The sequence below is a fragment of the Liolophura sinensis genome, chromosome 7 (assembly GCF_032854445.1).
Source record: "Liolophura sinensis isolate JHLJ2023 chromosome 7, CUHK_Ljap_v2, whole genome shotgun sequence".
NCBI lineage: Eukaryota > Metazoa > Mollusca > Polyplacophora > Chitonida > Chitonidae > Liolophura > Liolophura sinensis.
In genome coordinates, this window is record NC_088301.1 from 46,652,701 (window position 1) to 46,720,245 (window position 67,545).

At 38.0% G+C, this 67,545-nt stretch overlaps 2 protein-coding genes across 2 annotated transcripts in view; one reads left to right on the top strand and one right to left on the bottom strand.

Moving 5' to 3' along the window:
* Window positions 1-16,305: 16,305 nt before the first annotated feature.
* LOC135470965 (uncharacterized) lies at window positions 16,306-32,297 on the bottom strand. Its single transcript, XM_064750014.1, is given in 9 exon segments — window positions 16,306-16,383; window positions 16,466-16,549; window positions 16,902-17,106; window positions 28,315-28,471; window positions 28,739-28,929; window positions 28,931-28,985; window positions 28,988-29,040; window positions 29,042-29,122; window positions 32,137-32,297. Coding segments are annotated over 9 exon segments (1,065 nt in total).
* Window positions 32,298-63,195: 30,898 nt separating this feature from the next.
* The window catches only part of LOC135471727 (protein PRQFV-amide-like), a 15,221-nt gene continuing 10,871 nt past the window's right edge, over window positions 63,196-67,545 (top strand). The window contains exon 1 of the mRNA XM_064751050.1: window positions 63,196-63,353. The gene's annotated coding sequence lies outside the window, so the exon portion shown is untranslated. The remainder of the gene's footprint in view (window positions 63,354-67,545) is intronic.

Here is a 67,545-nt window from a genome sequence, read left to right on the forward strand (position 1 = left end):
GTGACGTGCATTCTCTGCATCGATTTTTGCCTTGTTAGAGGCAGTTGCGTATCACTGGACGCAGAACCGGTTGTCTTGGAAAATCTGTCATTGCAAATATTCTTCATTGACGTCATTTCTGAATACCAGAAAGAACCAGTACAGGGAATGACATTCAACCAAGAACATTTAAGCCATCTGTTAAATTGTCACTTTTAAAAAAAATAAGAGATTTTCTTGCCAAAGGCAAAGCCATTGCACTATTCTACGCTCTGGTGTTATCCAGAGGTACATGCGGTGGCCTGATGAGCTTGTGCTGTACATGACGTACATGTACAGTGATACTCGTATAACATACTTTGAGAGTTCAAACTATATATATATATATATATATATATATATATATATATATATATATATATATATATATATATATATATATATATATATATATATATATATATATATATATATTTATATATATATATATATATATATAGCACTGCCTATTTTAGCACTGCCTATTTTACATAATTCTCCTTAAACCATGGTACCAGGGAATGAACTGTTTAAAATTAAAACCCGCATGAGGTAAATCGGCAAGAGACCGATAGCTGGATTTCACAGCTTGAGTGGCCTTTTGCGACTATGCTGTAGTTTTTTAGTACACCCCCTCAACAAAGTGGAATCACCCTGTCTCTCTCTCTGTATACACGAGTTATCTGCATGTCCACCCAAACTACTACGCCGATTGTGATGAAACTTACCACGCATAGTGCCTATCAGAGGAACTTGAGCATACGTAAGTTTAATTGCAATTGGATAATTATTTTCATAATTCACTCCATTTAGGACTTCGTATAATAGTGCTTTTCCATGTATTCATATTTGTGTATGTAACTCGTCATAAAGTACTGAACCTATTTCCATGAAACTTGATAGCATAGGTATCATCTAGTTTAATAACAATCGGATGATTATTTTTATGATTACTCCCGTTTTACCTGTAACTTTGGGTATATATTTTATCTCATCTTAACATCTACATGCTTAATAATAATGACATTCTGATTACATCAATATTTTCATAGTTACCCCCTTCAGGTACATGACGTAAAAATACCTTTCATGCATACATCTATATGTACATTTACATGTAAATCGGCAAGCTGAAGACACATTTCATTATCATGAAGTTGTACTCGAAGTTCTAAATTTCAGTATGTATATATTACTACCTTTTTAGTCAGTCTTTTTGGTAACATCTTCATATTGTTGAACGAGTTATAATTTATAAGAGTGGTCCATTTTCAGTACAACGGGAAAGGGGATATATCAAGCAGACGGATTCTAGTATTGCTTTGGAAATAGAAATAGCAGATTCTGTACTGTCAGGTTTAATTCGGTTTAAACATGTTAGAATGAATACATTATCGCCGACAAACTGAGCAACCAGATTTAGAGCGGGAATACCTTTGCGAACAGCTTTGTTATATGTTTGCACGTTGGGAACTATTCACATCAACTCTCTTTAATTGCTTTTTTGTGTATTCAGTCGGCATTTGCCGGGTTTGCAGTATACATCACATCATGCATGCCTTTGTTGTAAGCAGCAACCTTTGACGTGATCGTACTGAAATAAAACTTAGTCGTAAAGCAAGAATCGGACGGAAATTGAGAAATGCTGTGTGTGAGATATGTTATCGTCTTAGAGAGGTCTGCAGAACGGAATCTTATCAAATGCTTATCAATGAACGATAATCCGATCGGAATTAATGAAGTGTTCCTTTCAATGATTTTAATGACATACATGCGGCCAATTTCCCCTACCGGAAGTGGTCAATCAATCTTCTGTTGTCTACCTACAGAGTACTATTGATCATACCCAAGGGTAACTGTTGATTTGTTGATTTTGAGTGAGAAAACCCTCCCCAACTGCTTTTTGCACTTGTTCTCCCAGTGGCTAGTTTCATGACGAGTCCCATGCATATTGGGAAACACTTGGACAAAGAATGGTAAACCATCTGCGGTGAAATCTTTACCATCATTCCTGAAGTCGGCTCATTCCACAATCTCCATCTTAGCGCAACAGACCAACCCAACGCCTGAATTCGTAAGACTGGAAACAAACTTCATCAACCAAGGGCCCAAACGGTACTGGGTAGTTATGTCAGAACATCAAACTACGTCCTAGAATCTCTTTCAAGATTCACGTTACTGAATTATTCATTTATAACAGCACATGACTACATATCAGATACACTGACTTGACTTCCACTGTGTCTGTTATGCTGTTTTAGCGTATTAACCAACGTTAGCGAACAACCTGAGCCACATTATAAAAATATGACCTGACCAATCTTAGTAAACCGTGTCTGAACCACTCTACTGTACTATCCATATTGTCAGATTTAAATAACATTTTACGTATTGCTGACATGCTTTTGCACTTTTGGATTTGTCGCCTGTGATGCTCATGATACCATCACAGGTATAGCCAGTTATTTGTTAGATGCCTAATGTACGGTACTCTGGACAGGACCACGACGAACACATTAACGAATCAATCGCCACAAGGTGGCACGATGTTGCCCATTCACCATGTTTCTCCCCATTTATTACTGTCTGATTGCTTTTGTCCGATAGTTTGCTAAATATTTACACGTGTTTTTGATATCGTCGGTTCGTCTTAATGCAATGTCCCCGGGAGGAGTAGACATAGGTTATAGCTCTCTATCTAAGCCTTAGTACTGGAAGAGTGGCATATGGAGCTTAGGCCGTTTTGAGGAGAATATCAGCGAGTAACCAAAAAAAATTACGCACTTAAGTCGGCCATTGGAGATTCGTACTGAACCCTTATATCCGTTTCCAAAGTCTCATCAACATGTTAAGTCTTCAACGTTTTCTTAAGGCTATTTTCAAGTTTAAGATTTGCCAAGGCTATTCACTGAATGGCCGTGGAGGAAATGCTGCTTTATTTTACCTTGTATTCAGATACTGTTTTGCACAACGAAAGTTTTAAATTGACAGATTAATTTCAACACAACCCCTTGAACGCAAATTTATTAAAAATGGTGCAACAAACATACAAACACAAAAACAATACACACTTAACAAAAGACAAATACAACTGTTACACACGTATGAATATAATGAAATACACACAGCGTTGAGGGTTAAACCGAAGCGGTTTATTTTCAGTACTCCTAAATATGCACACCTCTGCCCACTCGGCCACACCTGACCGGTATTCAGAGTATCCGTGGTATGTTGGGATGTCACACAGGTAGCATATCCAGAAATTCCACTGGTTCAACGCCAGATAAACTTCGACTATGAAATGTAAAATTGAGATCTCCAATCTCGTTCAATTCTGGCACAGTAATACTACTTAAAAGTTATAAACATCTCAATCAGGCATTCCGTTTGTCCGGCTATATCCACACAAAAATGCTCTCTCTAAACATGACGAAAGGACCACACTTTGTCTTAAACTATATGTCCCTATTCATGGGCGCATGTGAGACAGGTTCCTAGACCTCATTTCATCATTTGTGAAAGTGACATCGCCTCATGTTGGTATGTCATTTGCGCTATTGGTAAGTAAGCCACAATTGAGTTAACAGTAAATATTGTGCTATAAATATGACTTACATAATACTATCTTCCATTCAGTAAATCTATTCTGCATTTTAAACCTAAGATCTATAGCATTGCTCTGTTGTTTTTTGTTGGTTTTTTTTCACTTCTCAAACAAGATAAATCCATACTTCTTGTCATGAGTGTAAAACCAAAACACCTTGTTTCAACGTGTATTCATCAGGAAGCGTATTTCTAAATACTGGAAGACCATATCCGACTCGGTGCATCGAAACAACAGCTGTGTATGACAAGTTCACAGGATTAGCATAATGACGATATCCAAAGTAACAGTGTATATAACCTCTGCTTTATGCTAAATTAGATCTCCAAACAACCTCAAAGTCCATTTAGCTGTCACTGTGCATTTAGAACATGTATTTAGCCACTGTTTCGACTGTGGAAAAACGGATTACTAACTCAGGAGATAAAATATGATCGTCAAAGTTTTAACATTATTTAACAGAAATTGATGCTAAAATGTTCCAAGCGTGTCATTTTACTTTGGGGTCTGAATTCTAGGCTTATCGCTGTATGTGTGTTACTGATGTCAGGTGTAATGATTGGTATTAGGGAAGAGTGCGTATCATGGAAATAGTATGGTTTGTCCTATTGACATTTTGTACAGACTAAACTCGATGTGAATTACTCTAATCTACGTGACAAAAATGTGCTTGATGTATAATTGATCGTACAACGAAAATAATAACCCATTATTATCTATAACCAGTTCGCCGAGCAGCAATAGAAATGATTCTTCTCTTTCCGTTAAACGCCAGGTGTGGTAGCGCTTTTAAAGTCATGGAAATTTCGTCAATAGCCAGGATATATATGCAATGTAAACCATGTTACTTAAACAAATTCATTGTAAAGCCCTAATATCTCCATGCTGCGTGTTTTAGTGTCTTAGTGAGCATCGGAAGATGTACATGTGCTTTGGGGTTGCAATGTATCCATGGCAGCAATCCTTTAATTAATTTTCCAAACTCATCGCCGTTCTAAGGTGGAATTTGGAGAGTTTGCAACTCCACCTACAGCTTTTAATATATTTTCTTGAAACTTTGCAGACGCACTCAGAATAATATGTAGATGTGAACATGATTATTGGGAACCACCGAATAACTGTCCAAAATGCCTTTGACAGGTCCTCATTGCATGGACCGGGAAGGGAATGAAATTTAATGCCTTCGGATACGATGGCTCGATCCATTCACAAACCTGACCGTCGTCGTAAGCCATTGTACCTTAAGTAAATTTATCGTTCCCCAATTGGATAACGTCACGTGGGGTTCAACAGTTCGTGATGTGCTGTGACGTCATTAAACAAACAAATGAGAAACTCGTGACACTCCTTCCCGTTTGTATCAAGACGGTCCAAAGCTGTGAAGTCATTTGTTCTTTCCTTTATTATGTCACAATTATCGGTGTATCTGTGCTCATAAAACATGAATGTAGTATACGCGTACAGCAACTTCAAAGAAAAAAACGTTGCGTTTTACTATATTTTGGACCTTTAGCTCCTTCTCGAATCCCCACTGTGTTACATCACATTTATTATTGGTCGCGTCTTAGGTAGTCACTCTTTAGTGTTGTATTACGTCACACCTGCCGTCTGCTTTCAGAGTTGCTCTTTGAAAGTCATTGCTTTTGACAAGTCGCCGAGAATTTCCTGGGTGATCACTTATCCGCTAATAAAACAATTATTTCAAGTTTCAGAGTTGAATATCGTGATTTGTCGGCTCTCCCCAGCTGATGTACTAGGCATATTCGCGCTGCGCGATCGTTGTACATCACCTGTCTTGAGCTACACTGAAACATGGAATTTAATTCTATAATATTTAGATATTAGTATACGTGATGAATAATCAATTTATTATGTAAGTAATTCTTAGTTTTTCCGAGCCACATATCTGAGAGTAAGCCGTAGATGATGTCCTGTCATTAAAATATTTAAGGCTTATTGTACTACACTATAAATATTTTCTCGCTGACGTTTTTAGATGTTGATCTTCATTCTTAAACAGCAGACTTGTACAGAAATTCCATGTTACACTCCTGAAATAAGAAGCACCAATGCAAAGTAATGGCCCCGCGGTTTTCATCAGACACATTACCCCCATCTTTCCGTCTGACATGCCGCAAAACTATGTAAAAAAGTAAAAACTTACTTTTGATGCCACAGACATCACAGTCTATAAAACGTGATACAGACACTGTATTCTATATATGAGGAGGGACTTTGGCTCCGAGCTCAGAAGATGAACACCAGGGTATTTCCTTAAGGTTAAATCATCCTTCACGAAAGGTTATAGACTGGAGGGTTGTGTTTTGTGTGCTCCGTCGTCATAGCGTTCGACAAGTTGCCTGTCCTTGGAGGGCCATGGGTTATTCTCAGTCTGCGAGACATGTTTTTATCTGTGGCCCTATTGATCCCATACACCGCTAAATATATCATGTATGCCGGCAAACGAGAAAATGTAGGAGAATATTGCATTAAACCTGTCTATACTTCACAAAAAAGCTGTTTTGGATCTTGGAGTATAGGGCAGTAAATTGGATTTAATTATATTTCATGACTGCTGCTTGCACATTTTCCGGCAAGTCACGATGCAGTCATTACAGTATTTATCAGTAGAAGCCTATGTCATAATTTTGCTACAAATTTGTCAAACTGGTAATCATTCCACCAAACAAAAACAAACAAACAAAAAAAAAACGTTAACGCTGAAAAAAACATGGTGACGAGGCCGTTTGGCCAGTTTGAATCATATTAATACATTTAATAACGGTGGCAATTTTTTGATGGATAAGTGAGGGAAAACTTAAGGTAACCTAAATTGGGAGTCATATACATGTCCTTGTAAACAGCCACCACTGTAAATAACAATGACGTCAACCTGTCATCTGTGATATTTATAACGGCTATACTTTATCAGGACACTCTAAAAGTACCTCCAGTATTAGTCATACGAAGCGTAATCATTAATATAATTCTTACAGCAGCCTTTAAAATCATCAAGTAGGGGGCTGATGTTAGCACGCAAGAGCGGAGCAATGACCTAGGAGTCGCTCACAAATGTGGTCGTTATGAGTTCAAGTCCAGCTCTTGCTAAGGGAAAATATTCTTGAGTACGGCGTTAAACACCAATCGAATAAATACATAAATCAAATCATGAATAATCATGGCGATGTTAGTTTTTCCTTTAATTATTCCTTCGATTTTTGGACGGCGTTAAGTAACAAACAAATGAATATATGTCTTTACAAAAGAAAAAATGAGTACACAAAAAATTAAAAAACAGATAATCAATTAATTCTTGTTTGCAAAAATCCAATCGTCTTAAGAAATAATGAACAGTTTTGGAGTTAGTCTCTATTGTTATTGTCACATGTCAGAGCTCGTGAAATAGCGATATGAACAGTACAAAACATGTTTTTCTTCTAATGCATTTAACAAAACAATGTGGTCTTAAGAGTTTAGGCACATATGCAACAGTATATATAAATCTCCAACACACAGTGAATACCCTGGAATACACCGGAAGCTTGAAATTAGCTTGAGATTTTACCATAAAATATCAGATCCTCAACTGAATTTCGACATTTTCCAACGAAGTTCCTTTTGTTATCATAACTGAAACATGTTTTTTTCACCAAATTTAAATAAATCAAATATACACACAAAATCCCCCAGTTAAAGAAATCAAAACTGCGATAGGTAGCTGTATCCGTGTTCAAATAATATTTGTAACCTTTTCTTGTATATGTTTGGGGAGAAAAGTAAGGATACAACGGAATGATCAACGTGTATCCCGATGAGGTTTAACTTCCTGGTTACGGACCTGACATAATTTGTATTTCAAAATGTCACACTTTTAACGATGTGCATAGCACTGTGTTGATATGGTGAACAGTGAACAAATGTTAATGTCAGAGAGATCAAAGTAAATTTGTAATAAGACTTATACTTTTGCGTTCGTGCGGCTAGGCGGCGGGGTCAGCCAAGTGACTTTCCACACACAGAACGATAAAGTGAACTTTCTGCAGCTTCTAGTTTACTTATTTGTCTAATGCCGGAACTCAAGTCAAATTACTTCAGTGGTATGATTACATGTCGTCAGGTTGAAGGGGACCCTGGAGGAAAAACATCTCGCTACACACGTTCCTTGTACCTGAAAAACATATTGTAGAGCGTAAATTGAATCATTCCAGTAAAGAATTTGCGCAGTTCAAAGGAAACCTCATTGCAGCCACTGTTAGCATAAGTTCCTCGAATTCTTTATCTAGACGAGGCTGTTTAAATTTCAACTTTTTGCTATGCTCAAGGATTGAATCCAAGTTTTCGAGAGAAAGAGATAAGGTGGTCAACGCTCTCTTGGTTTCCAAATGATGTCCTAGTTTTATGGTCGATGATATCCAGTAACGAACATGAAGTTTTAACTTTAAAATTGTAAAAAAAAATGCTATTTTATTATATTCGTTAAGTCGTAACCTGAATCGTTTAAACGCCGGCTCGCTGGGGTGTCAGGTCCTTGCGCCACGACACTGTTCAAATTCAGCTCTCGACTCACTGAATTGCAGCCATGGGTTAAGGTACCCTAGCTGGAGAAGACAGCAGTGGTTTACCCAAGGCACATCGGTTTCTTTCACCCATTAACCTGGCCGCAATCGTATATATGAAACATTTTAGAGTACTGCATTAAACGCCAATCAGATAAATAGATGTACATTCGCTTAGTCATTCGGGGCAGTGTGTAATAACAAAATATACGCACACAAATACGTTGTCAGTATAGGAACTTAAACAGCTATGAAGCAATTTTTTCAACTCCATGTGTAATATTTTGGCAACATATTTTTTGTGTGTGATAAAATACAGGCTGCCATGCATTAATTAAGTGTTATCATGAATTAGAATGGATACTTGTTAGGTTATGGTATTACGTATCGTGTGCCAACTATAGCGAAATCATACGTGAATCCTTGTTTAGAGCACATGTTGTCTTCCAGCTATCATGCGAGTTTATTAATTTTTCAGAAAGGTACACTTCCGGTGCAGTGATTTTCTGCTCTCTACATTGTAATGTCCGATATATAAAAAAAGGATATTTTAGCGCGACCAGAACGGTCTGCCATTTTTCGATTTTATGACCTATACTTTGCTCCACTGTATGTTTGAAGCTTTATAAGTCGCATGTTTGCCATATAACAAGAAAAGAAGACTAAAACAAAACTGAAAAAGAAGTGGCCTCACGAGTATGTCAGCAGATGTCACTCACAGCTATAGTCAGTTTCGCTTCTTGATGTGCACACTTTCTTGCACTGGGGTCGATTCCCCGTCTTACCATATCGGGCCACATAAAATATGTGTTCTGCAGTAGTCTAGGTACAAATCTGTGCGTCGACGCAGAGGTTTGAATACCAGCCGTCAACCAAAATGGGCGTTTCAGGTCAATAATCCGAGCCAATTCCCAAAACGACGTTTAACACAAACCACCAAAGAACTAGGAAATTGTATAAAGCGCAAAATTGGAACGGATTAATTGCAAAGAGAAGCAGTCAACAGTTTTCAATGATATTGGAAAGGCGCAAGTATGTTCTAAGCGAATATACCATGTTAGTTTATAAGCTGTCAATAATGAAATATTTATCTCAGTTGCGCTTTGACTGATATATCCAACGTGTCAGTCTAAATTGTACATACAACCCTAGTTCTTGGTTAACTGGAATTAGACACCTATAGAGAGTCTGCTCTGCCCATGCATATTTACTTAGATAGAGAATTATACTCATTGTAAAAGTTAAGACACTTAGAGTGAATGGAATACACTTGACACGCTAATTTTTGCAGTAATAACTTGTGACGTTGGTTGAAATCGTCTTATAACACAGGATCTAACAAATGCTAAACACCAAGACATATACAAGTCACATGCACGACACTTCGGATTATTGCTGTGCTTTATAAGGCCTACATTAGCCCGAAAATGTAGCGTAAGAATGGTTTGTATTTACTGATCCGCAGAGATCGCTTCCATCCTCAGCCCGGATGACCTGTGAGCCCCATTATCACATTGTATCAGTGTTTAGGCACCATATCAGTTCACTGCATATGGGAAACCCATTATGTAAGTGCTGTTAATGCATGGTCAGCCCCTAGGCTGAGACATTAGTGCATTTGAAACCATTGGCACCGACCTTTGTTGCATATTTTTCCAGAAAATCTTAAACTTGGAAATAATATCTTTCTTGAACTACTCGCCCGTTGGCATGTCCATCATGTTGTGAAAACAATATTATTTAAAAATGTCAACCGTGCTTGATTAAGCTACACAACAGTTTAACACGCAAAGGCGGACAAAAATGCTTTTTGAGAGTTTATTCTCGAGTGAAGTAGACAGCACAAACTACAGCTATAACTAATTAACATAAAAGCAATGTATAATTATTCGTGTGCTTTTGTCAATTCGGTAACTAACAAATGCCATCAAATTGAAAGCGAGGTTCAAATTGTTTGGAATAATTATTGTAAGTTTGAAATAGCCCTAGTTTACAGGTAATAATTATGACGATAACACTCAATTGAATTACGAATTTAAATTTCTCAAACCAGGTGTTTGACTGCTGCTTGATATCCCGGTCACTGACAACAGATCAAGTTCAATTAACTGAAAATTTACCGGGTGCATACTGATACTACAGTGCATGTATAAAATCTGACTCATACTCCTGACGTCATACTCCTGACGCAAATAAGGAGATTATTTCTACATGCAGCCTTACAATTGAGAAATTTGGGCTTGAACATGACCACATTGCAATGTGGCGCTAAAATATGACACACCGGCCCGGATAGCACAGTTTATTAGAGGGTCCGCTTCGGGACCAGTAGATCCAACCAATCCTTGATCGAGTCACACCCAAGACTTTAAAAGAGGAACTTCCTCGCTTGGCGTTCAGCATGAAGGGGATAGTGCAACGACTGCTTGACCCGTATCAGTATAATGGCTCGGGCGGGGCGGCTTACTTGCCTTCGGTAAGTTGTCTCAGTGAAGCAGCACTAAATAAAAGAGCGGTGGAAATCCGTCCTGCAACAAGGAGGCACATTACACGTACATGCACCCTAAGGATTCCTTCGTCGTCATATGACTGAAAAATTGTTGAGTACGACGTTAAACCCCAAGCATTCACTCACTCACTAAAATGTAACACAAAACATCTTGTTTTCGGGGGAAAATGCTGTAAATTTTTTACATCAACTTGTAAGGTATGGTTATATTTGGGAAAATGGTAGACAGCAAAGTGATATTAAACGATATTAAACGATTTAAGCGCAAACTGATTTTAAACAGTACATAACCTATATAGAATTTCTGTAATCTAAGCGCTTAGCTTGCACGAATAATGGAGTAAAAGAATTTATCAATTCTTAGTAATGTATGGGGACTGAAATGTAAAAACAAAAGAACACAAAAAATTAAATTAGAATAAACTGTGGAAAAGCACGTCACAGTGTGACGTCATACATAAGTCAACTGAAAGACTGACATTGGGAAGTTAAATATGCAAGATATAAATGTGCTCTATGTTAATTATGATTGAGCTTATTAATAATATAAAGTGTATGATGTATATTGACATCTGTGAAATATCGGCAACTGATTTGGTTGTCTCGTTATCTTCGTAGTCTCAAAAGATGTTCACTACGTTATAAGCTGTGTGCAAAGTTGTTGTCGTACATGTAAGTATACATTATCACACGAGTGAAGTGTGATATGAACATTTACCCCCACTTTATGTGACTGCTCTTAACAAATGGCTAGCACAGAATCTACTGATTGTAGAAATAATAACTATATACATCATACACTTTACATTATCATGTAGTTGTGATATCATTAGCTAACAGCAAACCAAGGTCAACAAAAGCCGCTCAAGGCCTTTACGAAGAGAGCTGGTTTACTTTACAGTTGAAGGTTTACAATATAAGTGTTTATACCGCCTAGCCCTGTGGTTTTTATTGATTTAACTTATTAGTAGAGCATTACTTTAATACTTGCTACAGAATGCGGTAATGTAGAGTCTAAATTTAATGACATCCATCTTTGTCAAATGAAGTTTTTCTGTGTAGCAAGGTTATAACGTGTCGCCATGGAGCTGTTTAACTCAAAAATAATCATAGGCTCCAGTCGCCAATGACGCCTAATAAATTGCAGTTAACATCACTGCTTTTCTTTACCTAATTCTGCTTAAACCATGGTGTTAGGGGGCGTGTAATTTGCTACTTTTTATGCATTTACATGAATAATTAGAATAAAACCCTAACTAAGGTAAACTGACAAGAAGCCGTATTTCACCGGTTACGCGTGACCGTTTGCCAACTATCACAGGCTTCGCTGTTCTGGGTTTACTCTCTGAGCTGTACGTATTTTATAGTACTGCAAGCTTTAGGTAAAATCTATCCTGTCATTTCCCTTAGTATGTCTCACCATTACACACAGTTATGTCCAGTGATAACTGCAGCTTTTTCTGTATTTTATCTTTTCTATTTAAATGGTTAATGAGTCAGTGTTTTATCATGGTTAAATTAAATTTGCCGGATTAAAACGCTGAGTCACAGTGTACATATTTTGTTCTGGAAACCTTGTACTTTTTGTGTGGTGAAACTGCCTAATGCTACTGGTACATTACCTGAATTACATATTTTTAATGTGTTATTTCAGATACTGTATCAGTAAATAACTACCCACAATGCATTGGCATAAATCCCACAATGCTTTTCATCTTGAGAACAACTTGGCTGCCATCTCAGTAGGTGCACCAGCTGAACACAAAAAGGAGAAACAACGAAACAGAAATTTCAGTATAGTTGAGGAAAATATTATTCAATGGTAGAAGCCTATTCGGACACAATTAACGCCAAACTCGCATGGTTCCAACGTGCTGTGCAGATTCTGCATTCAAATATGATGTAATCAAATATTCAGATAAGTTAGCTGTGGTGTCTTGCACAATATTTTATAGGGACAAGATAGATACCTGAGCAAGGCACTGACAATGAGGGCGATGACAGGTGTTGATTTCCATGGCGACACTGCTGCCGACGGTAACCTTGATGGTGTGCCATACAGACAAACTTTTGCAAATATTCCTTTTTAAAACAGGAAGTAAAGACAACTTACCGGTGTGGTATGTAACATAAATTAAGAAAACAGTAAAGAAATGTAAGCCTGCAGTCCGGCGCTGTTCTAGCAGCAACCAACAAGACACATTCAATCAAAGCTCGTGTTTGAGAAAACTTTATTCTCAATACAGCCCTAAACAGTTAATAAAAAATTTTAAAGTGATAAATTTTTTCTGAAGCTTTCTTACAATGCTACATTCAACATCCAGTTTCATGAATTGTTCTCACTTTCAGAGTTCATCACTAATGAGGAGAGTTACCGGAGCTTGGAGCGAGCGGTTGGCATCACTTGCAGTACTGCGGTTGAAATTTTCGACGACCAGGCTGGAGTCTCAATGGCGGGCAGCTTATTCCCGATGCAGTCCATCATTTGTGTCAACTGAAGGCTACATGCTCATCTAACAGTGTATTGAGTATTCCAAATGGATACAAATCTTGCCTCCCTTCTGGCTGACCTATTCGTGTTCTCGTAGGAATACGACTATGTGCAGAAACTATTAAGAAGTAATCCTAACCTTATCCGATCTTTCTCATTCACTAAACGACCTATTGACGATTTACTAGATTTAAACAATCCATATATAGCAAGGTTTAAATATATTTATATATATATATATATCCACCTTAGCTGGAGTTAAAGAAAACCAGACATTTCAGATGGTACATCTTATTTGGGTCTATATTTGTACAAATACGAAAGTGGTTTCCTCTGTCACAGACTTACTACAAGATAGTTTAAATTTTCAAAGTTTAAATTAGCCTACTCTTATTGGACATTAACATAGCGAAGGGTCATGGCGTGTCCATACCTCGCCTTCTAGGAATTGTTAGGTCCTGAGATATAACGAGAACACACATTGCGCCTTTCCATTGCATCATTCAAAACTGCATACTGATTCACTTGTCACGATTCCACCCTAATTTCGTTCTTATATACTTTCTGAATTATTTGGTGGTTTGTGTTAGACGTCATCTTGAAAATTGGCTTTGGGATTATTCTTTAAATGGTTGACGGTTGGTACAGGAATGTCTGTTTCGGTGCATAGATTCTAATTATAATAAATATACTCTAAATTTTTTCTTCGTGTCAGTATTATTAGCCTTGACATTTTAACACGTTAGTTTCATGAATCCATTTAAAGGAATAAAGTTACTGTGAATTGTAAAAATCATAAAGTATATCCATCCACAAGGCACAACACTGTAATTTTGTAATGCTGCGTTAGAATTAATAAATTCTGAAATATACTAAAAGCTTTTAAGGCATATTCGTTCATAAAATAATACCATACCATATCAGGTCTTAATATAAGCATTTTAATGTTCCTATAAATTTAATATGCACTGAATTATTCAAGGAATTTTTCCATTTTTAAATAACTTTCATTTAACATCCAATTTGAAGATTTAATTTTGTAACCCTTAAGCGCTCATTTGAGCTGGTATGAAGGTTCAGAGGGAACTTCTGGGTGGCTTAGCGCTACATGTAAACTGGATGAGGTGATGAATGGCTGGCCTGGTGATGGACATTCTGCAGCGGCACAAAACAATCCCCAAATAGCTGGTGAGACAACTTGAAGACAACCTGAAATCATGTATTACAAATATACATATTCGCCTACATTGAAATCAGTAAGAATAAATGCCTCCATAGATTAATGATAAGCAGGCATTGCCTTCTCCAAGAATTCCTATGAACACCTCACAGCACTTCATGCTTTTGCACTCCTCCTGGGAGATGAAGTGCTGAAAGAAGTTTCAGAAAACAGTCAAGATACATAAGCAACAGAATTCTCCTCTGCTATAAATACATTAACGTTGCATTCTATTTGATAAACATTTTATTACACTAGGTCTTTCTAATATATAAACCAAAAACAAATAAAACAAAAGAAACACGACCTTGCACCTGTAAGGCAGTTTAAATCCCTCTTACATGTATACCGTTAACTGTTGCAGAAAATAGCTCCTGACCTTGCGCCCCCAGTGATATCAAGTTTCCTAATGTACTGCCATTACCAGTAATACCACCTGAATACATGAGCACTACACCCGCAATACAACACTGCTCTATGTTATTAGGAAATATGCTTGTATGTAAAACAATGCATTTTGATTTACCACACACTACAGCATGAAAAGTTCAGCAGGAAATATTGAACCACCTCTATAATTACCACTATGCCAAACTGTAAAATGGTACAAGAATCCAGAAATCTCAATTTGCTCAAACGTAATTTGGAAGCTTGTAGTTTCTGCTAACATTTGTAAAACTCCATATTCTGTACCATTATATTTACTCCCTCCAAAATCTATCAGCAAGAGTAGCTGTTTGCTTATAATGCAGCATGCTAACGCGTGTAACCAAAAGGGTTTTAAAAAGTTTAGTTTGGACAGACTGCTTATGTCGCTGATCAAAGATTGCAGAAAACTAGAAAATGAAGGGATAATTTGTACTAGCTGCCCATCAAAGTTACCGTGAAATTACTGTTCTGGCTGGAGATAATCTAGGTTCTTACTTTGCTCGTAGGTTTCTGGAAAATTTTTTCAGGTGGGGACACATCAAGGCTTTGTAGATTTTGCACAGGTAGGAGAGGAGTTAATGCAGACATGATTTTCTGCAGGTAGGTTTCAACTGAAAACGCCTGCTCCACATGATGAACATGTAACATTAGTCTCGAATCACCATGATCTAGCGAAAGCTTTTGATGTCAAGGCTATTTCTCCTCTCAACAAGTTGGCTTATTTCCATGTAATTGGAGAGCAGGCACCTGACACCATGCATAACATACTGGAAGGTGTTGTCAAGTATGAGCATTGCTGAACTGGAATCTGACCGCAAATTTCAGCAGATTGTCTTAACAACAATAAACTGGGAATACGGTCCTTTAGATAGAGCGAGCACTCCAGTTGAACTACCAGACAATTGTGGAAGCAGAAATACTCAGAAAACATACACTGGTTAATCCAGAAAGTTTGTGCTTTCAATTGATGACTTAGATCAAGAAAATTGTATACATGGAGTTGCACTAGTTATATTTCTCTTATGTGGGTTACTTGCACACACTTATTCTGATCATTTAAGCTTCTGCTGCTAGTCAGGTTCATTATGTAATGTCGCGAGATTTTTGTGGACAGTAGTAAAACTATGCATTTTTGTAATCTTTATTGCATAAGCAAACAGTAAAAGAATGTTTTCATTTGGCCCAAGTCCTATATGGCCGCCATGTTGAATTTTACAAAATGGCTGCGGTGAAAAAAGGTTTCGTCAATATCTCTGCTTCTAAATAACCTAAAAATTTGATTTTGACAGGTTAAGCACTGTTTTCAGAGCCAAGGATTCCAATCCTATCAAAATAAATAAGCCAGATTTAACCACAAACTAAGCTGACTGAAATTTTCTGCTTTAATGAATGTTTTACATTCTGAGTTAGTGCGCATGAAGAACCAACATGTTCCCCGTGACAGAAATGGGTTTAGTCTTTAAGGCAACCAAGGAGTCTTTACATATCATCACCATCATCGTCATCATCAGTTTCATACTGATTCTGTCTGTCATCATTCTGACAATCACTGCTGCACTGGCAAAGAAGGTGCGGATAAATTCTTTGTCCTACACGAACATCTGGCAGAAGAACAGTGTGTTTTGCATTGACAGCTGACCATCTCAATGATGGTCTTTGGAGCTGCAAGGGCATCTGTCATGGTTGGTTTCAACTGGCCATCGGACTTGGTGTGGTAGCCATTCTGCAAGGGATCCAACTAAGGAGCAATGGTGGACTGCTCTTGCTTGGATATGAACTCTCGGTACATGTTGCCTCACAGCTCCAAGGGTATGATGTACTTGTCACTTTCTGCCATACGTTTGCAGAAGAGATACCATCGCTGTTCGGAGACTGCAGACGAAGCTAGCCAGAGTGGCCAACATAGTTTCGGTCACTTCTTCCTGTGTTGAAAGCATCTGTAGAGAACTGATTACATCTCTTTCTGCCTTACTCTGGAATCTTTGCAGCAAGATAACTGGTCAGGTCAGCCTTCGTCTTGTCATGTGAAAGGAACCAATTGAATGGGACGTTTATATGTTGGTGTCATCTCTGACTTCATAATGGACAGTTGCTCTTTCTTGCCATCTTTTACCCCTCGTAGCACTCTTTGGAGAATCATCCCTGTATGTGTCAAACACAAGTATAATTTCATCATAATCTCGAGTGAGGGACATCAGCCTGTCGTTGAAACATTCTGTTTCTGTCAGAGTGAATTCTTGGTTCCCAACGGCCTCTTTGTGGTTGATGTCTCTGTTGGACCTGGCAGGGAAAATCACTCTGCCATACAATTCCTTGGTCTCCTTTAGATCCAGTCTCGGAGTGTTGTAAAATCCAAGATGGCGGGCAAATAGGACGAGGCAAATGGAAACAGTTTTTCTGATTTCTTATACTATAAGGTTTCCAAAAATGTATAGTTTGATGCTCTGCACAAAAACACAACGAAACTTAACCCCATACATAGTGAACCTGATTATGCGGGTATTCCCTAATTTTCAACTAAAAGCAAACTTTCACTATGTGTAGCAACATTCCGATCTGATATTAGCATTTTGGCCCCTAGTTAAGTCATGGAGCATACGGTTTGACAAAAAGCAGCTATTTTAAGAGAATAGTTCAATATTACTGCAAGACCTGGTTTGTCTTGTAAGGTTTTTATATCAAACGCCTTCCATCTAATTTTTTAAACTTTTACAATGAGCATAATTCCTTGTAAGTAAATATGGACAGCGTCCAAAATCTCTGGCGCTCTGCTCCATGATTATGCTGCAATGAAAGGGGCTGTATATTCATGGTGTAGATTTACATTGCCACGTTGGATATATGAACAGTTGTGATTGTATATATTATAATCGACAACTTTTAGCTTAATTTGGATTAAAAAATTTTTTGATCAACTGATGCAGATGGAAGTTCAAACAACCTGGAAACATCGAAGATCCTGTTATCATAGAACAACATATAAGTTTTTTAAAATGAGACACTTCTTGACAAAACCTGGAATATGAAACATAAAAGAGAAATAAACCTCTCGTTTCTATTAGACAGGTACGGGAGAAAAATCATTCAATACTGAACACGTACGGTACTGAAGAATTTTGAAAGATACATGTAATCAGACATAAAAAAGTAAGCCCTGTTTTCTTGACTTTTTCCGCACATTATGTCTCATTAAAATATTGTCAAAATCACAAGCGCTCGAAACCAGTCCGTAAACCCTATATATGCCTATATTCTTGGAAATATATTAGCTTCTAACTGGTAGGCCATGAGATCGGTTGGCCATGTTTCCAGCCTAGCTTTCATTAACCGCTCTGAACCGTTACATTCACTAACCTGGAACTCGGTCCTGTGACCTGTGCTGTCGCACAGCTGCACGCCACAAAAAGAGGTGTCGCGTGATCTTTAAGTAATTCTGATTTTTTTCAAATCACGTGACTCGGTTGCTAGGGTGGATAAATAGAGCAGATAAAGATGGCACCTGGACACAACCGATGTCTTATTGTCTCAGATAGCACACATGAGGGCAACTGAGATAAAATTCAACTGATTTGGAAATAATGACGGTGGATTCTACTCAGGTAGGGAAAAGAGTCGAAAAGTTGGGGGTTGAAGGCTTTATTTCTTGAATTTGGCAGATAATGGGTTCTATATGTACATTCAGTACATACATTCTATACGTAGAAGGCTTGTATATGGCATCAGAAGTCCGTTACCTAGAAGTATGCAACTTCCCTATAGCTAGTCTCCAAGGCACTTTACACATTTTCCTTCCATTTCTAACACATTATATGATGCGGTCATGTATTTTTTTTCCTCTCTATTGCGCAGCTAACGTTTGAGAACGGCTGACGCATGGTGGGATCCATGCGCGGTTGTGTTGAAAGAGACTTTTAAAAAACTTAAGATTTTTGTAAAAGGAAAAATAAATAGTCAATGCGTTTATAACGGATTATAAACGTTATAACTAACGTTTTAAAACAAATTAAAGACGTTTTCCAGGCGATTGGCCTTCGCTGAATTGTGCATGGTCCAGTTTCCGTTACCTAGCTACTGCACATCCACACGTTAAAATTAAGACTTCCTGTTACAGAATCCCTGTTACGCCACGTAAGTTTTGGTAGGATTTTTTTCCCTCCGACTTTGTCGGTTGAAAGGCTCTCTAGCAGTATTCTTCCAAGCAAGGATTGTCTCTGGAGCTCGTCTAGGCCGTGGACTATACCTTACTCAATATTAAAAATTCACAGTCGATTTCTTGGCAAGGCCCACAAGTATGTAGGATGCGAGTATTAAGCATACATGTGGCCTTACAACACGTGAAAATAAACAAACAAAAAAACTCTGGTTGGAAGGAGAATAATAAGTAGATCACAATTAACAACCATAGCTGACTTACTAATCCTTGTTAACCATCTTTCTCTATCGTTCTCACGACGACCTTTCAAATGACGTAAAAGAACGCAAAAAATACGCGCCCACTTCATTTACAGCACACGAGGCCTTTTTTTTACAATTCACCGCCTTCTTAATTTGTATACATGTAGTCTGATGCGCAGAGGACACGATGTTGTTTAAGCCTGAGTTCGTCGGAATCACAAGCTGCTCGGAATATAGGAAGTCACATTTTCCGGTTATATACGTGTGTCAGTTGTATAGCGGTGTACCTCTTCAATTGCATCCCCATTTGTTAGGCTAAAACCTCAAGCTGTGTCTAGGGAACATTTAGTATGAAAATAAAGGCGTTGGAGCTCTCCCTTAAGAATTGCTTGGCTTGCAAAGAGAATGTTGGGTAGGATAAAATGTTTGCGGCCCATCACCCTGTCCGAAGGTGAAGAAAAAATAGCTTGGTTTGCCCGTTTCTAACGTTTAAACGGCTGGATTACTGTTGAATGATGGTTTACCGATGCCGGCTTTAACATGTTTACGGTGTGTTCCTAACAGGGAATCAAAAAACATAAAATAGGGTTTGAGCCGGTTTTTTTTTTTTTTTTTTTTTTTTTACAAAATTTGCTAGTAGTAGTTGTCATGTAGAGACAACGTAGAGATTGACAAATTTCGCTGTGATGAGTATCTGTGCGTCGAATCAGACATTCGTATAGCAGCCGTCAACCAAGATGGACGTTCCCAAAACCGACGTTTAACACAAACCGCCAAAGAACTAAGAACGTATATAAAGTACAAAAATAGGACGGAATCATACAAAGAGAAGCAGTCAACAGTTTTCAATAATGTAGGAAAGACGCATGGTATGTCTAAGTGAAATCAGTGTTCAAACCGTACACCATGGTATAGTGGCGTGCACCTTTAAACGCCCCACTTCTTACTCTTTCTAGGTGATGGGGGCAGAATGTGTGGCAAAAGTTCCAACGTGAGCAGAGTTTTTGTGCCTTATAGAGGAGAAAAAATATGCTTAGCTTGGCACTGAATGACAGCAACAAGTTCAAAGAATGAAAGACTAAAAACTGTCATTACGTTCTACACTAGTGTACTCATTCAAAAGCAGGTGCAGCCAGTTTTCCCAGGCCACTATAACCCCGGGATCTACCCGGGTTCCTTCCACCATAATGTTTATATATTCTAAAAAGACTGACTTTTCAGCGAGAAACACGTAAGAAAAGTGAAAGACGTAAAAAAAAAAATCATGCGGTACCTCTAATAGTACAGATCTTAAAATCTATATTCCTCTTTGTCTATCTTATCTGTTTAGTTTGACAATGGGAAAACTTCAGCCTAAGTGAGTACGAATACATGCTTCAAATATTAGACGCTGGAAATGTAGTTATATTTAAAGTTGTCAATTGACAAGAAAAACCATTATATAAGACTTGGATAAAATCCGTTATGTCATTTGCGCTCGACGATTTTTTCGACGTGACCCTATTTCAACGCTTAACGAGGCGATTGTCTGTCACATGAAAGACTTTCACCACAAAAGAACTCTCAATAAAAAGCAGCATAAAAAAGTTGTAAAGAGTCCTGTGATGGCACTGACTTGAGTCTGACGGTGGAGTCCGACATTCCTATGGGCCTACCACTCTTAAACAGTGAGTCGATAATTGCAAGACCGATTTTACAAAACGAATTAAACTGAGTTGAACTGAGTTTTCAAAGTAATATGTAAAAAGTGTTACATAAATTACAAATAAAGCTGGTTATGTAAAAGGGAAGCAGTCGTCAGTTTCTAGTGATGATGCACTTTAAAAATGAATATTCTAAGCATGGCGTTCAATTCAAATTTCAAAGTAGTGTGAGAGTCCTATAAAATTACTCCCACTCGTGTGTCTCAAATATGCAACATCGCCGGAAATGCGTTGTGACTTGGATATTCCAAGTGGGGTAATCCTACGTGAGCCTGGACGGTTGGACAAGTTGCTTCCCCCTGGAAACCTATCAGTCTCGCAGAATTACAAGAGTTGTATTAAACGTGTAATGATAATGTAACGAAGAAAGATTACCAACGGAAATAGATAAAAGGATTACTGAGTGTGCGCCTACAGGTCGTTCAAATTGCAAAAACCGAAACAATAATCATGCACATTCCATTCGGTTTTTCAGGGATGATGTTAAAGTGCTGTGAAACTGGTGTCAAGTAACTTTCTAATGCAGTAGAAGATTAATGTGAAGTTAGTTAAGGATCTCCTGATGTCGGATTTGAACATTTGTTTTTTTACCGTAACTTGTTAAAACTAAACCAAGCACAACAATAAAAGTTTCAAAATAATCCTTATCACACGGTGAACATGCACAATAGATATGAAGTCACCAGTACTTAAGATTAACCTAATTTTGTGCTAAGATCATGGAATGGATTGAACATTCAGATCTTTTTCCATTACATCGTAGTTTATAGTATTAAACAACTATAAGACACATGTAACTTATATAAACAATAAACTTTAATTGACTGATCTGACATTGCTTTGTTTTATCCATGCCATTGTCGCACAAGAAAATAATTTGGACACAAGAAAAGGGCTAAATTATTGTATGGTTTTAATATGTTTTATATTATATGTATCCCGAAGGTTATATTTTGATGGATTGGTTGTTGTGGTATGTAAAATAGGGAATCCTGCCGAATGTGTAACATGTGAAGCATATAAACTTAAATCAAACCTATAAAGAAACGTGTGACCACTTGTTACAAGCAATTTGTGTCATATAAATCGGTTCTCTAATTAATTCATGTTCATGTTTTTGCTGGACAATAGATGATTCGTTCAGAGTACTAAAATCCTTATGGAAGCCAGGTAGTATATTAAAATCTATGCCTCGAAACAAACATTCGTATGACAGTCGTCAATCAATATAGAAGTTTCAGGTCAATCAATGCCAAGCCAGCTCTCAAAACGACATCTAACACACACCATCAAAGAACTACGAAGTATATGATGTATGAAATTAGAACAGAATGATGATCTACGAAGTCTGCATGTGAGGGGTCCGAACTATAGAGATTCAAGAAACATAAATATGCAAGCTAATAAGAAAATTGTCCTTTCGGCGCTAAAAAAACTAGTGTAATCGGGAGCGGGTAGAACCGTCAGTCATTGTATTGAGCTATTAAAGAAAAAAAGTTGAGTATGCAAGACAAACATATCAACACTAATGGTCATGCAGGATCCTAAAGGTACTTGATTCAGAGACTTCAGACAAAATACGTTATTGTTCCTGTGTAAAAAGCTCTTAATAATATATCTGTATGCAAGATGATAGTAGTAATGATCTGTAGTAATGATCTACCAAGTTCTTGTAAGGCAGCTTAATATCACTACAACAACTACAGCAACATCAACGTATTCTAGAGCCACCAATGCTCTGGATTTAAGAACATCAGTCTTTTCTCAAACAGAGGAGTATATCCATACCGTCCCGTAACAACCATATACCACAAGTTTACTTAAATCAAAACATCGGTAAATCCCTATAAAAATTCACTTTATACATGCCTCCAGGCCAGCGGCCATTAGCCCCGAGCCCTAGACACTGTTGTTACGTCCCACAAACATCGTCAGCAGTAGCTTTATATTAGTTACATGGTGACTCAGTGAAAGGATACGCAAATATATGGTGACAGTATTCCTTATAGGTCTCGCTCAGTATGACGGTTATTGACACCATATATTTCCGTGTCCTATCACTGAGTAACCATGTAACGAGTTTATCCTGCAAAGACCCATCATTTCACTGCAGAAAATTGATAGTTAGGTGAATGGCTTCAGCGATGTGACCGTTATCTTTTCAACTCAACGAAGGGAGATAACCTACTCAGCAAACACATTTGACGTTGTCTGCCGGATTCGACAATATGGCCTCGGACCCCCATTAATTTTCCATAAGCGACAATGTTAACGTCTAGCGCTGTAGATCAGTCCCAAACATTCCGTGGCCAATAAGCTTTGGTGCATACCTGGCCCAGCCTGTGAGAAAGAAGCCATAAAAATCTTGACATAGGTTGACCGTCAAAATCTGGATCTTTCCATGCCGGCAGCTGGGAGGCGTGCCTAGCAACGCCAAGGGGACGTCACTCGCAGCATCATCACTACCTCACACCTTGTGTCCTCTCACCCAGAATTTCAAACTTTCATCAATACAGCTCATACCTCCTCAAAGTTTAGACAGTTTCCAGCATTTTAATACCAAGCATGCACCTGTGCACCAAAAATGGACGCCTGGGAGCAAAAAAAGACTTTATACCCTAAAATTCACAGAACTACAATCGTCCCTACCGAAAAACGGAAGTTGTGATGGGGGTCTGTGTCCTATCACACCAGCCAACTTTTTTCAAAATCAATACTTTTTGCACCACATAATTCCTGACACTTCTGAACCTCACAGGCAAAATTAGGGCTTGATACATGCAGAAACTTTGGAGTTGGATGAATTCAAGTTGGGGTAGGCCTACCCCCATCTTGGACATGTGTCTTTTTTTCAGGGTAAAAAAACTCTGAAGGGTAAACTTTGAAGCTTTGCAGTGCATATACCGTTCAAGATATCTCCATCAGGTCAACTGCTTTGGAAAGACAAGATGTATATCTGCAAGAAAAGTTTAAAAAAATCACATTGACAGAGCACTTTAGACTTTTCAAAAGCAACCATTTAGAGAAATATACAATTTTAAGAAGACTTTTCTACTCAAATATTCTACTTAAATATCAAAGTTACAAGCCAAAAGTGTTAAAGCATACATCAAAATATAGGCAATTTATCTGACAATTAAATGTCAAAATATAAGACATTTACTTTACCAACTACGTGAAAAAAATTGACTGACAATGTGGTAGGGGGTATCAAAGCAGATTGTCACAATTTTGAAACAATTATTTGTGACCATATTCAAAGCAAGAATAATGCCTCAAGGTGATGAAGACCTACTCACAGGCACTTTTTCAGTGGACAGGACTTAAGAAAAGACTAGTATCCTAGTTCCCCACTGAATAACATGATGAAACCCTTTAAAAGATCACCCAGTTAGCCCCCCCCCCCCCCGCCCTCCTCCCCCATGACTGCTGATTGGCTGACCAGCTCACCATGCAAAAACCTCCCAGCACCATTGCTGTTGTCTCACAGCAGGTTATTACTCTGCACAGTCACATCAAAGGGTGTCACATTGGCATCTACAACATATAAACAGAGAGGAAAAATATGAAGTTAACATTTCCAATCAGGCAGCCACCAAGTACACCTATATTGGAAAGTCTGACAGTTAACAAGGCAAACAATCTACCCCAAAACGCCATGAAGGGAGACAGAAAGAGGAAACAGTCTAGATTTCAAGCTGGAAAGGCCCAGGATCGCTCAAATAACCTGTCAGCACTTCCAGACATGCTGAACCCTCTGCCTGGGTGTTCGTTGATGGACACAGATTTCCAGCCCAATCAGGAGGTTGTAAGAACACACCAGCCTGACACAAAGAGAATACAGCGGCCAAGACGGTGCAAGGTAGATTCCACGGCTGGATCAGACAGAGATACACATGAGCGGGAATGGGCTGCTGAAGGAATGCGACTCATAGATATACAGAAAATGGTGTGTATATGGAACAAAGTTATGCTTGAGCACTACCGAAAAACGGAAGTTGTAATGGGGGCCTGTGTCCATATTATCTGTACCCTACGTGACCGTTGTTGTCTAAAGAGAAGTGAAGTATTTTGTCATACTCCTCAAGAGCGCATGCGCCGTTCTCTACCTTTCGCTTTACATCACTGCCACTCGTAGTGTACAGAAATCCTGAACAACGCCTAGGTCAATGCGGTCACGGTGAATAGGCAGGAAGTGATGTCAGAAAACACAAACAATCCGTCTGAACCTTTTTCTCTAATAATACTATATACACATGCACTCTAGAGTATGTACAACATGATTCTAACCAGAACCTAAAACAATTTTATTGATGAATGCTGATTGAATAGTTCCACGGGAGGAGACAAGTGATGAGGCTAAGCCTAAAGAAGCCTACGTGCGTGTCACAGGCTCCAAGCTTGTATATTGGTGGCAGCGATGGAAAGAGAAAGGTAGGGAGCGGCGCATGAGATGTTAAGTACAGTACTTTGTCTAATGCGGGATAATGGAGGATATACGTCGGGCTTCTGACAGCGATTCACTCCAGCGAATTCTCCAAAATATTTCCGTAGCCTATCCACCCAATGCCGTAAAATTATCTAAAAGAGTGCAACAAAAAGGCTTGAATTATTTCATTCAAGCTTTTGTGCTCAAAATTCTTATCCTATTTCCCGGGGAAACTCACAACCACTCACAGGTTGCGGGTAGACCGGAGGTGTGGAATGAAACCTCATTAATAAATTAATTAAATATAAAATTACTCTAAATCTTAATTTGTTCTTTGGTCATTCCACAGCGCATTATTTGCATATTGTGTAATTATGTATTCAGTATCGGTGGAGCAAATTAATGATTTCGTTTTCACACTTGATGGACACTGTTCATTATTTTTCTCATGTTCGCCCGTAACACAACTGCACCAGCGTTACACAGAAGATTATTTGGCATATTCCGAGAGGAGAGTTTGATACGAACTATAGGTGTAAGATAGTGTGTCTTATTTTGGAAGACTGAAAATTCACTTTACAAAATAAGTTCACACCCTGTTGCCAATCTATTGTAATGCATTTGAAGTTTTGGAATTGAAAGCAGAAAAATAACTGACAAGCATGAATGCTTCCTTTAGTTTAAACAAAATCATTTCGTAAACGAACAAAATGTCAAAAATCAACGTAATCGCTGAAAGTTTCATTTTAACTGTAGTAGCAAACTATAAAATGAAAGCAGGTGCGTTCTAGGCATCCAAATATAATGATATAATTAATATAAGCGTCATGTCCGACATTCGCATACCATTTGTAGTCATTAAAGGGTGTTCCAAGTCGATAATCGCAAGATCCATTTCCAAAAACAACGTTTAAAACTAGCTCCCAAAGACAAAGGTATATAAGAAATTATACAAATTGTAAATAAAGCCGGTAACACACTAGAGAGAAGCGGTCATCAGTTTTCAATGATGCCGGGCAGACAGTGGATATTTCTGGCATGAATTCCATATCAAATTTCAAATTCGCAGTCCATGAATGAGTTCCAGGTCAAATAACAATTAAACAAGGTAATCTCAGTGTTCATAAAGGCATCATGCAGATGTAATGACCATGGCTGCCTTTACGGCCCCCAGCCCAGGTTAAGCGGTATTAGATACAGTTCGAAAATGACGAGCTTTACAGACCTTAACCGAAAAGATTGTGATTCAAAGGTAACGGACGATTACATCTTTACCGTTAATATGTAAGGATCTCATACTACAAGAGGCGCCGTCTATGATGTTACACATGGCATGCTGGACTGTATAAAAGCGGTCTACAAGATAGAAGGTTACACTCGGCAGTCAGCGCCATCTATGTTGTTAAATGTACGCGATAGATATGTACATAAGAATAACAGCGCCGTCTATGCGGTTGATCACAATGCAGATCTCCAGAGATTCTGAAGGCTCTGTCCGTACTTGCCAACGAGAGTGTTATACTCATTGTAAAATTTGAGAAACTTAGAATGAACGCGCTTGATGGTGTATCCTTGACAAACTTGTTTTTGAACTAACAATTTTTGACGCAGATTAAAGTAATCACAATTTACGCAAGATCTGACAAATGCTACATATGTATTCGCCATATGCAGGACCCTTTGGTATATTGCTATCCAAATAAGGATAATTTACAGTATCAAAATTGAAATTATCCCTTTTGTCGAAAAGGCGGCGTGAAGGGAGACCTTGTTCGTCTTTGTACAGATATAGATCCAAATAAGATGTACCATCAGGAATATCTGTTGTCTCCTTTAAACCCGATGAAGGCGGATAAATTTCCTTCACCGCTTCAGCAATATGGGGGTTATTTAACGCCATTAGATCATCAATATACCGCTTGGTAAATGAAAAGGATCGCATGGAGAGTAAGATCAGAGCAGTGACGAGCAGTGTGATGGCTGGCAAATGGTCACACGTAACCGGTGAAATACAGCCCCTTGTCAATTTACCTCAGTCAGGGTTTATTCCAAACTGCTCATGTAAACGCATAAATAGTAGCAATTTACATGCCCCCTAGCACCATGACTTAAGCAGAATTAAATTTTAAAAAATGCAGTCATGCTTATTTCAATTTATTAGACGTCACTGGTGTAGAATTACTCAAAATTCTGTGTTGTCATCACATACAATCACATGACACGCAGTACGTGCTCCACATCAAAATAATCATTTTATTGATTAATAACAGACAATACTTAATACAATAAAGTTTTAGTATATTATGGTTATTAGTGTAGTGGGTGCCTTAATTTTAAGAAAAATTGTATTCGGTGATAGAAATGTAAATGTGCTAATCTAGCGAACAAATTATGTTTCATTTCATCTATGAAAATGTGTATTAGAATGGCATTTTACCAGTGTTAAATTTAATATGTCCACAACCAAAACTCCAGTGGAACCTGTACAAGTAGAATCACCACTTTCTAACCAGGTATGTTGTTTTAAGGCTAAAAAAGTTCATCCACAGGTATTACCAAAAAAAAATAATAAATAAAAAACTTGACTGAAGTAAGGCATGAATGTACTAAAATACACCTTTGATTATTATTTATCCCGTTTATGCTAGTTTCCTGTCTGGTGGCGTGTGCGACGGTCTACAAGCAACCTGCAGATATTCTTGGGTTTCCGGTGAACGCTGATCAGTTTCGTCCCACGTTAATGTTGACTGCTGTCATATATGTGAAATACATCAAACAAACAACTTTATCTTATGAGAAACACTGTGTAATAACAAACAAGTATAGTTAAGAATATTTAAACACCCACAAGTTAAAAAAAAAAAAACACAAAGTACAAAACAAAGCCATTCACTCTCTCTTCGAGAAAAAGGAAGAATTCTGTTAGGGTTTGAAGCATGCATTTGTTTGTCACAGACAAACATATCCTGAAATGACGTCAAATAACAAGACACTGTCCAGATCTCATTAATCTTTGTGAAAAGCGATGTAAGAATTCGATTAGATAAAATTATGAAGGTTTTCACTTTACGGATCAATCTTTCAGGGTGACGGGCAATTCTTTTAGTCACTTCACTGTCTGATTTTGAGAACTGCTTAGCTTAACTGCTTAACTGAACTGCTCCGTTGCTTAGCGTGCTAGTAATGACCCAGCAATACGGTCGCTGTGAGTTCAACTCCAGGTCATACAGGCTTCCTCTTCGGCTGTACGTGGAAATGTCTTCCAGTAACCTGCGGATGGTTGTGGGTTTCCCACCATAATGCTGGCTACGTCGTATAAATTAAATATTCTTGAGCACGGCGTAAAACTCCAAATAAATAAATAAATCAGCCATGACACCATCACCTTCTTTTACATATCCAATGTTTTTCAATTGTTTGTTAACGTCATAAAACGCCCTTCTTTCTATTATTTCTTTATTTGAACAGGATCCGGTAAACAACTCTGACACAAATATTACAGAACCACATGGATAACAGCCACTAAGGCCTTTTAGAGTTGATAATGACTTGCAGTCACTGTACATTTGAGACTGCTGGTACCTGGGTTTTGAATTCAGTTCCATCAATGATAACTCGAGTGTTTAGGAATTCTTGTTGAACTTTTCAGGCATATTCCCAATAATTATATCCCTATGGGCCATATACCAATTTGCCCAAGTACCTGTGGTCTATCAAGGTACTGAATAAGGAACTGTCAGACTGTATAGACAGACCTAACCTGGAACCCCTATCATTCAAACCAAAATTTTGCCAAAGTCTACACAAGGCGAAAAAAAATTTGTAAAAGGCCCTCCTGCTAAACTGAAGTTTAAAGCCTCGAGGGATGAGGGGAAAATAGGGTCATAAAACTTACAATGGTACTAAATGTACAACATTTGACAAGACCTATACTTGTTTCCTCCTTCTTCAGCTCTTCTTCAACACAAAACTGAGGTAAACATGGACATTTGCTTTTGCAGCTCAGCAATTTTAGCCTCTTTTCTTTTTTTCTCTAAGCCACTTAATAGTTCTGTCCCTCTGTTTTAGTTCCTGTTTTTCTTGCTCAGTTTCTACGGTGACTGACAGTAGATCAAGTGATGACACTCCTGCTCAGACAAAATAATTATACGAAGAGACGAATACGAATAGACCTAATATATTGATATACTTTGTTGAATGATAAGACTGTTGCTGTTACAGGCAAAACATATTAAAAGACCCTGTAGCGATAACCCGGGTTATCAGAGTGGAGACATTTGTGTAAAAAGAGTCACATTTAAAGTTGGAAGAGGAATTTAAACACCTAAGCACTCTCACTCTAGGATTTGACACAAGATCGATTGTCCACAAACTGGTATCGGGAAAGCCTAATGACGATAATATACTAGTACCCATATTTGGGCAAAATTTTGTTAAGAAAAACCTTTCCAACATTTCTTAGTAGCCAGCTTATTTACTTATTCACACTTACATGAATGAGGATTTGCAGTAAATTCGGAATACGATTTTTGGGCGCAACACCAGATGGTAAGGTCTGTGACAAGGGGAAAGCTGGATTGATTGAAATCGAATATCCATATACAGTTAGGCAGGTCCCAATCTCTGGGGCCTTTTTAGAACTTTTATGGACTTTTTTTTCCTCATGAGATAAAAATGGACACAAAAAGCTCACTAGAGTTACGGGCTGTGACTTTTGTGACATTATTTTTAGACAAAAAAAAGATCTGTTTGTACAGAGAATATTACCAGATAAGTCAAACATGAAAGACATGCTTCTGAACTGGCCAAATTTCACACAGATTATGCCTTACCTTACCCGAAAACTAATTTCTCTTAGGCAAGGACGTAGACCACTCGGCCACCGAGGGCCTAATTGTGTTCAGAACAATCAACTTTTAGGTAAGGGTGGCTGAACATGTGGTTGCTTACATCATTCTTCGGTTTGTATGCCCTCAGGGACAGAACCAGCTGATGGTATTCTGCAAGAAAAACAGTGGTAGCCACGAGATATGTGTAGCCATATGGTAGCAATGAGATATACTTTCATTATATTATAAACATGAACTTAGCATATTTAGCTCATTTGTACAAAGTACAGGCATATAATTAAGTAGTACAGCACAGAAAGTAAGGCCAGAGCAGCGACGATAACTAGCAAATGGTCACACGTAACCTGTGAAATACGACCCCTTGTCAATTTACCTTAATCAGGGTTTTATTCTAATTGTTCATGTAAATCCATAAATAGTAAAAATTTACACGCCCTATAGCACCACGACATAGGTAGCAGAATTAGGTAAGAAGAAATGCAGTGATGTTAATTGCAAGTAGATGTCGCTGGTCTAGAATTCAAAATGCTGTTTTGTCCTTATAGTTTATGTCCTAACCTCGGCCGAGCCTCGGCGTTGAATAACTGGGAAAGCTTTATTAAAGAAAATGTTAGGGGTGGTATCTTAAAAAGTACTGCATGTTTTCAGCAAAGGTTTTCACACATGTAAAGCACAATACCACGATACATCATTGATTCGCTGTGTGCATATTAAATGTCCTAAATTACAAATTCAAGACTTAGTGTATTATGTGCTAAAATCAATGTTAAAGTAAATGCTAGGGGTTGTGTCTTAAAAAGTGCTGCATGTATTGAGCTGAGATTTTGCACTATTGTAGAGCACGCCAGAGTTACCAGTGCCCCATGCACAACGGAGGTGGGTATTCCATCGTTGACTTGCTGTGTGCATAAAAATTACCATAAAATTGCAAACTTTCTGACTTTGTGTGTTAGAATTAATGTTAAAGTAAATGTTAGGGTGGTATCTCAAAAAGCACTGCCTAAAGGTTTACATGTATATAAAGTACAATGACACTAGGGTGATCTCCCATCGCTTATGCAATATGTGTACATAATAATTACCGTAAATTACCAAATTTACGACTTCAGTACTTTGTATACTGAGCTGAAGTATTGCAGTCATGTTTCCCCTGAAGGCGAGCTCTTAGTAACCTTTGTCAGAAATCTAAGTTTCTAAAGACATGATTAAGGAAAATGTTTCAAAGTAATCAGAATATAAGTGTCAAGATATAGTCACAAAAATAGACCAACTGGTTCATTACTTGAACAGCGCACTTTGCTGTATCTTTGCTATATGATCCCAACCATTACAGTTAAATGGAGAAAAGCATTTATAAAGTACATGTAAAACAACACTCCTCGGTTCAAAAAAATAAACCTGGAAGAACAAAGGATGGGCCCTGTTCCCGCAACAGACGAGTGACTCGGTCCCTTAGTACACAAAGCCCAATTGCCTAAATAATTTGTAATTTTTTATAAATTTGTGAGTATTTACTTTGTCATCTTTGTATCCAGTATATAAAGTTGATATAATATACATGTACACATATTTAGTATTCTCTTCATTACAGGCAATATCTGTTATTTATTGAAATGGTCTCTTTCGTCGATTTGGATGGTGTCTCATCTGCTTGCACAGGATAAGGAAACTTAAGAGTTGGGCCATTCTAGGTAGAATTAAATTATCTAAACACGATGAAAATATGAGCTAAGGACCTTTCTATCATTCTCACAGCATGATACAATAGATCCAGGATATATTTAACTTAGGCAGTGCGGGTAGTTTAATTAGATGACTACCAATAAAGATCACTGTGGCTACTGGTAACAAGAACAGCATTCGCCTCTGTGTGCCATTGCATATACAACATTTACAAGCAACACGTCGGTGTGAATGTACTATTAATCATTACTTATCTCCTAGAATCCTTACCTTGGAGTACACAGCCTTATGTTTGTTGATACAATGAAAGTTAAACTTGTCTTGAGGCCTCCTGCGCGATTTAATCCACTGAAGACATGTTTCCAGTTGTGTTTTCGGCGTCGGTACAAAAAAATAAGTCCATAGAACCATATCAGAGAGCCAAATCACCGTTCAGTAAAATAAACTCTTTCAACAAGGTCCCACAACAATGTTTCTTTTCGGGAGAATAGGGCGGTCAGACAACAGGGATGTAATCAATGAATTTGAAATTTGATTGGCTATAGGGTTCGAGATGATTGTCACTACAAGAAGTGCAATCATTTTGGAAAAAAGTACTGTTGTGTAATTGCCAAAAAATCTGGCGTCATTTGTATGTGGATTCTTAAAAACTCAAAAGTCTCCCTGAAGAACTAAACGTTTAAATACACGTACAGTATAAGGACATCTCTACTTGGGATTCATCACATAGACTTAATTGATACAATATTCATCAGTGATTGTATCGGTGCTTATACAACTGATTACCGCTACATTAATGTCGAAGGCAAGAACTATTTCTTCAGTTCCACTACATACAAGGGTTAGCATTCATAGGATGTTTCGTTGTTCATCGAGTTTCTTGAATTTCTCATTAATAACATCTATATGAAATTCGGAAAACGATACATCACCTGTGTATGGGTATTCCGAATCGGTACAAATTGTGCGACCCTTTTGGCTGACCTATACCTGTTTCTCGTATGAACATGACGTGGGAAGGTCTTCCAGCAACCTGAGGATGGTCGTGGGTTTCCCCCGGGCTCTGCCCGGTTTCTCCCATCATAATGCTGATCGCCGTCGTATAAGTGAAATATTCTTGAGTACGGCGTAAAACACCAATCAAATAAATAAATAAATAAATAAACTCGTATGAACATGACTATATACAGAAACAAATAAGAAGTAAGGAGTATCCCCCTAACTTTTAGCGGAATAAGTACTGAAGCGTCAATACCTAGATGTGTCATATCTGATGGCATTTGTACAGCGTTTCAGCAAGAAAGACAATAAACATGTGGGCACTGGGAATCGGTCTGCTATTCTCTATCTCTTTTAGACAGCCACCTGTTTTCAGTGAGTGACACATAACAACATAATCTCTACACATAGATATATTTGAAGTTCACATTATATTGCATAGGAAATGAAATTAGAACACTTTTTCTAATTCATAATGTTAAAGTGATTCGCTAAATTTAAAACAATCCATATATAGCAAATGCTGTGAAAGATACATCATATTCACTTTTGCTGGATTGGTGGGATGACGTCAGGAGCTTTTGAAAGGGCAGTGTCATTTGTGGATATACATCAGCGATTGGTGACATATCTGTTCGTGGGTGACGTCACACCAGGCAAAGTGGAAGGGACAAAAATATTTTGTTTCCGAATACTTTGACGAAACGTACAATATCGGTTTTAATTCACTGCAATATTTTCACAATTTAGGAAAGCAATTCCGAATATCCCCACCTTTATCAATTCACCTTGTACGGCTGGAGACGAAGCCCGCATGAGCTGGACTTGAACTCAGAGCGATCGCACTGGTGAGAGGCTCCTCGGTCATTGCGCCACGCTAGCGTGCTAACCCCATCGGTAGTGTTATGTAACCGCAAAAATGCAAGACATATTATTAAACGTTTCCAATCTTTGTTATTACCCTACCAAACGCATATCTAGTATAGTGTTGCAGATTTTAAAATTATTCATATCCGTCTATCCTCAATGTAACTTTTAGCGGCATAAGTACTGAAGCGTCAATACCCAAGGTGTGTCATATCTGGTGGCATTTGTACAGCGTTTCAGCAAGGAAAGACAATAAACATGTGGGCACTGAATCGGTCTGCTATTGTCTATCTCTTTTAGACAGCCACCTGTTCTCAGTTGCCTGTAAGATCAGTCATACTTGCTACCAAAATTGCCTGTAGTCAGTGACACGTAACAACATAATCTCTACACATAGACATGTTTGAAGTTCACATTATTGCACTTTTTCTAATTAATAATGTATTCTTGAGTACGGCGTAAAACACCAATCAAATAAATAAATAAAATAATTCATAATGCTAAGTCCATAAGCCCTGTTTCGACGGCAAGAACACATTGCCTCGAGTGACCTCGTAATCATTAAAAAACAGTGGCATGCTGGATATTGGGCAGAATTCAGCATGTTTTGACGTAGGGCGACACCAGTTTCCAAAACAGCTATCGATCTTACTGTAAACCCTGTTATGCCTCTGTCATATTTGAAATTGTTTACACGTTTAGTATAATATAACCTTAATAAATGAATATAATTTGATCTGTTGTAATATATTATCTCCCGACGGTATGGTTTTAAAGCTGGATGTTAGAAAATTTTGTTATTAAAAACAATGTAGCCTGTTCGCTGAGAGTGTATTGTAGGATATGTTACTGGGTGGAGCGTGTTCTTACCGCATATTGGAGCACCTACTGTAAAACAAATTACACTCCACGCCCATTCCCCAGCACGCCACTGGTTTTTAAATAATTGTGACGTCACCTGAGCCAATGTGTTCTTTGTGTCGAAGCTTAAGGAGTTCAACATTTTGAATTAGAAAAAGTGTTCTAATTTGATTTTCTTTGGAAGAATATGAACTTCCAATATATCTATGAGTAGAGCTTGTGATGTTACGTGACACTAACTAATGGCAATTTTGGTAGTGAGTATGACTTATACATAACAGACAGCTGAATATAGGCGATTCTCACTTGTATTAAATTTTGTACAGGTCTTAAGCGTGTTTCCGAGTTTATGATAGTTTCCGAGTTTATGCTACTTATGCACGTATGCTGAAAGTTGGTTGGAATAGTATAGCGGGTTACAGATTCAAAATGCTTTGTGTGATATTAAAAATGTGTTGTCACCAGTGCCTTTGGTCACAAAAAGGCTCAAATATCATTAAAATGCGATGGTGGCATGTCCATTTTGGACTGTACACGCCCTGGATTAACCCAACTAATATGCTCGCCTAGGCCGTGAACCGCCAAGCCATTCACACAGCTTTGTATATCCAAACTTCCTGAAGAAAGAAGCCACTTAAACTCAGTACAAATTTTGAACAGTGCAAATATGACTGGGCTCACGATAATGGATCTGTGCCTTGAAACTGACATTCGTATACCAGCCGTGAACCAATACGGACCTTCCAGGCCAATAACCGCAAGACTAATTCTCGTAATGACCTTTAACACTAACCACCAAAGAACTAAGACAGTATATACAGTACGAAATTAGAAAGGAATCATACAAAGAGAAGCAGTCAACAGTTTTCAAAGTTGTTGGAAAGGCGCAAAGTATGCTATAGGTGAATGAGTGAAATCGTTATTCAAATTGTGCACCATGAAGGAAGATGTCGATAATAAAATATGTAACTCAGTTGCGCTTTGCAACTGTTCATACGTACAACGTGGCGAACTGAATATACCACCCCGATAGCCCCGGGTTGAACCAAATCTGACACATTCAGACAGTAAAGGCAGGAAGTGATATCAAAAAATACAAACTCTGTCTCAACGTCTGTTTATTTAATAATTTTTTGATGCATGTGTTGCAGCCTTTTATTTGAATTTCTTTTTATCCATAATATGCCTAAGAAGGATCTTGTTCAAGGTTCAAGAATGTTGATAACGATACTCTTGCGCTGTCAAGAGTATAAGAGATACCATCGCCATGAGAATAACACAATTTAAGAGAGCACTCGCCTCACATAACAAGGGAAATAACTCTACATTTTCAGTTCAATACCATGGAGTTCAAGCCCTTGGCTTATCGGCTACTTGAAACCATCGCTGATCCTGTGAGCGGAGATGACTTGCCCGATATGCAAGTGCACAGTCGGTAACGGCGCACAGATCAGCATTAAAGCTCTTGTACACATCTCGTCTGTGCAGATGCGACGCTTTGCTAACATGATAAGAGTTCTGCGATCGAAATTTTATGATCTACAGTACACCAAGTCGAGTTATAGCCCCTCTGTCTAGAGTCCTGCATCCCAATCGTAATGAACACACCTTCGATGATAAACGAATAAATATTACTCTATTTTACAGGTTTCTCATCAATTAATAGGTCGAAATTCTTAAGCTTCTTAATCATTGCAATTTGAATTATATTTAATTAAAATTTTGAATTTTTGATTATTCTAATTTATAATTAAAAGTAAAATTCAATAATGTCCATCTACGATCGAATATAAATTCACATCAAAACAATCGAGACATTCCGTATAGAGATAATAAAGATATTTGAATAGCACATATTTTTAAAATCCATTTTAGTTTGTGATGAAGAACATTGCAAAATTTCTCATTTTTTTATATATAATTTTGTAATTTTCTCACTCAGTGATTGATACATTGTTTCACCAGACGATTCGGTGCATACTCACTTGGCTGCGACATCTTAAGGCAAAAATTAAGTGAAAGTGCAACGAGTGTTTTAGTTGTGCTGCTGATTCACGGACGCAATGATTATAAACTGCTTACATTAAGGAGACGAATTAAAATGATGGGATATGACTACATAAATATATGAATATTTAGCATCTTTAGTAGGCAAAGCGGCCCGTAGAATGATCGGGCCTGTGAGTGGTGCATTTGTGTATATCTTGATAATGTCCATTAATTTGACCATTAAGTGTCCCGTCAGTCAGCAACCTGCGGATGGTCGTGGGTTTTCCTCGGGCTCTGCCCGGTTTCCTCCCTCCATAATGCTGGCCGTTGTCGTATAAGGGAAATATTCTTGAGCACGGCATAAAACACCAATCCAATAAATAAATAAGTAAATAAGGTGTTCCGACAGTTTTATTACTTTTTCTTCTAAAAATTTGCAAGCACACAAAACTGTATTACATCTATTTATGACAGCTAGTTGGATGCTAACCTTCAGAAATACAGCTTGAAAAAGAAAAATATAGGGCATTTTCCCCCCGGGACTGTTCTCTACATCAAAAAGTCATTTGAGACATTCTGACGTTGATATAGGAAACAGGTAGAGAGCGTTGATATTTAAGGCGGTATTGAACAGGAACCACACGCAGCAGAGTATAGGATCTTTCCCACTGCAACTTGATCTTTCTATTCAGTGACACCCGATGTTGGTTCTGTTCACTATAATGTCCGCGGAATTAAAGTTTTGACAGATTTACCCGAGGCTTTAGAAATGCGGAAGTGGATTCGACTCGCAGCGTGCTAACTTATATATAACCGTCGACGTCTTGCCTTAGTTTCTGCTTGACGCTCAGTTAAAGCACTTTTGGGGCTAAAAGACCCGCTCCATTAATTACGAATACATCTTTTCTGACACATAGGAACCTAACAGTCAAACTCAGCATTCGAATATATCAGCCAAAATACAATAAAATGGGTGCTCAAAATCAACAATTACCAGGCCCTCTTCTAGACAATACTTGACAGCAATCCCGATACACAAAACACACACATAATAGGATTATGTTCCCGGCTAAATCAACATACGTATAAAATAAAGCTGACCACGTGTTAATAAAGAAGCAGTCATCAGTTTTAATGATGTTAAAAAAAACAGATTTATATTGGTTAAAACAAAAATCGAAGAACCCTGATTAGTCTTGATGTTTCTTATTCTAGCACAGATCAGTTTATAAAAGGCGGACATGCGCGATGCACAAGTGTATATAGAGAATCTTTGCAACCCGATTTGAATATCATTTTGAAGTACAAGTCGTTATGTCTGGTAGGTAATGCCCTTCCCTGTGTGACCGAAACAGAAGGAAATATGATGGTTTGGAGAAAATTCTCTATTTAACAAACTGATCAGAAAAACAGGTTACACATGTATGTATGAAAATGGCTATATCCTGAAAATTTCATATCACCTTACATATATTCACACATGATAAATACAGATATTTGCCGAATGCCGTCCGGTTTCAAATATTTGGAAATCACACCCACTACGAGCCTTTCACTTGAACCGACATTTTTTCGTGAGTATAAATGTATGGAATCCGTAGTAATTATGACGTCATAGTGGAAAACCTACGTAGGTAAGGTATAGGTTGGAACAAAGAGGCCAGATACAAATGTTACAGCTATTGAATAGATTTCCTTAATATAATACCAAATGGCGTTATCCTTAAACGCCAGCTTTCAATTCACCGAGGAATTGCTAATGGAATCATCGACAAAACGTATTCAGAGATCAAGGCCTTATTTCCAATCGCAGACCTTCCAAATTTAATTGTAATGTACCACGTAGAACGGTAGCAATCAACCTTTTAACTTTCTGTATATTTGTTCTATAATCTCCAGGGTATAAGAAATATTCTTGTTTGTGCGCCACTGTGAAATACAACAATACTTTACCTCATGCATTTAAATAATGCAAGTGTTTTAGAAAATAGCCTGTGTGAATATTTCACAAGCCAGCGAATTTGAGATGTATTTTATTTCCAGTTGGGATTCAATCCACGCATTAACTTTTTAAACTGCGTTTTAACCCTTTCCTATGTGTTGTCACGTTTAGCATTTTTATATACTTAACGAGTAGCTGTTTTCCAATAAAGGAAATAAAGGAATAAATTCACTATAGGAATTATTATTTATTATTTATTTAATATAATTTTTTAGTTTCCTGGGCCATTTTTCTCAGAAATTATTTAATCTCAAGGGAACGTGTACGGTGCTGTCAGTTGTTTTTAATTCGTTTAAGTCTTAAACTTTTAAACAACCAAGAAACTGTTGATATATTGTAATTTCACTTGTAAATTTTGGATTGCCCTCATCCGTAGGAATAGGAAAAACATATATGTTGGTAGTCCAAAGTTGGGGATGTGGGATTTCATCATAGTAAATTGTATGTAAGTCAACTTCAAATTCCGGTCAGCAGGACGTAAATGTCGACAGAGGTCATAATGGGAAGTGTTTTATAGTGTTATTTCAGATGAACCTCTCGAATTAAACTTTGCTACACCGACTAAACACCTGTCATGTTTAACGTGTTATTTTGATTTTCGTTACCAGACATTAGTAGTTAAGGGTGTTGCTCTCTAAGGGGACCAGAGACAATCCAGTCGTGTCCTTCGTGCGGTGTCGTCTTGAATGTTCGGACGGAAATCTGGCTAGAAAAGTCGGCTGAAAGAGTTATGATTTCCTCAAGGGAGGGATAAAGCTATCTGTTTATCTCAGTGGCTATTTGTTTGTGGCCAATGCATCCCATGGCGGCAGACACCATAATCTGTAAAGATTCAGGAGATGAAAGAGCTGATGAGAGCCCTGTGTGAGACGAATTTACGACAGTGTTCTTTCACTGTCGTCCTCTCCCGGGGCCCTTAGCCATTTTCGAACAAGTAACCCTTCTCACCATGCAGGCACGATGTCCAGTCTATTTAGATGTTGGCAATACATGATCTCAATAATGGCCGCTGGAATGTAATATCTGTAATCATGTCCACAGAGATCGTGGGTGTTACAAAAGCTTATGTATTGCAGCATTTCAACCTTTTTGCACTGTCTGTTTCCTGTCCTGTATTAGATAATGATATTGAAAATCTCCCAGGTGAAAGTCTGACCTGAACTACTACCGAGACAATGGTAATGGTAAAGGGTCATCCAGACTGAAGCTTCCAAGAATACCCTTACATGGCTCTGCACCAGACGCAAAGAGCAAGTGGCGGTACCGAATGTATATGTGTCTAACCGAATGTAAGGTTAATATATGCTACTGGTCGGTGTTTCATGCGTAGATACGTATAAACAAAGTTGCCGTTGTGAGTATCTATGCTAAGCTTTAATTAATTGTTTACCTGGTTTCATTTGAGTATTGGTTTCGTATTATAGTGACTCACAATGGTGGAATATTTCCGTGCAGATTTCATTTGAATTTACTGCAACACGTCCTGAAAGCCTTTTGATTTAGTTTATTACTGATTCTTAGAATCTGTTGAGGGCATGCCGCCTATTTTTAATTGTTTATCCGATTATATTTGTCACCTGACTGAGTATGAACTGTGCATTACAATGCACTGTCTTACCGCACTATATTCAGACACATGACGAACGATGGTTGAATATTACGGTAACTCTTTTTTTATTGTAAGATCTTATGCTGGTCTTTTCATTTGGCAGTTAACTGATTCTCAGATTCTGAGTTTGATCTATTGTATAAGTTTGTAAGTCTATTCACCGTATTCCATACTGATGTAATTTGTTGGAAATGTCCTGCATGCGTCTGATTGGCGGGTATTCTCATCTGTTATGGTAAGTAATGTTATGTTTTAACATTTGCATTTGCTCAGTACGAGACAGCTCCAAGGACTATGTTCTATCGCCATAGATCATATATTTAGCTGGCTGTAAGCTTCAAGAACATTACATGACAGAATTTGATTGATGCCCTTCACAAACTATATAGGTTCTAAATTATACATTCGTTAGTTACCATTAGACTTAAGCAATCCGTAAAAAAAACATTTGCGAATGGTGTTATGTGTATCTTGTTTAGGACCCCCTGTGCTTTAGATTTCTTGAAGTAACATTAAAATGCGTTATTTTTTCTCATACTTCCCATTCATACTTTTTTCGAAGTCCATTTAGCCTGCTGAAGTCTAATATGGTTCAATTTTTCTTTTCTCAAAATTGTATTTGAAGCCCGAAGAGTGAGATTTTTCACATTTTACCAGGTCACGTGACCGAAAACAATTGATGCTGTGAAGCTGAACAATTAGTGAACTGGTAGATAAAATGCTACTGTCCATTCTAGTCCCATGTAATTATCCTGCTACTCTCCATTCTAGTCCCATGTAATTATCCTGCTACTCTCCATTCTAGTCCCATGTAATTATCCTGCTACTCTCCATTCTAGTCCCATGTAATTATCCTGCTACTCTCCATTCTAGTCCCATGTAATTATCCTGCTACTCTCCATTCTAGTCCCATGTAATTATCCTGCTACTCTCCATTCTAGTACCATGTAATTATCCTGCTACTCTCCATTCTAGTCCCATGTAATTATCCTGCTACTCTCCATTCTAGTCCCATGTAATTATCCTGCTACTCTCCATTCTAGTACCATGTAATTATCCTGCTACGGGGGATAGTTTTGGCGTGAAATGCGTTTCAGATCAGAACTGAAACCATTGCTCTTGTGGAGCTGAATGTTTTACGACAGTAAACATGTGTATGTGGTCTTACTTCCAGCTGAAAATAGCACAGCTCTGATAATAAATTCAGAGCATCAAGCAGTCTACAGGTAGGAAATGACTGCTGTAACATTATATACTATATATCTGTACAGTGTCTGGATGTAAAACTCTACTTGGGCAAAGGAGAAGGCAATGCTTCTTGTTGCAATTGCTAGTGTATCATAAGGTCACCTAAGCGGCGCACACCCCTCATTTTGCAAGATTCAAGGACGCATTGGTTAAAGTGTTGTTTTATTTATGTCAATAAGAATGTTCATATGTAAAAGAATTAGAATTTGATTTATTGATACCATAGCTGTCTGACACACTTAGATGGATGTATGTCTTAGAATATAAATACTGTTGTGCTCCTATCGACAGCTCAAACATGAGATTATAAAACAGAAGCCAGACTCTGGATGTGAAAACTACTTGGAAGCCGAGGACCTACATGTAGTTGTTGTTGAAAGTATTCACTTTTTTGTGAATATTGTTTTTTTATTGGAAAACGGATAGGACAAATGTCTTGGGTTTTAGCCGCCTATCTAAGTAAACTTTCCAAATCATCCTAAGATGTTACTTGGTAAACACATAAATGCAGGCTGAGGACGGTTGTAATGTTTCTTAGATTTTCTTGTACTCATAAACTATTAACAGCACATTGATTAAAGCTTACCTGAAAAAATGTTAAACTGTATTTAGAGATGATGTAAAGGATCTAAATTCAGTCATACATTTCAGACTGGGTAGTGAGTTTAAGCTTCAAGCCTCTGGAGATGAATGAGAATTCGGCAAGGAAGATGTATCAATCCTTCGGATCAAACGTTGTCGTCCTTGACATTTATACGGACAGACGGGCTGTGAGAGTCGCGGTAAAACTTAAATACGGCAACAGCAATGTCTTGCTTACTGTCATAGGAAGTCCCTAAGGCACTGGGATCTGGGATAACCTATTGTTAGGAGACAATTGGGATCGGTGAAGAGTTCGCCCGTCTCAGTTCTGCTAAATCACCTAGGACAGGTGTAACCGGTGTCTACCAACAGACCCGTCTGGATTATGGTCAATCACGTCCGATAATGGGTCAGCCAGTGTCAAACTGTCGCAACACTAAGCCGGCCAGTTTTTATCACTCCGCTGGAAAATTAACTCTTCGTCCTGCGCGGACCATCCACTCAGAAAAAGTGAAATACATGATCCATACATGTAAACATGCTTTAACTATAACCAACGCTTCTTTTTTTCATGATTTACACACTGGCGTTCACAGTAAAGACGGGGAACCCACGGTATAGGCCTACCCAGGTAAATTTTGGCCTATACGATATGTGATATGTGATAAATTATAACAGCTGCATCAAATATGCTGATAACATTTGTATGTACCTCAGACACCACAGGTGTTGAGGAAATATTCGTTAATGAAAGTGTTTACAAATGAGGTACCTGTTTGGTATACTTTTATCAGTTGACTTGGATTTAAATAAACTTACGTAGAAGCGAATAAAGTAGACGAAATTCAAAATAGACTAGTGTCCTTTCATGTTATCTAGACAGGCATATCCTTCGCCTTTACCAAGCGTTTTAAATTTTCAATCATTCGTTCTTTCCCTTCAGGTCATCGAACATCTGGTTCAATGTACACATAACATAGACAAACTCTGATAAACGTTTACCATTTCTAACCATGTTAAAACCAGACTTTTTTACAGTGGTGTTTTTGGCTGTTATCAAGAATATTTCATGTACAATCGACAGTAAGGTTTTGGGGATGCTCTCAAACTGAAAACTATTCTATATGTATAGCTGTAGTATTCAGTATTACATGAAGAGGTCATTGAGTTTGCCTCTTTTGTGTGTGGTTTTATGGATTTAGCATTCTTTCGTTCACAAAACCACACTGTCACCTTATTCCGACACATTCCTACACCTGCTTCATCCACGCCCATTAACGTAAATCCTCAGTCGCCAATCACAATGCGCCATCCAAGCATGGTAAACTAACACCGGGCTGACCGGCACTCCAGCCCAATAATTTCAGTTGATTCGGAGATAGTTATGACCAGACTTGCAACGACCCCAAGAGGTACTTCATCGTCTTATTTATACATATCATATAAAAAATTTTAAACGTCGTCTGATGATAATATTCATTTGTTATAGAATTCAATCGTCATGATATTTGCTACTTTAAATGCTTTAATGACGTTTTTCGTAATATTCATAATTATTTCACATATGTATCTGGGGATAAATATCTGTTGCTAGAGAATACCAATCTACTACACCTGACTAAATCAGCTTTAGCTATATTTTAGAAAGAATTTCTACTCTCTGTTGCCCTAAGGACATGTTCTCTTTGTGGTCATCAAATGACATATGGGAGCAACTTGCAGAGTAAAGAATACAAAGTTAGCCAAAGTTCAACTTGGTATACCTATGCTAGAAATATGACTCAGTTATGTCAATGGTATTTAACGCGGTATTCCAGCGTGTGATATAACAATACATGGAGAGTATAGTGTCATCATTAGGTTAACAAAAAATCGTTTAATTCAAAATAACTGCTCTCTGGACAACGATGAAGACACAAGGTCGATTGTTTTATATGAACCCTTCCCGAGGTAACGTTTTGTCCGAAGTGGGTATTCGTGCTAGCTATTTACCGCTAACCGGAAAAGTATAAAATGATAACAACATTGTTATTGCGTGTCGTGCTTGACGGTACTTCCTCAGTTTTATTAATGAGACTTGGCACGCCATCGTCAACATTAGCGTATCGGCTTTGACCAGAAATAATTGAGTTTTGTGTACTCATCCACAGAAACTTGATTGATCTCAGTTTCCTTCTGTCTTAGACTAACAAGCCTACCGCTAATTGACAATTCTCGTATGAACGGATGGCGTGCCAAAAATTCACACGACAGTGCCACTCGACGATCCCACGGAGGGAACGATATCCGTCGGCCTGTAAAACCTATTGTGTCGTGTATGCATATTCGCCTCCGCCAGACAGGGGAGCACTACAGTCGACCGTGTCGACGAGTATCTGCCAAGCATAGATGCACATACGATACGCTAAGCATCCAAAGACCATGGCGGTAAACAGATATTTAAAGGGCACATTATAAGGATAACGACTTTGCTCACAGAAGCTTATGATGATAGAATCCAAGCCCAAACCTGATAAAGCTTGTAAGAAGAGACTAATAGGTTTGGGGAATTACTTTTCGATTCTCTAAGGTGTTTTATGTACAGAGAAGAGTACTTCGTGGAAGACATAAAATGAATGTCCCCTTTTACGTCTAAATTATGACACACTGTTGTAATGTGGTTAACCCCCGTAATTGTCTTCAATTTACCAGGTCGCCCACCAGAGGCCTGCGTCAGTCCTTGGATTCCACAACAACAAAAGACTTTACAATAACTTACTCGTAACTTGCAATCGTTCATGGATCAGATATCATTGGTTTTTGCGTACGTAGTTGAAAGTTCGGTAGATATAGATTTGTGAGGGCCAAAGTAGAAGTATATATATATCAAAGCTTTATACAGGTTACGTGTTTTGATACGAGATGTTTACTCTAGTTTCAGTTTCAAACTTAGTAAAGAGAAGTTTACAAAAAAGTTGACAGATTACTTTTAAGAAAGTATACAACATCGTATATACCCATTTCCCAATTTACAACCAAAGCTAAAATACTTAAAACCGCATTACCTCTAAAAATGTTTTTGAATAACTTTGCCGTATAGATGAAAGACACGTTATCCTACTTAAGCCTTCAAAATTAGGTTTTTGGCACTTCTTGGCAGGCTCAGCACAAGTACATCGACTGGTCTACGTGAAATCCACTGATTGAATGGTTGTGCAAGGCTTCTTCAGCGTCACATGCCAGTAAGCCAATAGTATCTCTGTCTGTTTTACGAGAAGCTACCACGATACCATCGAAATAATGTTGAAATCGACCTTAAACTTCAAACAAAACAAACAAATAAAAGAATTAATCAGTTTTCAAACATACGTGCGGCGAAATCCACTGAGGCAAATATTGCTGTATATAATCGAATCAATGATCCAGTACTACCACCAGTCAGTGTCTGTGTTTTCATTGTCTGTTACAACAGTGAAATACATATATCTTTACGCAGACTGGTAAATTGCAACTGATTGCTGATTTAACAACCTCACATAACCTGATGTGACCTTGATCCATACTGGTGATCTCGGAGAGGCGAGATATCAAAGATTTTGTCTCCAATTGACTATCAGTAAGATATACTTCATTTGTATTAATATATGACCAATAAATCTCCGGTTTAAAAAAATCACATGTAAAATTTCGTTTATATTCATTTGAAGGAACTAAAATTGAGCGTGTAAAGTTCATGTCAACACAATGTTTTGGATAATTATGTGTAATCCTTTACGACTACCGCTTGAAAGTAAGAAAACTTAGAGGAAAACTCCTATCGACCTGTAGACCAACCAATCCTTTGTTTTATCTGATAACCAATATTTGTTGATATACAACTGGTGAGACTAATCTGCATGATCTGTTGACAAACCATACGTACAATTTACGGCATCATTTTCAGATTTTAATCATAATTGCAGTAACATAGTATGATGTGCAGAAACTTTTAACCTACACTTAATTCTATCAGTTACACAAATATCAGTTCACACCCTGGGTAAAAAGACCTGTTATAAAACATCCAGTTAGGCGTTGGGTTTCAGACATACGAAAGATAAACCTATAGGTTAATTAGATTTATTGTCTACCGTCCCCAGCCACTACACGATTTTGATATCCAACCTACACTACACCAAGAGGTTAAAAATGGCGTGTGTCAGACCTAATGCCTGATTTTCAAATTGTTATAATCTTTTTAGCATTTTCAGTGTGTTCATAGTGCGGTCAATTTGAACCGAATGTTCGCCGGGAGAGAGAGTTACACCTTAAACGGTAGAAAATCATTATTATTAATTATTCTTGTGTATATACTGCTAAGATCAATCAAATAAATAGAAGGCACTCCTAGAGCGCAAATCTTCACCGCAGCTGGATGTGTAAATCCCACAGACAATCTTGCAATCGCCTGCATTCGTGTCATGTATTGCAATAATGAAGAATGGTTTAAGAAATCTAGGTCTGGATCACCGCTTGACAAATTTATGGATATGGATCAGCACCACACTGTATGTATAATTGTTCTAATGTAGTTGTACATAGTGTCATAAAAAACCGTCATATTGCATAACATGTTACAATGGTGACGATATTATACAAGATATTCATGGATCTGAACCCAGATGCTTATCACCGCAAAAATCTATTGGGTTGGTGTATGGACCAAGCACAAACGGTGCACCAATTTTCACCCAAATCTGTCCATATCTTTTTCAGTAAAGATGTTGACAGATACGCGGACAGACTGATACAAACGCCGACAAAATAATAACCTTCTTTGGCGGAGATAAAAAATGTAATACTTTATTGGAGATTACATTAAACCGCAAATGCTACAAAGGTGGCCTTCTCCAAAATAAAACAGACAAATATAAGCGCACTCCATGGAGAAAATAAAAGGAAAGAGTCATTACATGCACAAAGAGAAAGTTTTAATATTTATTTTTTTTAATCTTGGGATTATTTGTTTGAAAAAAAAAGTACATATTATAAAATATCAACTTATTCAACTGAGTTCAGAAACGGAGGAGTAGAAATAGACATTCGTATTGTAATAGTCAACCATAGTGTGTTCAATAATCAGCGCATGATCAATAATCACAAGACCCATTTCCAAAACATCGTTCAACACAAATCACAAAAGAGCTAAGACAGTGTATAAAGTAAGAAATTGGGACAGTTTAGGATTAAATTTAGTCCAATAAGTATCCAAATCTTTCACCATGCAAGTTGTTGTTGGTTAAAATGTGTATTTCAGCATAAACTGCTTAATCCGTGCTGTAGTGGGCATCTAGTTTGCTTCTATTTAAGCATATATATGAACACTTAGATTAAAACCCTATCTATGGTTAATTCACAAGAGATCGTATTTCACTGCTTATGTATGACCATTTAGCAATTACCACACTGTTGTCGCTGATCTGAATTTTACACTTTTATATTGTAAATCTTTTATTATATTGACTTACGAGGGGCTGACACTTTCCGAAACGTGGTCTCTGTGCATTGTGTTCATTTTCAACATAGTAAGGTCAGTAATTCTAGTCCAGTCACATGTAATAAGTTGCTGTTAATATTACCGCAGTTTTACCTAATTCTGCATTTGGCGGGGCACTAGTATACGAACAGGTAGAATGAAACCCTAACTGAGATAAACTCTTCACAGTGTTGTCGTAGCTCTGGTTTATTCTCCATGCTGTAGCCCTTCATCTTGATCGCAATTGTTCATATATCCAATGTGGCGATTTTATTAAACATCATGCATAACAGCCGTCAACAGCCGGAATTTTGCACAATTATGAACAGCGCGGGGATTCTGAACGCTCCGTATATATTACTCTGTCAATTTAAGGAACTTCGAGCTAAAGTTGAATCCCTGGGCACACGGCATTGCCTATTAGTAAGTTGTAACGTTGACGGAAATCGTCGCCCAACAGACAGGGTATAACAAAGCCTAGAATATATACATGCTATAGACGGAACTCCTTGGTATTTTAGAATGATTATTAGAAAGGGAATTAACTATGTGGGAAAAATGTTGATTAGTTGACGAGACAAGGAAACCGTTTTCGTCTTGTACAGATTCATGCCCAAGCCAGAAATACACATCACCACAAAGCATAAAGAAGAAAAACGACCGATCTGTGGTCACAAGGTGAGACGATTGCGCATTTCAAAATCAAGTGATATTAAGCAAAATGAAGCACGCCATCTCCAACACAACAACAACACCGTCCTGCCCATAGAGATGCTCGTAGCATCTGAAAATAATATAAATCGACGTACATGGAAAAATACAGGTCTGCAGCAGTGGGCAGAGCTTGTCTAGTGACTGCAAACGGACTGGGGGTAACAAACAAATAGTGAATAGTCTTACAAGGAAAGCACCACAAAAAAAATTGTTGCAAATTTTATACACCATTGTAGAAGACATTTGGTGCTATATATAGCTTAAAATTATGGGTGTATCACAGTGGTTTTAACGTTTTTTACTAGCTATAGATCGGCAACACGCATATATCACCTGGCGAGTAACCTACAAAATACCACATGTCGTGACTTCAGACATATATGCAACAATCTGTATGCATTTGAATAGACAACCACGATGAACTACTTCAAAGTTCCATATAGAACGTCGAGTTTGCTCTTGTTTGTGTGACCATTCCAGGTCTATAGACCGCCTTTTGGTATCTATAAACCATAGCTGCGCTTAATTTTCCAATGGCTGCAAAATCATTCGGAATAATATGAGCAAAAGGGTAATATGATAGCTGTGAGCTGTTTGTCTGTACGAAAATTGAGCAACAGAAAAACAATCGCTGTTGGAGACTTTTGCGAATGTGTATAATGCAAAAAACAATACTTACTGCCTATTCACCGTGTTTTACGTAATAACCTAAACACCCATATTTGTTAACATTGGCGTCTCATTGGGTTATTTAAATGAATCTAGTTAATTCCTTCGTTTCAATAGCCGTATTTCATTTCGATCTTGCGTTTTATTCATGAAGCCATACATTTGGATAGCTACGTCTATTTGGGTCATGAAGCCATGTCGGCTTTACGAGATCTCCAAGGTGACCTTTAGCGGTAGGTAATGTATAATTTATATGGGTTTTATACCAGTATACCACTGCATATCAACTCAGCATTAACAGTGGGAATACATAACCACTAGGGTACAGCACCGCCAGTTGACATTTTACCTGTGAGATTTGTACATGCAGTTTAATCTGCCATTTTGCAAAACGATTTGATACATTCGGACGAACTTATGAATAGATATTCAGCAAAATGCCTCTGTGACATTCGGTCATTTGTCATGGTGATTTCCTTGAAAGAAACGAAGTTTTCAATGGTTACAACAGAAGGCACTGATAAAATAACAACACAAGCGATTGGGACCTTTTACCTCGTAAATTATTGTCCTTAAAAACATGAAATAAATATTTATTGCTAAGAAATTGGCTGAGGTATTCCTTTTCGATTATGCACGATACACAGGGATCCATACGGATGTTTTGAAAATACTTAGCAGGAGAGTAAATAGCCCTATTTCGTCAGCAATGACAATGATGAGAGCAAAAGTGTTGTTGTTTTCCGTATTTACACATCCTCCCCTTCAGCTGCAAATACAGATTGACAGTATTGATAGAAAGTATTTCATGCATTATTCCCTGTGTTTACTATTTGTGAGGCATTATGTGAACGACGATTTTACATATTTTGCTCACAGCCTTTGTTGAAAAGGCTGTTGGTAGGGTAGTCACTGTTGATAGGTAAGCCTAAAGGCTTGGACAACCCAGACAAGGTGTATGCTTGGGGACGCTGGGGATGTTCTCATCGACGGCCTATGTCTCCTTACCAGAGGAAGAAACAATCACAATACCTAACCCTGTAGGTTAAACACCCACAGGGGAAATTTCACCTCAGATCACATAGTCCGGGTCTAATGACATGCTCCGGATAGATTAAGGAATGGGAAGACATCGTCGTTTATCTGTATCACTTAAGACAGTACCGAAAAAAAATACGTCATCAACAGATCGTCATCGTAACGCCTACACAGCTTGGCCCACAGCAGAGCATCGCCAAATACAACGACAGACGTTTTGAGTATCAAAAGGCCAGTTTTCAAACTAATTATATAATGATACCGTTACTATCTTGATTCAGCATTTTAAAGACATAGGCAGCCAGTAAATTTTATATCTATCAGCACCCAAAGCTCATGACAATGATGATATGCAAATATCCAACATCTGCAATATCTACAAAAGGCACAATGGGTAAACGGTTTATAGTTCGTCAGCTTGTAAAAACGAAGTTCTCAGCGTAGTTAGATGTAGAAAATATATCGCGCTGTAAATAAATCAGACCTCTCACAAAAGACGTAGAAACCCATGTCCTGTTTACTTTAGTGCACGTGAGTGCTAATTTAAAGCTGTTGTTCTTCACACATACGGTGGTAACACGTGTCAAACACCTTGTTCAGTGTTGACATGAAAACAATAGATTTAGAGAGTATTGGGGGGCACCCTTCTTGAGGCGTACAAAACGTGGCAATAGGTCTACAAATGAATATCCACACCGAAAAACTTCTGCCGTGTATAAGATATCGCTAATACGTAGGAGAAAAACATGAATGCTTAAGCTTTGCCTACCTTATGTAAGATATCCCTTTACACTATATGTTTATTTATGTACTTATTTATTTGATTGGTGTTATGCGCCGTACTCAGGAATATTTCATTTATACCAGGGCGGCCAGCCTTATGGTTGGAGGAAATCGGGTGGGGAGTCTCATTGCTGGCGTGCTAACCCACGGAGGTCCCCTATACTATACATAAAATATCCATTACGTCTATGAGACGAACAGAAAAGCTGTACCTCTAACATTTATATGTGACGTACATATACACATTATACTTAGGAGCTGAACAGAACCTTTACCACCAGTGCATTCTATATACAGGAGTTAAACAAAAAATCTTAACCTTTGTTTTCTATTTTTAAGCTACCTCATATGAATCAGAATGGGTGTTTCAGTTTCAAAAACGCAGACTGAGATAAATAATAAGGGGAACACCACCCTACAACAACAAACAAAACCGTCCTCTAACAAAGCTATTCGTCGCATGTAAAAGCGCTGATCTAAAAACTGAACACTTGCATATTTTCCAGTGCGTTTGATTCCTACAATACCGGCGTGTAGCATAACCTATCATAGCCTAAAGCCATAATATACATTCGTTAGTTGTTTGTTGATTATAGCACAATATCCACGAAACTAATCGTTTGTCTGTCAATGCCATATCTGATAGCAAGCATGTTGTAAGCTATGCGGATACCTAATACCACGTACAATTTTCCACAACAGTTTTACAATTGTAATCAAAATACAGGTAACGGAAAGGATTTATCTGAAGCTAAATTGCGCCAAGTTGCGTTAAACACACACGGGTTCGGTCCATTATGTAAGAGTGAGATGCTTTCATTTAGCATATTTATGCACCAGATAAGATTGTAAGCTTGATAAACGAAGCATGCCACCAGGTAGTTATCCAGCCCACTTGAAGAAATAGGCATGAGTGTAGGATTGGAGGATCAAAGGTAACCCCCCTCTTCCCGTCATGTCAAGCAAGTTCCGCAAATGCCGGCCAGGCTGATAAAAAATGTCAATTTCCATTCAAATAGGGGAGTATCTTCTGCCTGACAGTAAAAAGAGTTCGTTATTAAATATTGAAATATTCGTCATAGGAAGATAATATATATTCTCCTAAATCTGTTCAGTGGCACAAAGATTTGCTTACTTTCCACTAACAACGGAATGCGGATTGAGTGGGAGGAGTAAGGGCCACGCTCCAAAAAAAATTGTCAGAGAAGGGCCAATGTATCCACACATAAACATTACGCCGCTCTTGAAACAGAGACAACCACATCCACTATACTTTAGGTTTTGGAAAATATACCGATGTACCTGTATTACCACTTGATGTCTTGATATGGGTTGTAAGAATTTATCATATTTACTTTTTCGAAAATCGTTTATACTGCCTCTCATCATCTAGGGGTTTAAAAGATGCCGAGACAAAGGCGGCCCCTGGACCTTTCATCGAGACCTCCCCAGATCCACGTTTTGAACGTTCGCACACTTCCGCCAGGCCTTTTATTTTGCTAATGTCCATGCTTCATGAACGTGTGTTTGTTGTCATCAGTAACACAATATCCTCGTTGGTGAAAGTTTTATTCCGTTGTAAAGGTATCACTATCATGAGCAGTAAAATGTTAAAGAAATGGCTTCTTAAAAGAGACGATCAGCAATAGAAATTCAGAACATACAGGTCTCTCCATAAAAGCCGGCTACCGGCTGTTCGCGTACGCCTGTTTTGGGTCATACCGCCGGGTGTATAGGGCAAAGTTTCAACCGATCAAATAATATGTCTACAAGCAATCTGTTACTCTTATCTTTATTGACAACTCATGGTTTGACAAATGCTGGCCTTAATTTGGTGGAATTCCGGAAGTAATTCCCGCTAGACATACTTGTGTGCGTGTATACACATATCGCGGCTCCCTTCTGTCGTTCCCTTTGCCAGTCTGTACAATAATAAAACGTTATCGCTGATTGGCTACACGAAGGTTGACGAACCAGGGAACACAAGACATGCCGGCTATGCTATGCGTTGATTTCCGTCGTTGTTGTAAGTGTTTACAATATGAAGCGAACTTCTTTTAAAAGAAACAGGAGCCAACATTACTGTGGAAGTTTATTTTGAAGCCACACTTTGTCAGAACATTTGAAAACTGCATGTTGCAAGGATTAATTGAGGTAAAGCAATTGTGTTTTGTAGTGCAGAATTGAGTTTATTTTAGCAATGAGTTCAGTTTTTGGCTGTTCCGGGAAACCTAAATAATTAATTACTACATCTATATGTCATAACTTAAACAGTTAGGTCTGAATTGAATTTTCAAAGTTAAGCTCAAAGTTGCTTCAGGTCTGGGCTTCTTTCAGTTTTGGATTTTAGCAGCCTGTTGATGGTGTCTAAATTGGAGTCCTGTCAATCCTGAGAGTCATAAACGGAATAAAGTAATGATGATGTAAAGTCAAATGTTATGTTCCTTTTCGTTTCACAAAGACCATGTTTTCTGTACAATGTAAATTCACTGTACAATGATACTGAATTCGTCATATGCAAGAGCAAACAGCTTAAAACGACAGAGAATGTATTTTAGAGCATATGGCAAAAATCGCGACTGCGGGCCTGTCGCTTCTTTTCCTAGCGCTTATCTCGTTGCGTTCGACAGCCACCTGTGAATAACCCATCATACAGCTGTTTCAAAAAGTGTGGAGAGCCCTGAACATAAGTCTTAAACACAAGAATGGTGTGATGAAAAGTTCATTCGATGTGTGATTGTACAGTAAAAATAAAACTTTCAAAATGAAAAAAACTCTAATCTTGTGGAATTTGGCCTGATTTCGTCTGATGACTATAGATTGCAAACTATTCCGTGCATTCCAACAATATACTGGAATCTTCTAGTTTCGTAGGATAGAAATAAACAGGAAACAAAAATGCTATAGAGATTTATGGGCTTCGTGAAAGAACTATTTATATAGCGCATCTACACAAAAACGCTTTCGTTGGCAAGTGTAAGTGTGAAATACAACCTCTTGTCAGTTTACGTCAATAGTTTACTCTGGCTGTTCGTGTAAATGCAACTTAGAACTATGACGGACGTACAATTATGCAAGAAGAAAAATGTAGTGATGTTCTTTACAATTTATTACACTCCATTGGTCGAGAGTTACTCAAAATGTTGTGTTGTCATCGTAAGGAGCGGGCGCCGGGGACATTCATTCCACCACAGACTACTTGTTTATGTAGGAATACACTCAAATAAAAACACAGCATAGTGAGTAAAACCGGGGAAGCGACGACAGGGTGATAGTAGGCAATAGGTCACCAGTCACCGGTGAAATACGGGTGTCTTGTGAATTCACTCTGTCAGTAAAATATTTTCTACATAAAACGTAAGGTATCCAACGTAACAGCTTATACATACTTGATGTATTATTCGAAATCTGTTCAGTGCTTCTTCCCCCAGACACCTATCGTATGTTGAAACAAAGTATGTATGTCCCAAGAATTACTGATGCTGACTTTCTTAGTGGAATTTGTTTTTGTTATTTTGATTATGGAAAAATGGACTATTCTGGCCCACAGCGTACATGGTTATTTGAAAACTTCGTCCGGTCCATGTGACAATCGAAATACCGGTGTGAAAATCCTCATTAAAGTGAAAATGACAGGCGGTTATACGTCTCTGGTTTTTTATAAGCAGATACCAACGAAGCACTCTTCCACAAAGAGAATTTATGTTCATGCATATCTCGCAAATGAGTAATACGTTACCAATTCGCGCTCAAAGGCACTAGTGAAGAACAAATTACAAAGCTGGAAATATCTTTGTCTCCCCTTTTTCTATTCCAACACATTTCTCTCCGGTTAGATAAATTTTAAGCTTAGAATGTCTGTTGTTGGCTGTGCCTCGAATCTCCATGAAATCTCAAAATTAACCGGTTTTCTGTTACATGATACCGTTCGTGTTTCACCGGTTACTTGACCATTATGTTAGTTATCACACTTTCGCCGCTGCATTGATTTTACTCTCTATGCTGTAAGCCGTTAACCAACAAGAGGCCGTATTTCACCGGTTACAGGTATGGCCATTTGTCAACTGTCACACTGTCGTTGCTCCTGTGGTTTTACTCTCTGTCCTGTAAGTCTTCTATTATATTGTATTCTTGTATAAACCATTTTTCAACTGGTGGACTTCCACTGCTCCCTTTGCATTGTTTTAATGTTATTGTATGTTAAACTTGATAACTGCACAGCATTTCAAGTAATTCTAGACGTCTAAAAAGTTGCAGTTAATCTGCCTATGCGTCGAAACAGACGTTCACATACAAGCCGTCAACCGTCAGCCGTTCCAGGTCAATTTTTTAATCGCAAGGCCAATTCCCAAAACGACGTATAACACAAACCACCAAAAAACTAAAAAAACACATAAAGTACGAAAATAAGAATTCATGTAAAAGAGAAAAAGTCAACGGTTTTCTATGATGTTACAAAGACGCAAGGTGTGTTCTATGAGACTGAGTGAAATCAGTATTGAAATCGTGTACCATGCTAGAATATCAGTTGTCGATAACAAAATATGTATCTCAGTTGTGCCTTGATTGCAACTTTTCATATATCCAACGTGGCGATCTAACACGATGAATATACATGCCTTAGCTCCAAGTTAACCGGAACTAGACACAATCATGAAGCAGAGCTCCAGATATCTGGACTCTCTGTCCATATTTATTTACAGGAGAATTACACTCATTGTACAACTTGAAGCCGCGAAGGCGTTTGATGGAATAACCTTGACACACTAGTTTTTGCAGTAATAAATTGTGAAGTTGGTCATTGATATTGTTATGTGCACAACTGCCGTCATCTTCTAAATTTAGCTTGCCACTGTTTACATATGCTGAGTTCAGGGCCTGCTGTCTGCCTCTGCCTTAGAATGTTCCAGAATATCCTCAGTTCGGGGCCTGTTTGTTTACAACAAGTGTTCAGGAATTTTCTTATTCTAGAAAATTCCACCAGTCTATATAAGACCTATGAAAGCAGGTCAAGGAAAAGGGAAGGGGAATTATTGAGCGTTTTGGATGCTTTCGCTGTGTGTTACTTTAGTAGGCCTTTTGTGCTGAATTTTGGTGTCTTTATAGCTCCTGGCTTTGTTATATCCTATCTCCACCGAGCACTTGTTCAGTCTGAACTTGTATATTTAATTTGTGCTCTTGTGTATACAGTGCTTATTAGTACACGGACCCTGTCTGTGGAATTTTGTGTATATTTCGTCATACACTCAGTTATACTGTGGATTTTCCCTCTTATGAACATTGCCTCTGTGCAATTTTTAAGCATTGTGAAGTATATGCGTCCGTTTGGACTTGACACCGTTGTACATGTAAGTACTTTAGTATTTGTATAGATACTGCTATCCTTTCTTGTTAAACTTAAGTACTTTAGTATTTGTAAAAGTCTTGTTATCTGTTCTTGTTAAACCTAATAAATTGTTGTAAAATAAAATCTGCTGGTTTTGGTTACTTTTTTGTGCGGCTAAACTGTCGTGTATTTCGAACAAGCCATCTCTTTATAATACGGACAGTTTGGGTCGTCACACAACAAGCAAGATCTAACAAATGCTACAAGGTGAGGTATGTACCCGCCGCATGCAGGACTCTTTGGTATATTGCTTTCCAAGTAAGGATAATTTACAATGTCAAAATCGAAACTATCCCTCTTGTCGTAAAGTCTGCGAGAGAGGAAACCGTTTTGGTCTTTGTACAAACATAGGTCGAGATAAGACGTACCGTCTGGAAAGTCTGTTGTTCCCTTTAAATAAAGCAAAGGTATCTCAGCCATGGTCCTATTTAAGAACTTACATGAACAGTCAGAATAAATCCCTAACTGAGATAGATTCCGATGACCCCGTATTTCGCCGGTTTCCTGTGACCATTTGCTAACTATCATACTGTCGTCGTTGCTCTTGTTTTACTCTTTGTGCTGTAAGTCTTTTATTATATTGATTATATGCTACAGTGCATATTTATTTAATTATTAAATGGAAAAGTTTTATGGAATCGTTGTTCATAACTGGTTTGATATGTTCTTGCGAATATGGTACCTTATCGACCCTGGGACGTTTATGTGAAGTACTTAGGTATATGCTGACGCCTGGGCCCATGGTTGTCTTTCGCATCCAAGGTTCGACCGAATCTAGAATACTGCGTATCATAAAATGCTTCCAGGGAGCTAGGAATCGCGTTGATTGACGTATTAATAATTAAACATGTATAACACCTTATTTTTCTTGTTCGTTATTGTACATTTTCATATTCATCCAAAGAGAAGGATTTCATTGTCACGTAACTTGAAATGATTTGAAAATAAGAGGCGTAAGTCACATTATTGTGTTATTCATATTACTCCTTTTTGTACAAATTAAATGTCGACTGGTCACTTATCTTCACATGTTCACTCACTGTTGCGACCTTTGAAATTTATACAACCGCTCACAAACCTTGTGTCGTAGAATCGACATATATATAAAAGACAACAACGTATAGTAAAACTCAGAGTAGTGACGACAGTGTCATAGTTACAAATGGTCACACCTATTAACGGTGAAATCCGGCTTTTTGTAAATTTATTTTAGTCAGAGTTTTATTCAATCTGTCTAATGCTAGGCATTTCTATCTTAGGTAACTCCTACATTTTTACATTAAAACTTTTCAAACGTTCACTGTCTTGTTATGTACAATGTGGCGGATAAAACACCATGTACTGAATGTTTATTCGCAACAGTTACCAGTATTGCCCAAGTATCGAATTATTCAACATTCCATTCACAATACATACAAGCAAGAGAAATGGCAGTCCTGTATGCTGCAGCTTTACAGATCCACAAACCATGTGACGTTTGTACTTTAAATCAAATGTTAAATAGCCCCGCCATATGATTCAAACGTTTGGGGAATTCATAGCTCTGCCCCTATCATTCTCTCATTTCAGTCACCATCATTAAGGTTTCACGTTGATGTATTTTGTTCATGAAGGCATGTTCGTTTGTCTATAACAGACTGCCATTCCTCACTACCCTACATTCATAAAAACTGTACTTGTTGACTTGTATTTCAGCTGTACAGAAATCGTTCCATGTAAATGTAAAAAGGCATGTATATTGTAAGAAAATATTATTGGAAAGTATATCAGACACGTGCATTGCAGCGAGACAGGTGACTTTTTACCCTCCACGGGAAGCTCTTAGAACGTAAAGAATGTCTAGGCAGTTATCACCAATCAAGTCTCTGTAAGGAACTGCTGAAACACGTGCACAAACACTTGCCCACGATAAACTGCGTGTCATTGGTTTGAAAGTTGACAAAAGGTTATGACATCAGACTGTATATTGTAGAAATTTTTATCGATGACCGAATGCCTGTTGCACAGAAACAACGGCTTCTCAGGTACATTAAAGAATGCTCAAGATGACTATTTAAGCATTTGCATGAACAAATGAAACCCTGTGACCGAATTTCACCGGTTACCTGTGACTATTGTCGATTACCACACTGTGGTAGCTTCTGTTGTTTTACTTTCTACAATGTGCTTTTATTTATATTGTACACCTCATAAACCAGGATTCTACTGCCCTCGTTGGGTTTCACCAGTTACCTGTGACAATTTGCGAACTAGCTTGCTCTGTACTGAGTTATTATTATCCTCTTCTGGTTGGCAATTACATTTGTAACACTGTTATTAAATGTTTGAGGAACTCTATCTGTCATCTGGCATTCATGTCGTCTCTGTATCTTGATTATTGGAAATAATCATTATAATCATTATAATGAGAAAGTTCTCATACTGTTATCATACTAAGATTCCATACCAGCATGTACATGCGCGTATGAAGGTTTCCACACCCTATATGTGAGCTCAAAAGATGTGTGAAGCCTTGCACACTGGTGTATTGATACCTACATACTGCTATTCTATATAGGTTTATGTGAATTCTGGTCTGTGAAATTTAAGCCAGTTGGTAACCTTTTGAAACTTAGTCCAAAAGACTTGCTTGCATCTTGCAAAATCTGTGCTAAACAGATAAGATCTTCCATCCAGGAAATTTTTTCATGTTTACAGGTACTGCATTAGACATCAAATAGATACCAGATCAAACGCACTACACTGACGCACAGTTTTAATCCTTGTTTACATACGTGTATTATTGTCCCTTATCTGTGAGGTACAAATGTGATTGAATGCAAACATAGTATACAGCCCTCAGCCAAAAACGCTGGTTCAAAGCTGAGTCAAGCGCATTTACACTCTTAACACCATTAATATATTGAGTGCAGACACATATACGTCACCACAGGAAATTCGACTGATGCAACGTTGCAACAGCTTTGTAAAATCGGGCCCCCTAGTTCGCATGCTCTGCACTAAGCCATTGGCACGAGTTCAATTTCACCTGGACATGGACATGTCCATTCCCCCTGCAGCGTAAACGCAGATAGTGGGAGGCATAAAACACATCCCCGCCAGCCAATTAATTAACTTGTACAGCATCAGATGCAATGTTTCCGCTAAAAACACCACTGATTAAGAATAATATGCTGAGAGCCTGTCCCTGATAGCAGTTGCCTTCACCAATTATCTGAAGTTTTTACAAGCTAATCTGCTAGCCCAGAAGAATTTTAGTATCAAGTTACATGTTATATCTAACGTATTTCAAAGGCACAGAATGAATCCATATATGCAGAGAACACATAAGCAAAATTTGTGGGGGTTTTTATGTACCACGAGCCAGCCTTTAAGGAAATTTCTAGTCTTGCTTTATGGATTGAACTTCTCCTTCTGTTGCGATTTTTTCACAATACTGACAATTAATCAATGAAATTACCAAAGACCTGCCATTAAAATTCAAGGACGTCATATTCATTGATAACAGTTCGTTTTCGGTTCTAATGGGTCTGTCTTATAAATATATACCTTAAACATATAAGACAGATATGGGTTCCTTAGTCGAAATGCATTAATGTTAATATGTGGCGATAGTATATTATTGTCCAGATCCGACAAGCTCGATGCGGACAGTTTACAGTCCGAGACCATGGGCATCTGACAATGACCACACCATACAAAACCCACAACGTCTTGCCCTTAGTAATCTTATCCATATTAAACCGAACAAATAACAAATTGAATAGAGAAGTAGAAAGTGTTTAAAAAAATTTTAAATGTTGAATACTTGCAGTTATAATTATAAATTCAAGGGTAACTGTTATCCATACGATCATCTGTTAAAATGGGGTTTTTCTTCGGACGTTTCATCGCAACAGTTGTAATGTAGCATTATATATCTATTCCTTTTATATACCATGCTCTTTCAAACGGTTCAGTGATATTATCAAAAACCCAGCTCCGTTACTATCATCCAGTTGACTGCTCTCATACAATACTACCCAGACATCCATTCGTTATCTTTAGCTAGTTATATTGTCTAAAACATAACCATTTTATTGTAAGGAAGTTCTAGTCGCATGGTGTAAATGATTTAATATCAGTGCTAACCATGACAACGTTCTTGTGTTAGCTCTAATCCCGATCCTCATGTTTAAGGCTGATAAGGAAATACTAATGCCCGCCCTTCACAGCGGAAGCAGTCTCGAATACGTCATGGATTTGAGGAATGCATACGCCATATCTACCTATAAGCAGTAATTCCGTTGTCACGATGTTCGAATTATAAAGTGATCCGAGGTACTCGGGATAGTAGCATACTATCGACGTACTGAGTGACGCACAATGAGTGAGGTATTACAACTCGGATATGTCGTTGTCAATTAGATTGGAAGGAAACCTATCCTGGTATTAGGCACAAGGACCAACTTTGTCACGTCGAACTGGTTATCCAATTGTAGTTGTCGATAAACAAAACACCTTGTGTTTATTCTGCAGACTTTTCCACTATGTCGTCGTCCACACAGCAACCGTGGGCAATAACCCAATAAAGCTGGCACGGATCAATTTCATTGCGGAGCGGCTAAACCCCTGTTTGGAGCTGACTGATGTTTGTGGCCAGTACTGTACATGGTGTTGAGCCTGTATAGACGTCAGCGGGGCTCAGTCAGGAAATCATCACCTGCGTAATGGTCTAAATACTGTATGGGTTTACATCATCTGTCCTATCCCTTCTAATAAATCCAGAATAATCAGGGTTCTGAAAAATACTCTCTACCAAAAATGTAAGATTATGTTTCCTAATATTGTTTGTATTTTGACACAATCATGTTTTCAAGTTTTTCGCCCAATACTTTTCCGACGTTGACGCCATTCACTCATAACGTAAAAGATGAATTGGAAAATATGAATGTTGATGCATTTGTTATATAATGTTACCTTGATTTTTTTACAAAACTGGTGCGATTTAAATAGAACTCTCAAACATCTTTATATTTTTATCTACTTAAGGTTGAATTTTTAACTTCACTTTTTTGTCACAAAATTGGTACGCTTTAAACAGAACTCTAAAACATCTTTACATTTTTATCTACTTAGGGATGAAATTTTATAATTCAATTTTCACTACCAACCGCCGTGTTAAAATGTGTACACAAATTAGGAAAATGTTAATGTGTTGTAGCACCTAGCCCATTGTTAACTCTAGTTTAAATCGCTCTGTAATGATCTGTTATAACCAGTTCAAAGCAGGTCAGGTGTGAGAAGCAAATATGTCCGCTTTGATCTGACGTAACTTTCATGTGTCTGAGAAGGCGACTTAATGATTTGGATGACCCATTACAGAGAATCCCTATACCACTTCTGTTTTCGACCATCAACATTGTTCCCTGATAAATGGCAGAAATAAACATTGGCGAATCCATTGTGGACAAGATCAAAAGGCACAATGCTAAAATATCAAAGAGTAGCTGACAAAACAGGAAGACGCGTATAACATGATACATTACACACACAAAAAAGACAGCATCGCTGTTTAACAGTTGTGCTTATCTTTTGTAGAAAACGTATATGTGATCTCAGTGTTCGGATGTAATTCGCCTGCTGAGAATGACAAATGGATCGCAGGCGATGATATTCTTCAATTTTATACCCATATAACCTTTAACGACACAAGCACGTCGCCATTATTAGCAGTAGATACCACTTAACAATACGTTATTGTAACTTCCTCAACCTCGCTTAAAGCCATTAATACATTTGACTATAACAGACTATAATGTGTCGCAGCCTTCACTAATATATTATGAAAGGCAACCTTTATACGAACCATAGATTTATTTAGGTATGACTGTATGTGATATAACCGTGTGAGTATTCTGACATTGTTCCCGATATACCAGCCCCTTCTTCAGAGGTAGTGACTATGACTAGATATAGGATACAGTGTGAATGTAGTTAAACAATAAGCCTGCCTTCAATTTTGTTGAGACAAATTGTCAGAGTGATAGGTAAATTTACACCCATTCTTATTTCATCCATATAACGAAAATAAAACTGTTATATTTCAATATGGGTGCTAGGTTATTTGTGTTATTCTGGCTGTGTTAGTCTAAACATTAATGATGTGTGTATGGTGTAGCAAACGTAGAAAAAACGTCATAAATGAAATTGATATGCCTAGATGCTTTGGCTTTTTTATCGACTTGGTCTTTAAAACACAAAACCACTTATAAAAGATTGGTCATTTTACGGAGACTCGTAAATATTCGTAATGAATCCGAAAAGGCATGGTTACTCTCGCACATGAAAATGTACATATAAAATGTATAATATACATTTATAAGAATTTTGTGTTCTGACTTGTCCTGACTGTCGGAAATATTTGAGGCAGTTACAATCAATTTCCCATTCCCAGAAGACAATAGACCGACAATAATATCTAACATCGTTGAAATATCAGACATGGCAGTCGGTCGATAAGAGCAAGGAATTCAGACTGAATGATGAAGACAAAACATGTAGGTACAAGAGAAATATCGACATAGAAACTGTCAGGATATGTTGCACTTGTTAACCCAGTGTAGCGGGAGTCGTTACTTAGTAAAATAACTTGAGGGTTACAGGATCCTTGGTTGGTGGGAGGGGGGAGAGATTTGCCGTCTTTGAGAGGCAGGAGAGGACTGCGTAGCCTCGAGTCAGTCCTGTGGGGCCAGGGAACTAAATCCACCCAAAGCAGTGGGATGCGAACTGATTAATAGAAAAAGACAATAAACAGGCATGTGAATTACTCTTCCTTACACTGCCTGGGTTGACTTACTTGGTCTTTCATTAAGAGAATACCACCTCCATCAGTGAGACCACACATCCCCAGCACCTGGCCAGTGTCATTAGCAATCGTCTGTCCAATCAAGCCTCCATTCTTGTTCCTTGTGGGCGGGGCTTGGTTCAGTTTATAAATGTCGCCCTCTTATCTTTTCGCCATATCGGGGCGGCTACCAAGGTACATTTAATACCATTCCACTTGCTTTTTGGGAAAGGGCCGTAACAACACGTTGGAACAGATTAAGCAGGCTTTGGCCCATCACGACTATCCCTACCAGGCAGCCATAACCATAAGGACTCCACGTTCGACATTGTGTCTTTGGATAAAGGAATACACAGTGGTATTAAGTTGTGAGACGACATACAGGCTAAAACCCCTAAAGGTACGTGCAAAGTGCTTCATTGCGATAGTGTATCATGTCACAAAGTTTAGTAATCTATTTCAGGGAAAGTAGAATCAGTTTAAAGAGGGGAGGGAAGGGTCTCGGTCACAAGAGATGATGCAGGTGTCTGCCTGTCAAAATTGACTGCTTTTGAAAAAGGTCCTGAGCTGAAGCCCTCTCCACTTCCAGCCAGTTATGTGCCCCCTGTTTTAAAGGCTCAGGGAATTATGTTTAATGTAACAGTCAGAAGTTATTTTCAGAACATAGTCATTGAAAAAGTTATACGCTGTGTATCTTTTTGTATTTGCTAATTTTCCGAAGTAAAATTACTACGTTACTCTTCTATAACGAGTTTTTCTGTTGGAATCTATTAAATCGAACAACCCATTATAAAGTCAGAAACTTATGTCCAAGAAAAAGGTATTGTGGTTACTTTATCTCACATACATCGATAATAAGGGTGAATGGTACAGAAAAAGTGAAAATTGTCTAAGACTAGTTTAATAAAACTTTAGGTTTAAATATCTGTATAGAGTAGGAAATTGAAAACAATGAAGACACACCTAGCAGATATACAACTGAGGATAATAATTATATTCAGAAACAAACGACTTTCATGGGTGCAATATCGCGATTGCCTGTTGTGCTGAACAGAGTGTCTACCAAAAGCCGTTAGAATTGCCCGGATCGATATTTTGACAGATGATTGCAGCAGGGTCTCACAATGTGTTGATATAATTACACAGACAGTTAACAAACATGCACGAAATACACAATATCATTATTTTTTTGATATTTCCGACAGGTGGGATGAATGCTGACCATATGTGAGTTTTATGTGCACCTTACGGCGTAAATCTGCAACACAGAAAATATACTGTTCCATGTAACTTAGTGTATTCTTTTGGCAAAGCAATGCCAATGAACATAATTTTCTGGTACAAATAAGGTTTTCGTTTATTAAATAACATGTGCGAAATTCTGTCCCCTTGTGAAACGTCTGTAGAATTTCTTTTATTTTGAGACGTATAACGTACAGACAAAGCAAAGATAGTAAGTCAGAGGTTGATATATGTGTTTACAACAACCGAGCTTGAAATCAAAGCTCGCAACGCTTTTTATTAGCTTTACCTGAATGTTGTGTTTAAAATGACGTATGTATAGGTCATGATTTACCTGGCAGGATAAATGCTTTAATTTGAAACATAAGGGTGAATAGCATATATATTTAGAAAGATTAGTATGTATGCTTGGGGCTTAATGTCGTACTTAACAACTATCCATGTCGCCAAAGTACTGCCGCCGCTGAAGTATCAAAGTACCGATGCAGTAACAATTACCATTTTTACAGTTTTTGGTATATGACACGACCCGTGTTTGATTCCGTGGCTCCCTATTTCAAGAAAGATTAAGGAAATCGGCTGGTAATTGCAAAAATCTAAGCATACATTATCATATAGTATTAACGGGTTTGGAAAAGCTGTAGGCTAATACATGGTCAGTTGAATCCTACATGCGTATTTCTTTCCTATTAGCGTTGCCCTGTCACTAGTGGTACTCCATAAATATAATTTGCAAATAATACGATTGAAAGGCCCTATCCTCACATGCTTGCACCTTTCATTGGGTATTAATTCTTAGAAATATTTATATCTGGTATATATCAGTAGGAAAACTATGCAATATTCTTATGCATAATTAGCTTTATAACAGGAATTCCTATAATCTAAATATCAATCGACTGAGCTTCACTCATCACAAAAGCCATTTCATGTCCTTCTCTCTCTTATGGCTACTAAAGCCCTCAAAAATTGCTTTTGGTCATCAAATATTCTAATTCACCGAGAGACCGTTAGAATAACGCGGGTCAAAGGGGGTTAATCGCATATGCATTTATTGTCAATTTTCACTCTGGGTATAAAAAGGTGCTCGGGAGAATAAATTATTTACATGGTGTGATTGCCGGGCGAGATTCACGGCACGCTGGGGATTAAATACTGTTCCAATTCTCCCACTCATAGGTTCAGATTATCTACAAGTACTACGTGTTTAACCAGCTGCTTTCAAGTGTCCGAAACTGTGGCGAAAAAAAAATGCCGCGGATTTATTTTCCCAACTGGAATTTTGGGCCTTTTTTACGCTCTGTGATACGTCTCTTTTCTATATGGTGTTTATCATACACCTAGTTGTGATGCCTTAACCTACAGTAGTAATGTTGTCATGACCGTCCTGTTTTTGGTGACCTTATCTTGCTTTTTGCTTTCTTATGCTTGCTTCATGATTAAATTAACGAAAGAATGTCTCAGCTGAAGGGTTTCACTTAAGAGTAAGTTACATGCCCATATATAATAACCATACAACGTTCTTAACGACATATCGAGAAGCCATGCGCTTTGTCCAGTCATGTTGGAGTTTATATTAGCCACCTTAAAATCTTGATCAAACAAAGTTTTTTCGAATCGATATAGAGAAGATTTTATGATAGATATGTTTAGATATAATAATGCATATGTTCATATAGTATATAAGAATATACTTACATCAGTATAACCATATAAGATAAAAGTATATAAGACTACAGCACAGAGAGTAACACAAGAGCAGCGACGACAATGTGATTACCGGCAAATGGTCACACGTAAGCGGTCAAATACGGCCTCCCGTAAATTTTCATAAATGAGGGGTTTATGCTAACTGTTCGTATAAATGTTTAAATAGCAGCCAATTACACACCCTCTAGCAAAATGGCCTAAGCAGAAATAGGTAAACAAAGACAAAGTGACGTTAACTGCAATAAATTAGACGTCACTGACCGAACTTTACCCAAAATGCTGTATTGTCACATTTAATATGCAAACACATTTAAAACAGCAAGATTCTTCACAGAGTTTGGGGATTTATTTGTTTATTTGATTTTCATTCTTAAGAAGATGTCATTTATGCCACAGGGAACATTTTTATGGGATGAAGAACCCATAGTTCCCTGAGTAAACTATTCATATGCGGCAGGTTACGGGAAAGTAATACCAACGTTGACCACTTCTTGCCCACAAAGCCATTTTATGACATGCATGTGTGCTTGTGGTTTAATGTCTTGCTTAACAGTTTTTCAATCATATGACGACGGGGAGTCATTAGGTGCATGTACATATACGCTGTGGCCGGGCGAGTCCATGGCGCAAAAGTGCTGCCGCCACTATCAGATCGAAGACGCCATACATGACACCCCACCCAGTCACATTATACTGATACCTGGCCAACCAGTCCTCTTTCCTTGCTCCAACCTCTGAATGCTGAGCACCAAGCAAGGCAGCCACAAGTACCTTTTTCAAAGTCTTTGGTATGACCCGACAGGAGTTTGACCCCTGATCTTCCGACTTCGATGCGGACGCTCTAACCATTAGGCCACCGAAGTGATAACCATTTTATGGTAATGCATTTCTTAAGTTTCGTGCCATAATATACAGCCGGTTAGCCGAGTGCTCTTCGTGCCTATGTCACTTGCATGTATATAGCTCTTCCTGGACATATACGATAGTATTGGCTTAGTTACCCATATGTGGGTGTCTAGTTATTCTGTCAGCCATATTACTTGTATAATTCCTTTACTCTCCCCTCCGTTTTATTTAACCACTCCCCAAACGAAAAGTTACTCCTGTTTGTCGAATCATTTGACGTGTAATTCCTACGCGTCACATTATACGTCACATTACTCCTACGCGTCAATCACTACATACCTCCTACGGGCTCCGCGTTACAGGCTTAGTTATTCCTACGCGTCATATCACATGCATATTCTCCTGCGCACCACATTACATGCGTAGTAACTCATAGATTAGCTTTTTGGTATTCACCAGTTCTGAATTTCTCAGGATATTCAATTCCTTGGATGACTGTTACATAATTGGCCTACACTCTGAGGGAAAAATCACTACTAGGTTACTTCTCTTTAACGAGTTTTTCTGTTTGAATCTGTGAAATCAAACAAACCATTATAAAGTTAGAAATTACTTTATCGCGCGTGTACAATAGAGGGTGGTTGGTACAGAAAAAGTGAGAATTTTCTAGACTCATATAGTAAACATTAAGTTTAATGTCTGTATAGAGCGGGAAATTGAAAAAAAAATTGAATTGAACAGACATCTGTCAGATATACGGCTGAGGATAATTGTATTCAGAAACAAAGGACTTT